At 35.8% G+C, this 72,089-nt stretch overlaps 1 protein-coding gene across 1 annotated transcript; it reads left to right on the top strand.

Annotated features, from left to right (window-relative positions):
- Positions 1-28,012: 28,012 nt before the first annotated feature.
- On the top strand, positions 28,013-54,513 carry MGAT4C (MGAT4 family member C). The gene is made up of 4 exons (XM_005519404.2): positions 28,013-28,132; positions 47,030-47,183; positions 51,365-51,512; positions 53,357-54,513. Exons 2-4 carry the CDS (start codon positions 47,043-47,045, stop codon positions 54,511-54,513), a joined length of 1,446 nt encoding a protein of 481 aa, XP_005519461.1. The 5' UTR covers positions 28,013-28,132; positions 47,030-47,042.
- Positions 54,514-72,089: the final 17,576 nt, after the last annotated feature.

Genomic DNA, 72,089 nt, shown 5'->3' on the forward strand with positions numbered 1-72,089 from the left:
AGGTCTTTATGCCTTAAATCCCTTTTTACACAGATGTTTCTATTTTGAGCCATGGAAATAGCTGATTTTCTGGGGACTCAAAATATTTTGTTATTGTCACATGAAAAAGATCACATGAGCTACCTACTCAGGTATCCCTGCCCTTCAGTTTAGAATTAAAACTTGAGTTTGAGAATAAGCAAAGTACTGCCAGGGCAGATTAGCTGAGGTCCCATACATGTTTAGAGATCATGTACATCACCAAAAAAATTTTAATAATCAGAGAACTGTGAATGGCTATGGAGTTTGACTATTATCCAGAATAAAAATATTTTAAAGTAGTCAAAAGTGTTCAGAAAAATGATGGCTAAATTGCTATCATCACTCAGGGTAGGATTTATCACACAGGTTAGGACACAAATGGGCATCTAGTTATTTAGTCAATATTGTCAGTGTTGCAAACAGAATTTCAAAAGTTGTTTAGCTGATTAGCCACCCAAACACAGGACTGAATTTCCCAGAGGCATCCGTTGTCATTCTAAACACTGAGACCTGCTCTTGGGCTTCAATTAACTCTTCATTTCAAAAAAGATGACAATCTGTAGGTTTGACATTGTTATGTTTTAGCCTCATGAGTATGATGCACATGCCTCAAAGGAACAAAGATGGCACCAAATTATAATACTCTGGAATCTCACCTTAAATTGCTATTTTACTGAACTGAACTGCTGAAGTGTTACTGGCTGAACTGCTCCTTAACCATCACTGATTATGTTGAAAATCACGTGCATAACCTCCCTTCAAGAAGGCACCTTGTGTCATTTCAGGTGCTCTAAGTTGTCTGCAATGTCTTCCTGGATGCAAACACAGTGCAGAACCTATAGAACAGCAAAACCCCAATAGCATGGCAGATGGAGAGATTCTTGAATGAATTTCAGTTGACAGTATTTAACTAATGTGCAAATGAGCTGCTCTCTCATTCACATGTGAATATATCCATACAGACATCTTCATCTGTAAGAACAATCTCAGGGTTGTGAGCTTTTTGGACTACACTTCTTTTTTAAATATGTGAATTTGTATGGAATTCCTTTACCTGAGGCGAAGGCAGTTGCGCTTAGAAAATGGGACAGACATCCTGGTGAATATAAAGATCTGATCTTTAGCTGATGTAGATACATGTAACCTTACTGGTTTTGATACTGATTTAGATCATATGGGACCTGGCTGAGCTATGAAAAAGACACTCAGCATTGTCTGAGGTCTGTATTCTGTGATGCTAAAAGATGTAATCTGTCATGTGGCAGAATCAATTTTCCTTTAAACTGAAGAGAGAAAAAAATTTTAAATTGTCTTTCACTTAACTGTTTTAATAGCATTTTCATACAAAGGCATAGTTCTTTAATCTTTCATAAGTGTAAAATGAGGTACTTCTTGGAAAGACCTGCCTTAGAATTATTTGCAACTAGATAATTCTTCAAAACAAAAGAAACCAAAAAAAAGTAATTTCAATTATGAAATAACATTTTTAGAAAGCAAGATGTTTATGTTTTACTATATAGGAGAGAAAGAATTAGCTAATTTTGCAATTAGGTGTTGTTGATTTTCTATTTGTTATAAAAAATAGCTTGATAACTCTCCACACACAATAATAATGACATTTATTCTTAATATCATAGCTCTATTTGTTCAGCTCTAGAACCTCAGTAAAACTTAATTCATTAAAGATCTGAAATGAATCCTTTTTCTTTTGTGATTTCTTCTTCATATGTCCCTGAGTGCATGATTTTCTTGTTTCTTTTATAGAACATTCATGAGTACAAATAAACAAAGCAGTTTTGAATTGATTATTGTAGGTTTATTTTGTTTTGATATAGACTCGTGCAGGTATGAAAAATAAGTGCATGAGATGGATTCACATTATTCTTCAAAAGAAAAAGCCCACATTTTTGTACTCTCTTTGAAGCAAGGTTTTGTGTACTTGATAAAGCTACTGAGTATGGTACAGACTAGTGACCTGAATCATTAAATGCTGTCAAAAAGGAGCAATATTTTTCTAGTAACATCAATCAAATGGTAATGCCCTCTGACATTATTCCTAAAGGACTTTGGAAACTATAGCAGACAGCTATGGGATGTTTTATTATCGTACATGAAATGCTGAGCAGAATTTTTGAGTTGGCAAAGGGATTACATTGTACACCATAAACACAAATCTTATTTTAACAATATTTTATATGTATATATATATATATGTGTGTGTGTGTGTGTGTGTGTGTATGTATGTATGTATATGTATAATTATTGTGGTTAGAATTTAATTATTTTCATATAGAAGCTGGATAGGACATGTAGAAAAATCTTACAACTTTGTCCAGTCTCTGGGACCAGAAAACACCAAACAATTAGACTGCAGTTTAACCCTCACAGTAAAGGTCAGTACTTCACAGCATTAATCATTTCTAACCCAAAGTGCTATGGCCAGGATAGAAATGCTTTTAACTTATTAATTAATAAAAATATTAAATAACCTCTGGACACATGCCCAAATTTTTGCTCAGTGCTAAGTCTTGGTGCCACTCAAATAAATACAAAGTCAGGGATAGAGTAAAAACAACTTTCAATTTTTCTGACTTTTCCAACTCTCCAGATTGATCTGGTGCTGAGATGATTTCTAATTTATACCAGCTGAAGGGCTAGTGAGACCTTGCCTTTCTTCACCTCTGGCATTTGTTCCAGAAACAACTAGAACTGACATGTCATGAAAAATTTTCAATATCATCTTTGCAGCCTCAGAGAGATCCCTCTGCATTCTAGGAAGCCCAAGAAGTACCCAAGGGCATTTTCCTGCACTTAATTTAAGCAAGTGGACTAGGAGCTAAACCTGGTACATATTTTTTTACACCTAAAAAACTTCAAGTTTTGAAGAAGTTTGATCAATACTGTAATAAATATTTTATCTCTCCAAATATAATTTTTGCCTATCATTAGCCATCTGTTTTTTTCTGTTAGATGGGACATAACTTACATTTATGACACCTATCTATATTTGTAATTGGAAACCTGGCTGCCACAGGAAGTGATGTGTCATGAGACAGTTAATTTTGCATTCTATTTTAAGTGGCATAAAAATTCTCGTTCCTTTATGTGGCCAGATAATGTCTAAAAGTACTCTGTGTTTCCTAGACTGGACATCCATAGTTAGTGGAATAGTGGAAAGAGGCTGACACTTGAAGACTGCTGGGAACAAGAATCACATAAGCTGGGATCACAAAATGCTTATGATGACATGTAACATCAACATTTGAAAGAATTTTGCCCCTAGCTTGATTGAATCTCTTAACTGCTGATTAATTCTACTAAGTTTGCCACTCTGAGGTATTTTAGGAATGATTTAGATTGCCAGAATTTCAAAAAAAAGGAACCCAATTTAGTGCTGAGCAGTGTTTTAGAATTTAATAGGACTTGATTTTAGTAAATTTTTATAACAAATTTGCAATAAATTTCATGAATGCAAACAACTATACAATAATATTTTTTAAAGTGTTCTCAAATACCTGTATATAAATTTTGTCTGAAATTGGAGATTATTACCATTCAATCCAAAAGGAAACTGTTTTGAAACAAGACTATTTTTCATGATCAAAATATCTACGTACAGACTTTCCAGAAAATCCTTTTTATTTCATTACACCTGAAGCCATGGAGCACTGCGATAAAATGAGGGGAAATGTAGCTACCTAAGAAAGTTAAAAAAAAGTACAATGTCTACAAAATCCTTTCTTCTTTATAATAAATGGAATTCTATTCAAAGAGTTATGCATATTCTGAGATGAAGCTAAAAACCTTAATAGGAAGTTACAGCTCTTTTTTGTTTCAAATTTTTATAGCAATGAATAATTAAAAAAATTAATAACAGCACACAAAATGAATGGTAAAATCTACAGCTAGCTCAAGGTACCTAGCATTGCCATTCAGTGACAATTTTGTAACTATTCAACAGATATATTTTTTCCATTTGTCTGTTCTTTTTAATTTTTTTTTTTTTGTCTGCTAGTAGGTTATTACTGTTAGTATGGTAGCTCTGGGAAGGTTCAAAGAGTCAACTTTTAAAAAAAGGTTGTAAGAGTCAAGTCTTTTTTATGTACTTCCATAAAAGAAGACTAAAATGCTTTAGGGAATATTCTTCTTGGTATGAACATGAATAATTCCCATTAACCATTCTGGCAGTGCAATATATGCAGAGAAAAGGGAATGGATCTTTTATGATGACTTTAAAAAAAAAAATCGAACTGGTTGTTGTTTGTCTGCTCCTTGGAAAATTTACTACTTAAAGTGAATCAATTCTGACACAGATTGATAAAACAAAATTGGTAAATAGATTAAAAACAGGAGAAATTTGGAATCTTTTTTACACAAGCTTTAATAAGCTTATTTTACTGTGAGTCCTATAAAAATTAAAATTATACAGTTATTTACTACTCAGATTATAAAAAAATCATATTGAGAAATCATTTACTAAATGTATACAGATATGAGACTGTTTTTCCAGTAAAATTGAATAAAATAAAATTACTGAATGTTGTCAGAGAATGTTTAAATTAAGAGGAGAGGATTCAAAGTTATTGAATGGGAGAGCCCTTTTCCAACTCTCACACCAAGTTTATGCATTGCCTGAAACATATGATAAATGAATGAAACATTGATACAATGTAAGGGATGTCATGTTTCCATTTTTGCTGTCTTGAAGTTTACCATTTGAAAATAATATCTATATCCTATTTTATTCACATTTATAGAAAATAAATTTTCCATGTTATAAAATGGTTGAATTCAAAGCAATATCATCTGATTTCACATGAAAATTTGCATTAAATGAAGGCAGTTATCTTTACTAACTTGTTTATGGTTTCCAGTTCAGTTGTAATGAGTCAAATCTCTGACTTCAATTTATATGCTGGATTTGATTTTTAGTCCCATCTGGTTTTCTTGATACTGAGTCTGTATGTGCAGGAATAAATTTACTTACCTTTTTTCTAATGTCACCCTGGATCTGCTATACAAAGAAATGGTAAAAAAGTATGAATAGTCATAACCTGCTACACCTCTGCCTGTTTTTCTCGGAAGACAGATTTTGTATTGGTGGTAGTATAGCATTAACAATCTAGGAAATGTTATAAAAAAAAGGATGTTCCTTACAGGTGTGTTTCTGGGTGTTCTCTGATCAATCAGATTCTTCTGTGACTGTTGTAAACTTGTGTTCAATTATCTTAAGGTAGTCTATAAAAATAAAGGTAACATTTACTGAAGTACAATATTTGCAATGGCAAAAAGAACCCTGTTACATATTCACTTATATAATCTCAGGATAAAGATATTAATAAAAAGTGTGTCTGGAATGAGCCCATTGACTCAGTTTATTTCTTTTATAGATATCTGAAAGGATTCAGATTACTTTTTTTATTATTCTGTCTGTGCCCTGGGGGTTTCCTAATAAAAAAAAAAAGGAAGTCTGGTTGGTCATGAGTTGTATCCAAAAGACTAGAGAGGTACCTGTAATCCACTTCCAGGAATGCCATGAAATGTTGCCACTGGTTGTGTAATGAACTTCCAATTATGATGGTAATGATAACCTGATCAGAGAGAAGTCTCTTTTTTTCCCTGTGATTTCACTTTTATATGAAGAAAGAAAAAGGAAGAGGCTATGTTCTCATCAAGAAAAGGAATCAATGAGAATTTTTTCTTAATGCAGATGTGGAACTGTATTTGCTAACTACATGTTTAATGTTGCAATAGGACAGGGTGCAATTGTACCAGGATTATGAAGTTAAAACTGAATAATGGGAAGAAACTATTAAAGCTAACTAGGAATAGGTCAAGATTAGCATATTTTGTATCTGGGGAAAGGCAAGTTAACAGCATGGCATTTCAGAAGTAGTCAGAATTTGACAGGTAGTAAACCACAGACTAAACTCTGAAAGAAAAGAAAATCCTATTTAGAATTGTATGCTTTACATTGAAAATTTATTATGGGTCACCTATTAAGCTTCATCATTTGAAAACCCATACAAAAAAAAAAAATCTTTTAAGAACATAATCCCATTCACCTTTTTCAGATAAAACTTCCCTTGACCTCAATGTCTGGGAATACACTAAATTAAAATTTCCACTGTCTGACCTATTTATATTGCTGTATGGCAGCAAAGCATGAAATTGAACTGGACTTCACATCTTTCTGCCCATTAGGATCACAGAACAATTTTGTTCAAATACATTAGCAAATAGTTGTTGCAAAACAAAAAATAGAGTTATTGCTTATACCTATGGACTTGTGAATGTCAACATTTCAAAGGCTGTCTCCAAACAGACCCTATAATGGTTTACTGTTATTTCTACATAAAATCTTAAATACATTTCCCAGCACCTCAGTTTTCTCCTCACAGAGGTCCCCAGTGCTTCTAGTGCCAGTGCCATGGACCCAGGATAACGCAGTAAAACTCAAACAGCTATAAAAATGGCAGGACTGAGAAAGATGTAGTGCTGAAGCTTACAGGCAGACTAGGAACAAAAAACAAGCCCACTTTTTATGATTAGTGTATTAAAAAGGAAATCAGCAATAAAAGATTTGCGTAAGAGGCAACCAAAGTAATTGAAGGCTAATAAGTGCTGGCGGCTTGTTTTTAAATCCATTAAAATTGCATCTGTATGTGCTAGGAAATGAATGTGTTTCTTCATGAGCCCAGATGGAAGCAAATGTCTCAAATGCAATGAAGACAAAATAAAGGAGAAAGAAAACAGACAAAACTTCTTGCCAAGATCTATGTACTTCTTTTTCTTCCAAAATTCTCTTGGTTTCCACATTGACTTGCTCCATACTTCTGCGTTCTTTAATAGAATTGTATTTTATTAATGGCAGATAAATAACTAGAACATATTCCCTGGTATACATTGTAATTATAATATCTGGGAGGATGGCAGAATAGAAAGAAGCCTTATTTTTTTTGGAAAATTAATAAGAATATTTTTAATAAGTTTTCATGATTATCAGAAAAAAAAAAATAAAGCCAGGAATATTAGGATAAATAATATATATGAAAAAAAAGCTAAGACTTTAAATGTTTTATTTTTCCTGCAGAAAATAACTCTTTATGGACTTATCAGAACTTTCCCTGTCTGGCAACTGAGAGCAAAGACTGGTCAGGATGAGTTCACAGTCAGACACCTTGTGACAGCTACCTTCTTATGTTCTAGGCCAGATAATTTGTTTAGATTCATCCAATCCTTTTGTTGTTAATCAGACACAGCTCTATTATAATTTTTTATGTCTATCTAAATAATAATATTATTGACTGTTCTGAATCCTTATTCTTTTTATCAAATTACATTCCATAAAATTACCTGTAGTTTCGGAATTAAATACATAATGAGAGATTATCTAACATATTATAAGTTCCCCTTTTCTCCAGCAAATTTTTTTGAATAAATAGTTTAATTTAATAATTTTTCAAATAGCTAAATATAAAGTTCTGTTCTATTTTACTGTTTCTAGATAATAGGCATTTGCTGTACGAGTCTGCCATTTCAGATTTAACATTTTTCTTGAGCTGTGGTTTGCCATAGAGTTTATATTAGGAACGATGAAATATAACAACAACAACTACAACAAAAGCCAAAATTTTCTTTTGGGAATTCTATACTATGAAATCAATATAAATTATTATGAAGTATACCATAGTGTAGAACATATAATACTGTGTCTGGTGGAAAATGCTTCAGGAAAGTAGCATACTGATGTTTAATGTGAATTTTCAAACTAAACAAGCTCAGAAAAAGACTCTATTCTTATTTTAAATCTGACTTGATAGGAATCACACAATGTAACTTTAGAGTTTACATGCCTTTGGTTAGGCAATTTCCATCTATAAAGCCTGTGTTTCTGGAAAAAATAAGGTAGATTTGCCACAGGAATAGATTTTTGCTCTGATCAGCAGTGATTCATTCCTGTGGCATGACTTCTCTCCCATCTCTTATGCCCCTCAGGTTTCTGTCAGAATCGAGTAGTTTTAAACCCCACAGCAGATATTGATTAGGGGGCAGTGCAAGTAGAATGGTTTCTCTCTATATATCCTCAAACATTTTATTGTTGGTTGTGATTTCTGGTTTTGCATTTAAATTATTTCAGGCATTTAAATTTTCAAAAAACATGGCATATAACTAACAAGATATTCTAAGAATATAGATCTTTATAATTGCAGTGTTTAGTTGCCATCTTCTCAATATGCTTGGAAAACCATCAAACACATGTTCCAGCCTGGCTTTAGATCAGATTCAGCTCATCATCATTTTTACCTCTCTCTCTGCATTTTTCCCATGTGTAAAGGGAAATAGCAGCCCAAGTGATGTTTTCTTTTGCTTTGTTTTAAAGCCTGACAGAAATCAAGCTGCCAATGGGCAAGTAAGGTTCTTCTGCCAAGGGGTTAGCAAGCAGTTATTGAGAAAGACATGGACAGCAGCCATCACCAGGAGGGCATTTCTCAGCACATGAGGGAATGATAATTGAGAAAAGTGTCCTGAATCAAAATTGAGGACATAGATTAACTATTTAGAGGTGACATTCCTATATGAAGTCTATGCAGACTCTCTATAAACTATTACTCAAATACCGAGGGTTTTCATATACTTTATTCTAAGAGCTTATATTTTCTACCTAGGTATAAATTCTAATATTTCCCTAGTATTGCAATTTACTTAAACTGATTGTATGTCTTTTGATTGTGCTGTTCTGTTTCTTAGAAAATATTTTGATAATCTATGGTCTATAAATACTTTGATGTACCAGGTGTGCTTTCTACAATATTTAGGAATCATTGTACATGCGGATGGATTGTATTTATAATAAATATGAATGGATAAAAAATTTTTTGACTAATATTCTATTCAAAATTAGTAGCTTTCATTCTACAATGTGTTAACATCCATCTAACTAAATTAGTTAGGAAAAATGTAGTGGAATACAAGGGAAATATATGTGTTACAGTGTCACAGGAAATAATATTAACTCTCTCTGAAGCTGGGTTTGTATGAAAACAGGAAAGACCTTTAATAAATGGAAGACTTATCCAGCGGTAATCTTAGAGTAAGACAAGAAGGACATTCATTCTACTTCAAATATTTGTCAAAGCTGTCTGATTCATTCTCCATGGACAACAAATACTTCTGAGAATTCTCTGTGGTCCATGAGTAAACTACCAGCTTCCCACTTCTCCCTGCTATCAGTCACATTTGTCTACATCTCAGAATCAAGCTCAATGGCAATGGCTTCAAAGAAAAAAGATATTTTTCATTAATTTAGAGTACATTTTTATGAAATGAACCCAATTAACCTGCTTGTAATACATTTCATATTAAATTGTGAGATTTTTCAGTGAAGCCTGTTGCTAGTTCTGTATTCATTTGGGAAGTATTAAATAGTGCTTAGGTTTGCTTCATAATAAGTCTTAAATTCACATTAAATTGCTGTTTTAAGTCTTCTTCAGCTATTTCTTACATTAAAATAAATCTGAATTAAGTGTATGAGAAAAAAAAATTGTATTTTTTTTCTTAATCCTTTTCTGTTCTTCATTATCCATAGACATTAATGGAGTTTTAATTTGTTGTAGCACCAAAGTTTTACCCTTCATTAAATCTATGTGCCGATAATTACGGGCCTTATTGATTTCCTGTCTTTTTAGGTATTCAAGAGCTCTTCAGGGTTTGTCTCCCCCTGAATTGTTTTTCTCACATTGAGATGTGATTACTAATCTTTCAAAAGAGACGTTGGAAACATTTAAGCTTTCTGTAACACATTCTCATAGTTAAAATTAGATGACTTTTTTTTTTAAGAATAATTCAGAATTTTCTGTGATAATTCTTCTATAGAAAAAGATTAAAATACCTCCCAGTGGTCTCACAATATGCAACAGGGTAGATTTCCAGCACAACAATTTAGTTTTTCCATTAATTCAGAGAAAAATAACTCAGACAGATAAGGATTAATATTCAAAACTGAGGAAAGGATTTAAACTGCTAAAACAGAAAGCAGGCAGATAACAGTTGACTAAATAGAAAGCACTGATCTCTTTTAGTTTATTGACTACCTAATCATGTAAGTGTCTAAACTCACTAGGTGGGCCTGATTTGACCTACAAGCCCCATGGAAGTGCAATTCCATCTGCTTGTAAATCTGCAGCAAACCAAACTCGAACATGCTGGAAACCAAACTAGTCAGCAGTATGTGAGATCCAAAAACTTGACAGAATAGAGGTATTTCTTTTGGAGGACTTAGAGCGTATTGACAAAACAAGAAATGTAACAGAAGTGTAGCAAATAATATTTCTGCCTCTCAAATCTTTCTGAAATTTTATATTGTCTGGTTATAGTTTAAGCTGTATGGAATAATTTTCCATCTTTCCTAATCAACCTGGAAAGCTGTGTAATAAGCAATGCACCACATATAGGCTAGAAGAAATAATAAACAAAAAAGGAAACAAACAAACCACTAAAATCTAGCAAATAGCAAAGAGCCTCATCTCTGGACAGACAGTTAGAAATGTCAGCTGTGACAAAGGAGTCAATTGTTTGGATATGGATTCTGAAGTGATTTTATTGCCTCATTCCTGTTATTGTGTGTCCTGGTTCTGGCCAGAACATGTCATTATTTTCTTTTGGTAGCCTGGAGGGCATATGACTAGTACCTGGAGGTTATTCCACATCACCTCACAATTTTCTGGGGTAGCAGGAAGTCACTCCATAGTGACTGTGTTTTGATACATAACACAGCCATTGATTTCTTATGAGATTAAATCACAGCACATAAAAGCAGTATTAGATATGTCAGTATTCAGGATGCATTTGCCTTCAGTTCTACAGAAAGCATTATTGAATATTGTAACACATGCAACTTTATGGAATCAGTTAGCATTGTGTTGCTCGGGACTATGACAATTATGTCTGATGCCATTTGTTCAAGGCTGCCTGTAAATGTTCAGTAGTATTAGAATAGTAATATTAGGATATTAGAATATTAATATAGTCCCATGCAGTCCAATATTCAATTCTTGTCAGTCAAAATTGCATGCCCCATGGACAGATATAAAGACCATAACTGGCAGGTTTACTGGCAAATCTGAATAGGCTGAAGACTGAGCAACAAGGAATGACAAAAACTTCGGCCTCTTCAGATTAGTACATTTATCAACTTAATTCCCACAACCATCCAAAAGAAATTCTCATTCTAGAGAAATCAGAAATTATATAAATAAGAATACAAATCTTCCTGAATATTAGTAGTAAAAACTAATCAAATCAAATGATTATTTGATCTTCAAACCAAGTGTATGTTGAGTCCTACATAATATAGTATTAAAAACTGTCAAAAATATGTTTTATGCATCAAAATTATTGCTCTTCTTTTCACTGCAAATCACAGAAAAAATTAAGATACGGATTCCTTCTGAATGTAAAATTTGAATTCCTTCTGAATGGATTTTTCAGATGGGAAGAAAGATATTTTTTTACAAATAGAATATCTGCTTAACTTACTGCCACAAAAAGTCTACTGGATTTCTTCAATTATCAGAAATTGAATCACACAAAAAAAATTCTACCATAGAATCCAGGTAGCCAGACAAGACTCCAGTAATGCCATATTTATAATTAAGCTCAAAACATTGACAGGTGCTCTTCAAGAAAATATTTTTTTAAGAGGATTATTATCAAGCTATTATTTCTCCACTGTTTGCTTTGAAAAATCTTTTAAAGACACTATTACAAGATGATGTAGTCAATGGATTGCCACACTTGCTATTCCTTTTCAACATATGAAGATAAATATCCTCAGAAATTTGGGAATTAGATTGTCCCAAAATCTACATTTATAAAGAAATGTATATTTAGAGTTTTATTATCCTATAAATAAATACATAAATAATGTCTAAACACTTTTCCTAGTATATTCTCAAAAATCAGAGCTAGACTGTTTTAGCTATAATTCTCCAGGAACTAAGTGCTTTTCCTCCGTTTACTAATGAGAGATACCACGTCTTTTCTTCACCTTATCTCAGTGCTTTCTTTCTTTGAAAGATCTTTCTAATCTCCATTAAGAATTATTAGAATAAAAATAAGAATATTCCATTAGAATACAGATTCAAAGATAATTTAGGTTTGTTTTTTTTTTTAATTCGTGCATTTGTGTTGAGTATCTGGTCATAACATTTTCTGTAGAAAAAAATGGAAAAAATGTTTCTGTAATTTTTTCACTCTTCAGGGTAGTCTGCTTGAATGCTCCTCCTCCCTTATAAGCGATGGAAATAGATTTTTCTTTTTCTCTTCTTCTTAGCATGTACTCTATTATCATCTCTAACTTCTATGGTTTTAATGTTCTCAAAGAACTGCAACTCTTTTCTCTCCCTAATCTTTCTGACTTTATCCTTATGTGACTACCTGCCCTATATCTTCATACTCATCTTCAGTAATATATGATTGCTTCTACTTTGTGAATGACTTTTTGATTTCAGTGCCATCAAATTAGTACTGAAACAGTCAAATATACCTCATCTTACGGTTTACTCTTGTCTGCGGGCTGAATTCATTAGCTTTTGAGTGCCACCTTACTGTATTTCTTTTTTGCTGCATAGTTTTTTTTCCTAAGAGAAATTAAATATTTGACTTACTGAGGTCAGCTTTTCAAAGTGTATTATTTTCCTTTTCAACCCTTTTTCTTACTAAGTACTTTCATAAAAATTGCTTTCAGTCTTCAGGTTCTTATGTTCCTCCACTTTTAAATCAGAAAAAAAAACAATTTAGCTGATATTATCTCTTTATAATTGTCTTCACTCACTGGACTGAAATGTTAAATTACAAAGAATTTCCCATGTCAGTGAATTCACTATATTGCACTTGACAAGCCTCACAACTGCTGATCTAAACTGGTCCATTCCAGTCTTAAACAGCTTCATATGAGGAAGTTGCTACCTTACCTTCTTGTAATTTATAACCCAACTGTGCTTCCTGTATGCATTAAATTCTTGTGCCAGTTTCAGTCTTCATTCTATTTGTTTTTGTGCTTCATGTTGCCTCCTTATTCCCTTAAAAAAATATTATCTAACATTTTAATATACTGAGCTGTTTATTCTACTCTATTTTTCGAAAAAATGTTCAAATATTGTTTCCAGCTAGGATCTCAAGATTTGTATTTGTATCTTCTTAAGTAGATACTATAAGTATCTCTAAGTATGTATATATATATATATATATAGATATATACACTTATATAAGTATAATATATAAGTATATATTATAAGTAGAGTTGAATCAACAAGAAGATTGGACTGGAGTCTGAAGTTACATTCCTATTATTAAGGAAGTTTAAGATGTGGGATTTGGTAGTACTTGAATCTTGCTACAGTCAAGGTCATCTTCTTGTCACTGAAGTCATTAGTCCACTTGCATTTGTTCCACATTTGCATGGATGTTGCTGTAATCAAATGTCTCATAGAATTTATCTGCTAATGAGTGGAGAGACTTTTAGGGCCATTTCAGAAAAAGATTTTCAAATTCTCCAGCAATCATGATGGAAAATGCTACTATATTAATTTCTTGCATTTAATATATGTGATTGCAGTGAATAGAGAATAAAATTTAACTCATTAGTTTACATAACTGCAGTCACTACAGGGAAAAAAAATCCTGTAAAACATTAAGTACTAAATGAAAAAAGGAATGAAGTATTTAACATTAAATTAAAAAATACAAATGGCAACGGTTTTACTTACAGTTTAATTCAACTGTCTTAGTTTGTACTAAATGCAACTAAAGTTACACTGTAGGAAGACTATATTAGCAGCACTTTCACACCAGCTGAAAAAAAACCTCAACAATCAAGTTATTTTTTCTATCAATCAGCCTAGCACAAAGCAAACAAATACATAACTATTGGACAATATGCCATTATTTTATCTCCTATAATCTGAAAATAACTCTACACTGCTCAAGAATAAGCACTTAATATGCATCCTCAGTTTTGAACTTTTAAATGTCATTTACTATTTTGCGTTTTGGAAAATTGTCGTTAGTGGAGTCAGAATCAAACATAAGATGTTTACATGAGTACATCAGTAATTAAAAGCTAATGTTAACTGGTTACAGATTAAATAAAGGAAAATTTCCCATGTGGAGACAAAGCACCAGCAGCACAACTGTGAGTTCACACTATGTTTAGAACAAACCAAAAATGAGAATAGAAAAATTTCTGGTCATGAGGCTGGGCATGCTTGAGCCTGGCTGTATCGTCCTTAGGCAGCGTAGTTGGAGGCTTAGTGTTCTGAGGCTGTGCCACATAAGTAATCAGAGCCAGCCATTATTAACCACTCATCAGCAGTTATGCTTTAAATCACTGGTGCTTGTTTCCCTGAGTAGCTGTCAAAGACAAAATGATAGTGTAACTTTTAGAGGAATCACAGTTTACAGCAACATTTGGGTAAAGAACAGCATGAAGTTTCACGCTAAGCCACACAGTGGTGATGAATACTTTTTCTGTCCCGCTTCCAGGAGAAGCCATGGTGCTGCTCATTAGCTCTGCTATGGCATTAATACCAGCTAGTGACAGTAATTGCAGCACACTGGTAGGTTCCTAAATGCTGAGATGTGATCATAGATGTAAAACCAAACATTTTTATTTCCTCACTCTGGGTACTCAGCATTTCTTGAATTAAAATCAAAACACCCATCTCCATGTCTATTCCGATGTGATGGGATTTTAGTGGTCCATTACATGGGCCCATTGAGATGAAAAATGTGGTTATTATTTCAGTTGAATTTATAGCATGTTCCAAGTACCTTTGGAATGTAGAAATAAGTTTAATGCAATTTTCAAGACTGAGATATCTCTAAACCACTTACTACATCACTTGAAAAATTGCCTAATTTTTTTTCATTTCAGTGTTCATCTAATGTTACGTTGCATCAAAGCTAAGAAAAAATATGAAGAGAACCCAATAATTTGCACCATCAGCAATTTTATATGCTCAGCATCAAGAAATAAATGAAGACTGTTGATTAACTTCATATAGTTTGTTTTGAATATGTGTAGAGTTAAAACTTAACCATACTACTGTTAATGTTTCAGGAAGTGAGTGGTCTAGGCTAAAGCCCTAGAGACCCTTTGGGGTTCATTTGTTGCTAGCTCTTCAAGTTATATAGCTAAACAGCATTGCAAACTAATAAATGTTTTCACAAAATTAAACAAAATGTTGGTCCTACCTTAACTCTTGTTAAGACATACTCAAACGTGGCACTATCAAAACAGAAGTAAGGAGTGAGCAGATGGAGCAATCACACCACTTCACTAACTCTATAGTATTCTCCTGTTTCATGACTGAAACTAATGTGCAGTATACTTTAAGAGAACACGTGCATTTATCCTCATGGGAAATACTTAGTCTTCCTAACTGCAGCAGAACACGCCAGCTCCTTGTTCAAATATTATGGAATTAAAGAACAACTCCTTTTTTTTCCTCAAGGTAATTGGAAACAAAATAACTTGTGCCTTTATTGCTGTTATATGAATTCTATCCCAGAGGCCAAGCTGAGGGTAAACACACAGTTGTGAAGAGAGTGAAGAGACAGTTGAGGTATTTCCTAATATTTGACTGCTTGGCCTTCAGCATTAGTACTGGCCTTTTAATGCAATTTTGCTTATAATATTAAGAAATTGGACTATTTAACTTGCCTATGTGTCTATTAGATATCTTTTAGAGGCTGAGGATCAAATCAAAACCTAAGCCCTTTTATTTGTTTTTCTCTTTTCTCTCTAGAGCACTGTAGCTTTCCTGTTTCTTTTATATGTCAGCTATTTCCTTCAGTGTTTTTTAACTTGCTTCTGGCACCTGAATTGTGATTTCTTAAAATTTAAGAGCCTTTTTTCATATTATCATTTGTGCAGTACTTCTTAGCTTCAAATGTAGGTAACTATTACATTGTATGTGACTTTTCATTTCTTTCCCTGAGTAGTGAGTGTTGAGGTCATTGATCACTCCAGAATTGTTGCACATGCCAAGGTTGCATTCCAATTCTAATTTCAAGTATTTTTTTTAATTTACAAGTGTTTTAGTGAAATGCATTTGTGTCTTTTTTTAATCTTCTAGGAATAAATCTCACTAATTCTTTGAAATCTATTGCTATACAGAATGAATAATATTGAAAAAGATGGAAGTGCTACAACATATATATTTAATATAAATTTATGTGGTCAAAACTATCATATGTTTCTAAAAGTGAGCAGCTATATATACATACATAAATATACATATATTTATGGCCCACTGCTAAACTGAATATATTAAACCTGTGATTCAAAGCTAGCTAAAGCTTGTTTTCTTAACTGTATGTTGTCATACTTAAAAGAACCGACACTGATATTTAACACATCTAATGTTTTCTGTTACAGATTATTAACACAACATTTTCTCTGTACAATTGGAAAAATGTTATGATTTAACAAGTTACTTTTCTTATGGAAGCAGTGATTTCATTGTCTCTTGTGAAAGCCTGCTCAGATTAAATGAAGTTTATATAATATTGAAAATATTTTTCTCCCCTTTCTCACCCTTATTCTTTCAAGACTTCCTGCCAGAATCACTGAATATTCCCATGTGGAGCTAGATTCTTGCCAGACCATGGAGAGACATAGTGCTGGTTCACTGAGAAGAAATGTTTGCTGTCACAAGGCCTCAGTGTGAAGAGGAGGTAGAAACAAGCTCTTCTTCCCCAAGAGAGCTCTATGGAGCTGAATTCCTCCCAGCGCATAGGATGCTGACAGAGACAGACATTTTTGATTTCTTTCTTTCAAAACAACTTTCATGCAGGCAAGAGGCTATCAGACTTTAGTGATGAAAGTGAAGGAGAAAAAACAGCTTCACCAGGAAAGATTAGATTAATACATGACTCCAAAACTGCTTATCATGTAGAGATGAGATAGGCAACACAGCCTATGTGTGTAACAATTGTTACAAATGTAACAAAGGCATTATCTAGAGAGAAAAAAGAAAAATCTTCCACAATAAGAAAACTTGGTTTGCTATTCTATGCCTTGATTCAGTAGGCTAGCTAGAATATCCCAGGCAAACAATACCATCACAAGCAGATTGCAACACAGTCCCTGTGTTCATCGTAGAAGAATTCAGTTTTGTATTATCCTGTCATAAAATACAGTAAATGCTTTGTGAGCCATAATGATAATTTTTTGCAAACCAGAATATTAAGGGTGATGCCCCAATACCTAAATTGCAGATGGTGGCAGTTGAATTATGCAAGATTCTTCTACTGTATTGGTAATTTCTCACTGAGATTTTACAAAATTTTTTATATGGAAGCTTTTTGTTGCATTACATTAGCATTCCATAAGAAAGATAAAGAGTACAGTGTACAGAGTACAGAGTACAGAGGAGTCTGATAGTAATGCTAGTCTCTAAAATGACCAGATGAAATGATCATGGTCTGTTTCAGCATTCTTTGTAGGAAATTTGGACAATTATGTAATGTGGTTTTAAATTAGGGATCACTTATCAAGTCTTCTGATATGGTAGTTATCATAGACTGCATTCTGATATCCTTTCACTAAAAATTTGAAAAACATCCAATACAGAATATTTCTAATTAAACACTAACTTTGAAAGCACTGAAAACAAAGGCTTTTTAACTTGCATTCCATCTTCTATTTCTAATAAGTGTATATGTGTATATATATAATGCATATGTGATATGTATGTATACGTATTATTTATTGCATACATGCATATGACCTATTAATTCCCCCAGGAACTCTAAGTGATAGTGATTCTTTCTGTTTCTATAGATAGAAATTTCTATAAGCTTGAAAATTCGATATTTTGCGCTGCTTCATATGCTTGGAAGGAGTCTTAAGGGTTTAATTTCAGAAAACATTGGCACCTAACCACTTCTGAGGGAGATGCTATGCTCAGAAATGGTGTTCAAGGCCAGAAGGTTACAATAAGAGCCTGTATACCCTCTAAGTTCTGTCAAATTCCACAAATATTTCTCCTCTGAGGCTTACAGCTTCTGATTGCTCGCAGAGTTCTGACCCCTGATCAACATAACTTTCCCATAAAAGGATTTAACAAAGACAAAAAGCTCAAATTTTGAAGGTGGTAATAGGTGAAGAAGGGTTTTTTCCTTACAGTTATATCTGGCAGCTTTATGTTTTTATGTTAGTTCCATCTGTAATTTGAGGTGCAGCTGGTAGCAGCTGAGAATTTTCTTTTAATAAATCCATCCAGAGCTGTACCATGCTGACCAGCGCCTTTGATCTCCCCCACTTCCTCCTAAGGAAGTTTATAGTCCCATTCTGTGAACTTCTGCCCCGCCTCTTCTGTAAATCTGAGGTTTCTAAGATAGGAGAAGTACTTTCTGACCCACAGAGAATGTGAAGCTGATACTGGATTCTTTTGGATAACACACCTGCTGTATGGCTGTAAAGCATTAGGTCAACAACTCAGAGGATTCCTTTAAAATCTTGATTGCCCTGAAACAGGGAAGCAGAGTAAAGAGTCTTGACCCAGCTGACACAGATTATCTGTAGGCAATAACTGTTGAAATCAATTTTCCCAAGAGAGGTATCAGCTCTGATAGTTTGCTGTTTTATTATTAAAAGAATGCCCATCTAATAAAAATACTCAGGTTTAAAAGTCATATATATTTTCTTTAATGTAAACATGTGCGAGATTTTCAGATTATATATAAAAAACAGATCAAGAAACCTTCAATTTTTTACTGTTAATACAAAAATTTTTATTATATTAACATATTTTTCCATCAATTCTTTAGCTCTTGGCATTAAATATTCAAATAAAATGGATAACAGTCCATTGTAGAGTCCTAACATGAAGGTTGTGACAGGACATAAAAAGATTTATACAAAAAAATTATATATATTTCAGTGATCTTTACCTAACAATGAGATAATTTTTGACTTCCAATTTTCATACATCATGGCACTGTTTTAATTATTTTTCTGAATTTAATAATGCAATTGTAAAGCTATCTCACAATGGTAGTGAGATCTATCTATAATCAACAAGCATTTAGCATTTTGACTTTCTAAGTATATAAATATACATAGGAATTAGTGGAAAGCTGTTAGGTCATTATGCTGTTCACTGAGAGTCATTTGGGAACTGCAAGACTCTACATGATTCTCATTAAGTGAAATATCTGCAATGATAATATATTATTGTGTCATCTGCTTAAGAAATTGGTATAAATTAGCACTTTAATATTTGACCTAATATTAATCAGTACAATATAAACTTTGTGCAAATCATGTATATAAGGATTAATGGATTTTTCAAGCTTGTCTGAAATTAAATTTCAAAGTACTCCAAAAGAATATTTTAGTGAAAACTCTCCATAACACATTTCTGCATTGTGGTATCCAGTGGTAGCCACAATCTAGCTGGGTGTTGACACACAGAGATACCAACTCTCTGTGCCTCTGAGGACTATATGGGAAATACATATTTGTAGGACAGAAATATAAGCATACCACAGTCTACTGACTCCCCACATCTGGACAAGAAAGGCAACATGGAAGTGGGCTGCACTGTGGCTTACTTGCCTGTTCTCCATATAAATTGAGCAAATTACTGACTATTGGGACCACACATGTTCCCAAACTTGAGAAACCTCTTCAGTCCTATTTGTGTCTGAAAGTAAGAAAGTAAATAAAGGTAATAAAGGTTGGAAAAAATATTGTATCTGGAGTATCAACATATTTTCCATTTAGAAATGTCTATGTTAGCTATTGGATCATTAACTAAACTATTGATTCCTTTGTTAAATGTGAATTCAGAAATCTGAAACACAAAAAGTTTTATATTGATATACTTCATCCTGTGTACTACAATAATTATTTTTTCTAACTCCAGAATGAAGCTCATATTTACATTGAAAATCCAGTTTTGCATGAGTACCCTGTGAACTGCAGAATGAATCAGAATATGAAACACAGAATGCTTTCCAGCTTTTGTGCATGTTAATAGCCTTTATTCAGGAGTTTTTCCGACTTTAATGAAGTTCATGATGCACTGTGGTGAGTTTAGCACTAGCTAAAAATCACCAGAAAACTTATTAATCTCTTGCTGTGAGATAAGGACTAGGAGAAGGGCAAAACAGGCTCAAAACTTAAAAGGAATAAAAAAAGTTTATTAACAAAACTGCAAGAATAAGAAACCAGAATAAAACCTCCAGAAACCCTTCCTCCCCATCACCCAACCTTCCCCTTGTCCAACTGACAACATAGAGACAAAACCTGGTGGTTAAAGCAGTCCCAACTATACAATAGTCTTTTCATCAGTCTTTGTAGAGAGAGGAGTTCTTTCTTGTCATTCCATGGAGATTTCTTCACAAGAAAACAGTTTTCTCATGGATTTCATTCCTATGATGGCAGCTGCCCAGAAAACTCTGCCATCATGCCCTCCTCCAATTTCACACCACTCTGAGGTGTGTTCATGGGCCATGAACTCAAGGGGTATTATTTTAATAATAATTATTATTTTATAATAATTTTATTTTATATTCATAATTATTTTAATAATCATTAAATCATTAATAATCATCTGTCTCTGTGATCATCTCTGGGAACAGAGGTTTTCTCTTTTTCTCCCTGGGGACCAAGGGTCTTCATCAACTCTCACCTCTCTCTCTCTGTTCCAGCATCTCATGGGATCACAACTACTCTACAATCTGCTCAGCTTCATCAATGGATACCTTTGCTCACATCTTTGAAATTAAGTGCTTCATTCTCCCCTAAATACTCTTTCATTAATTAAAGGAGTTTTTCAGAACATTGTTGTTCAACTCCATGGCCTTACCAAAAGAATATTTCAGTTTATTAAAGCATCTCCTCATTCTCCTTCCATCTGAGGCTTGATTCCTTCTTTTACTGACTTTGATGATTTATCTTGTCTCTAAATGTTGATCACTCTCACTTCCCTCTCTCTGGAAAAAGGATTAAATCTGCAGGTCTCATCTGGGTAGTGAAAGGTTAAAATCTGGCCCAAACTGCAGCAGGTATTTATGGTGTTGGATTTCAGCTCGGCAGCGCCCGGGGCCCAGGGCCGGGCACCCCCTGGAAAGTCTTCAGCCACCCTGCTGGAACAGGACCCGGAGCTTTCCCGGTATGGCCGCAGCAGAGCCCGGCCCTGCCTGGGAAAGGCTCAGCCACCCTGCTGGAACAGGAACCAGAGGTTTCCCAGGAGGGGCTGCAGCCGAGCCTGGCCTGGCCTGGGGCTGGGGGAATCCCCTCAGGCTCCATCCCCTGCCCATGTCCACTAGGGCAGTGGCAGGAGTCTCAGAAATAAAGACTTCCCTACCACTTCCTGCCTGGGACAGTAAGAGAGGCTTCTTTATGTGAAGGTGAAGATTGGTGTCTCTAGAAAGAGCTCAGAAGCTGTTTGCTCCTCTGCCCTGGGCAGAAGTCTTATCTGCCCTGGGCCTTTTTTGCTGCATGTAGCTCTCTAACTCCCAGCTTCATGGCTGTACACAGCTGGACCTGGCTGCTGTTTACCTGTTCCTTCACATCCCAGCAGTTCTTATCCTGCCTGATGCTCAGCCACTGTTCCTGAAGGACAGAGGCAACCTGCCAGCCCCAAATGGCATCCCATCATTCTCATTTATGTGTTTGGAGCACATTAAGAACAGATTTTTTTCTACTCGTTGCAGTGCATGATGTGCCTAAAGGTATAAAGATGAAGTTATTATTCTGTCCCTTTTTCCAGAGGAGTCTTCTCAATGAAGTGGGACTTTGCAGAGCAGTACCCTTCAGCAGGTCTCATTGCTGGGGACAGAGCTGCCTGTCCGTCTTCTCTCCTATACGAAGTGCCTGAGAGGAGAAATTCACTGAGAGAATGTCAGTGTTGTTCTAAGTGTCTGATATTCCGTGGAGATTGAACTAATGAGCAAAGATCAGTTTTCCAAAGCTTTTCTGGAGTAGGGTATAGTCAAGGTAGTGAGAAGGAAGCATGGTGGAAAGACGCATGTCAGGTGTCAGTTGTTTAAACGTGTGTGGATGTATGGCACTGCAGAACACTACAGCTGTTCTCTTGGCTCTAAGTGTTGACTTTGAAAAAAAGTTATTAAGGAAAAGTTTTGGTGCAAATATCTCAAAGGGTGTGTCCTATATAAGAGATCCAATCATAGCTACCTTTGAGCTAAATCTTTGGGCTACTATTGGAGACTGCACAGTTGGGGGAAGTCTACAAAAGCAAAATGAACTGCCTACAAAAAGAAAAGTGCCAAGAACTTTTATTTGAAGCCTAATCAAACTGATGCCGGGTCATCAGTAGTCAGCAATAAATTATATTTTGCAAAATATACTCTTTTGTCAAGGGATGCATTAAATGTCCAGCTGGTTCAGGCAACAAAAAATTACTTAGTTTTGAATATATTCATTCTTCAAGAGTTTAACAGAAAGGAGTATAAGAGAACAGAAAGAAAATATTTCTTACCAAGCTGCTTCACTTTCCTTCTGAAGTGATAATGTAAAAATGATGCATTGGTCATTTTCTTGAGCATCAAGTGTTCGTATGTGAAAGAATTATAGTCAAATAGGGCAAAAATTATAAGAAACCCTTTCTTTTATGAGTTTCTGAAAACCAAGATTGCTTGAAAAATATTAGAAACTTTTTTTTTTACCTCTCATTCAACCAAAATTACAACATGTAAGCTTTCAACACGTTTTCTAGAGGTTGATAAAATATTAAAATGGTAGTCATTAAACTTTTATATGAGTTGTACTTTATTCTTAGTATGTCCTCACATGGTTATAGATTTCTCACAATCCACTAAAGTAAATAAATTGAAAGAACACTTTCAGTTTCTAGAATTTCAGTTCAAAAGTCTTTATGCACTAGTACTGGAAAGCTTTGGGTCTCTTTAAAATGTATATCATGATTATGCCACAAATACATCACTAAGTAAAGCTCCAAATTTAATTATTTTTACAATGGTATAATTCAGCCATATCGATAGCTCTAAAATTCTAACACACATTAAAATGTTCCTATTCTGTCAATAGTACTTCTAAATTTAATTTGCCTGTCTTTATTCTGACAAAATTTTCACTTTTATTTTTATAAGGACTATAAAAAATAAAACATAGAAGTAATTTATAAACAAAGGAAGCAGAACTTTAAGTCCTATCATTTAATAAAAGAATTTTCAGTGACATTTTGTCAATGTAAATAAGTTTACTACTTCAATTCTTTAAGAACCAAATGGAAAATATTACAATACATTTACAGTTACACTGTAAAGTGTGAAAGTGTGAAAAACCATTTCAGATATTCACAACACTAAATTAATTTTTCTTCAGGTACAATATTGTAATTACTGAGAAGTATCTGAATTGTCTTCTAATATGTTCTTTCACATTGAATTGTTTTTAAAATTAATTACTATCATATCTGAATAGACACTTTAATACTATAGTATGTGACTTCATACGGGCAGAATACAATATGTTGTGCATCCACTCTGCCATTAAATATTTTAAAAACTCATAATTATATGCAAAGCATATACTTCCTCCATGCTTGATATAAATTTGGGTTTTTTTTATGGTGGTAAACTAGCAAACAATGACTTATTTTTACACTTTGCTTACCATGGATTCAAGACTTATCAGTTCTTGGTTTTGTTTCTGTTCTACTCTTAGCCTTAGTGGAGCATTATTAGTTGTCATAGTGATCCCAATGCAATTGGAATTAAGTAAACTCTGAATATGTTTCTGTCATTCTATTAACTTTAAATGTTCTTTCCCTCTTCCTTCCCTCTGCCACTCTTTTCTGTATGTACAGATATTTAGGAAACAAAAAAAAAAAATCAAAATAGTTAGATGCCATATTTATCCATTAGATGGTAGGCTTCCATTACTGAGGACTATGTTTATGTTGTTTTTTTCCCTTTTTACAGTATACATGAAAAAAATGTTTTATCTCATTGGTCATTTAATAAGTGCTAATTGCAATTGTGTAGTACTGTTATATTTTTACTTTTTATACAGCTCTATTTTAAAACATTTTAAAATTAAAGGAAAGAAATACATTCATGACATGAGTGAGAATTAAAAATCACTTGTGGGACCAACCTGTTTTTACATGGTTTTTCTGGCCTTGTAGACCTTTTCCCAGCACAACATGTCACGGTATGAGTTGCCTAAATGTGTGTAGATGTATGGCACTGCAGAACACTGCAGCTGTTCACTTGGCTCTAACTATTGACTTTGGAAAAAAAAAATATTATGTTTATGAAAGGTTTGGAAATGTTTGAGGGTTCAGATTGGGTTTGTAGTGGTTTCTGATTTTCACAAACACCTCACTTCCTTAGAAGGTACTTCTGACATTTACACAAGATTAACACTGGAATAACTTTGTCAGTCTTCAGGAAGCAATCATTTCTCCTGCCCCAATAAATAAGAAAGAGCAGTCTGTTCTATAAACCTAGCTACTGAATTATTAGTTAGTTAGATAGATTGATAGATAGATAGATAGATAGATAGATAGATAGATAGATAGATAGATAGATAGATAGACAGGCAGATAGATAATCTTGTTTGTATTTCTGCTGAAATGGAGAAAGAAAAACAGAGTGGTTTGATTTGAACACATATATGAAAATCTTCTACACTATTTGCATGCAGTATTCAATAACAATTATGAGACATTAATCTTACTAAATGAGTAGTATAGATGATTAGAAAGATTAAATGGCTTCTGACAGACACTGACTGTTGAGGAAGAAAGGTGCACTTCTTTAGCAGTATAAAACCATAGAGTGGCTGTGTAAAACTTTACAATATCAAAAATAAAATTAAAGAGGAAAAAAAGAGGTAATGCAGAGGTAATACTTAAATTAAAAGTTAAATTTAAGTAAAAATTGGAAGATAAAAGTAAAGTTTTTTAAAACTCCAAGTGTAGAGTTTAATATCATATTAAATTCTAATTTTAAGTCTTTTACATCTGTTTGTTAGCAAGCACTTATTTATTCACAGATGCAAGAGGAATAGTGCCTAAAATTATGATACAGACCAGTTTTAAAGTTCAGAAGAATTGGAGTTTGAGTTAAATTAGTACTTTGAGCCATTCAAGTAAAGCTTTAAATATTCCAGCCCAACTTGCAGACATGAAAACTTCTCTATTGCTGTGAAAAACAATCAAAGCTGATATCAGATGCTAAATTTAAAAAAATATATTTATAAAATAATAGGTATTTTTACTTCTTTATTTTATTTTCTTGGACTTATACAAATGCATAGATTTCACGAGACAAATTGAATTTCACATTTTCAGGGAAGCTTATATAAATTTCTTTAACAGTTATACTTGATGTCTCTGGAAAATATCCCCCTCTTTACACTTCAGAGACTGCCTTTGCTAAAAGAGATGAGTCTATGTAAAAACAGCCCTTTTCCATCCCCTGCTTTCCTTCCTTGAATCTTTAGGCAGCCCTCGAGGTTCACGCTGGGCACAAGAGCAGTGCCTGCCTAGTACAAATACCGGCTGACTTGGCACAGCGTCCCTCACATCTAGCAGAGCTTTGCTCTAGGAATGGTGCAGGTTCAGTGAATGGACTTCAGAGCAGCTGCCAGCATGCATTTCTGGCAGACAACAAAGGGAGATGTGTGCCCTGCGAAAGTCTTTTGCTAGATTTCAAGGTATTAAAGAATAAGCACTGGAAGAATGTGGCACAGGCTTGCCTATCATCCATGAGGACTACTAGAAAGAGAAAAATCTCCTTTATGATTGTTTAACAGATTAGAAAGAACATTGGTGTGAACTCCCTTCCAGTACCGTTCTAGAATGCCATAATATGCCAGTTATAAGATCCTGCCCTTAGCACGAAGAAATACGAGGACAACATATTATGAATATGCAACATATGAAAATCGAAGCTATGTAAAAAAGTATTTAAGAATAATTTCCAGGCATGATTCTGAGTCACTATTTTCAGTAGCTTATACACATCAAAGAATCAGCAACAGCTTTTGATCAGTAACTGGAGAGAAATTAAGAAACAGTATTCATGGTTTACCTTCCTTTTCTTTGTCTATTGATATGAAAAATTAGTCTGGTGAAGGGAAACTTAAACTGAAGAAAAATTTCTGAGAGGGCAGAAAAAGGTGATTTCAATTTCAGTAGACCTGTGGCAATTTGCACAAACCAAGTAACTTTTTTTGAGCCTTCTCCATTAAAAAAAAAATAAAGGGGGGCAGTATAATTTTTGCCTTTTCACTGTTTGATCAGTTTGGTTTGTGCTGTTTCTAGTCCTCTATCACAAGCAGAAACTCTTCAGTAGAAAGTCACTTCTTTCTGAGACATGAGCCGGGAGCTAGAATTTTTATTATCTCAGAATATTATTGTCATATAGTGGAAGCAATGCAATATATAAATGTCAGACTTTAAAGCTAAATTATATATTAATTATTTTTCAGTGACTAGGATTAGACTTCTGTGTATTTGAATTCTTTTCAGCTTTTTTTACCTCTTTTTTTTCTAGTGTGCACATGCACAGCCTCATGATAAATGGCCAGACATGAGGCTATTACTAGCTGACACTGTAAGAATCTTTACTCCCCACAATGCTTAATGCTGAGATGATTTTCATTGCTGGAAGCCTGAGGATGCATAGGATTTAGGATGAGTTCTGCTTTTCCAAATGATGCTCTGATTTTTTTTTTCTTTTGGCAGTTTGACATGCTCTCTTTGTTTTAGCATTATTATTGTTATTATTATTATCATTATCATCATCATCATCCATAATTTAACAGCTCTCTTTTTATAGCTGTGTTAAAGTCCCAACAGTCTAAGCAAATACACCATTGACCATCATTTATGTCTACAGTAATAAAAGAATTTATCATTTCAGCAATTTTCTTGGCTATTTGTAAAGGGAGTTTTATGCTATATACTCAGGTTTCATTTTGTTCTGAAGACCATGGGATGCTTTAGTATGTGGAGGAATCACAGAAGCAATCTATCTGTCTACTCAAATCTTGTGTTTAACAGGTAACATCACTAAGGATTTAATGGCAAAGGACAGGCTGAATCATTTATTTTAGTACTGGATCCTGTGCTGTTTTCATTCCAACACAGGGAAGTTATAAAACTATAATTTTAAGTGAAACTGCAATTTCTCATTTCAGCACAGGATAAAAATTTCTTGTTTCATTTTAGCAGCAGAATTATAGTGGTGTTAATGAGTAGGAAACTGTATGTTGTAACATTGTCCCAGATTAAATGATTAGCAGTTTGCCAAAGATACTGTGTTCTTTACTCACCTGTAGCTAGATCTGTTGGCTCCTGAATGAAGGTTCTTCTCCTTGCCCTTGCCCTTGCCCTTGCCCTTCCCACTGTTCTCCACTCTCCAGGTATCCTTCTCAAAGCATTTTCTTCTGCAGTTTGTAGAACAGCTGCTAGGACAATAAGAAATATGACCTCATATTCCTAATACACCACTTATTGTAGCACTCTCCTCTTTTTATAGTTGTTCAATAATGCTTTCGGAATTAGGGTAATCTGATTTAATGAAAACATTACTGATTCATTGGAGATTCACTGGCAGATTTTCAGCTGGCTATATTCATTCAAATAAGGCATCTTAAGAGATAGCACACTTCAAGCTGTGATTTGCCTTCCTTCTATCAGCTCCTTTGCACTTATTTCTTCCCAGATATGAATTTTGAACTGCTGTTGAGGGTGTGCTATGAGGCTGTGGGTTTACTTGAACATTGCTAACACTGACTATTAACTATCAAATTCTAAAATACAGATGACTGAATATCACCTGCATTTTAATTGTATTATAGATACTAGAATATTTTCCCATTGATCTAAACTGGTAGCAATTACCATAGTCATTACTAATAAAGTTGGTGATATTTGAAAAATGTATTTTCATTTCTTGTCTTTCAGTTTCTGACTCGGATATCCAAATGGTAAGGCATTCAACTAGGAGAGTTTTCATGTCTTTCTTATGAGCTGTTGTGAGATGACTTTGCACTGAAGATTTCAGTTCCTGCATCTGGTAGCACAAATGAAATGTTGTAAGTGTTTTTATTATTTTTTTTTTTCATATTTAATTTTCATATTTAATACTAGGTAATGCAATTGTAGCTTTAGTTCTCTACCAGTGTCAGAGATTACATCCTGAGAGTATCAGCTTAGATACCTGGGCAAGAAAAATATGCAGGAAGGACAGGGCAGCACTGGAACAGGGTACCCAAGAAGGTTTTAGAATGTCCTTGGATATTTTCAATCCTCAGCTAGACAAAGCCACAGCTGGCCTTTTCTATATAGTGTTATATATAACTATATATAACTAGTGTTAGTTATAGCCTCATTCCATGTAGGAATTGATCTGTGTGAACTCCATTGACCACCCCCCAACCAGCACTTCTGTCTTGGAAGTGGAAATGCTGTGACTCCATAAAACAACTGCCATCACAAGGGCTGTATATCAGGAAAACCTTCCTGGAGAGTTAGTGTCTTTGGACTTGTCAATGTTCAGGAGCTGCTCAATATCACACCAACATCCTGTGACTAAAAGGGATAATGATGAAGCTGGTCACTTCTCTTATGTAGCTGGCACAGTACAGAGGAGTGTATCACAAACCAGAGCCTCATTTTCATAGCTTACTTTAGTCTGATCAGGAGTTGTGCCAATGTTTGCTCTGGACTCTGCAGATTTCAGAGTTGTGTCCTTGTGACCTGAGCCACACAGCACAGTCTAGGCAGGATAAACAAGGAACTTAACCCAGGGATTGTTCAGCAAATCTTTTAACCTCATATATCAGTACATTATCATCAAATTATGATTCATGTTTTTGTAACTGGCATGTATTAATTGAATTACAACTAATGTTTTTCTATGTAAATTCATTGTTTCCTCTTTGCCATAGGCAAATGTGTTTTTCCTGCTACACCTCAGCATAACTGACAAAGTTATTGCAAAGCAATAACAGTCCTTCTGTTCTTATATTTTCACATTTCACTAAAGCAAACAGACTCACTAACAAAATTATTTGAATGGTATGGTCTCCTTAAATGTCCTTACCACAGTCAATGGTCCTTGATGCATTATTGAGGTTCACCAGTAAATGCAGAAAAAGAATAATCTACTTTTTACATTTTTTTCTAATGCTGATAAAATAAAAATGTTTATAGGCTAAACTTGAAATTCTTCTTATAGAAATCTGCAGCAAAGGGAATGGTTGTTACTTCATCGAATGACTGTATAAGATGAAGTGCTTAGGTAGAGTTAAAAAAACCACACCTTAAAAATAACATTCATCATATTTTTCTCTTAATGGGTATGCAATCATACTTGTGTATGCTAATGTTGTTTTTTTGCTGCTCAAATAAAGCACTCCATGCAATGTTTCAGCCAACAGTAAACAAACAATACTTTACTATGACATCTCTATTGTAGTTTGCATTTTACTTCCTGTTTGATAAATTCTTTAGCTGTGCCATATTTTTCCCCAAGATTGGGCAGATCAGTGAGGGCCATAAAATATTAATCATAAAAGCTTAGAGAATTAGATGTCTGTGACTGCAGGTTTGTCTTGTTGGCAAATATTTCTCCGTCTAAACTATTTCTCTTTTTTTAACTCCACCAGAAATGATGCACCGTAAAAAGTATAATGTCTGTTCAGACTAAAATATGTATGGTTTTTCAGACCTGATAAAGGGTCTGACTTTTTTATTCAATGCTACAAGTTTATTTAATAATTTTATACATTTTTTAGTAGTTTTGTTGTCAAAAGCAGACCTGATGGCCATTTTCTTCTATTTCTCCAGTTATGACATTACCCTGTAGATCCCATGGAACTAGAAGAAAAGATAGAAGTATGGGGAAAGAAAACTATAGCTTCCTTGGTAAACCTGTGCCACTACAGAGTAAAGACACTTAACCAGGTGGTTGCCATGGTTTGTTACAGGAGAAGCTGTTGAGAGACCTCTAGTTTTTTACTAGGCCCTAAATTGGGATTGGGCCCTAAATTTGGGGATTGAATGGGAATGGGAAGTGATCCTTCCCTTTTCCTTTCCAATACTTTTTTAAACTTGTGTATTTGCGGCTTGCTTACGTGAAACTAAATGGTATCAAAACTTCTGTCCCAAAGATGGAGGATTGAGAGGACCTTTTCTTTGGCTGAGAGATATTTTCTATTATCTTCCTTGTTGCACCGCCTTGTATTTCTTGGTTTATTTCTTCTTTAGTTAACTGCTATTAACATGGGTTAGTTAAATAGAAATAACTCTAAGGCTGAAGAGGCAGCCATTTTTTTCAAATTAATGTTAGTCTGTGCTGGGTAGATTTTAATGAATTATCCATAAAGCAGCATAAATGCAAATGGGAATCCTGACTCTGCAACGAAAAATTAAAGTAATTACACAAGAACAGGTCATACTAAAAGTCCTTGAATGACAATAAGCAGTCTCTAATTATTAGTCTGTGGCAATGTGGATTTTTACATCCTTGGAAAATTAATTGTATAGCACTAGGAAGATTTTGCATTTTTCCTCCTACTTGGCTCATGCTGCTTGCCATGCATTTGTTATTTCCATTGTCCTTTGCTTACTACTGTGATGGGATTCTATCAACCTGCTTCAAATATAATTTGAAGAAAATGACTGCATTTCTAGACTTCTCAAAATCTATAGCAATATCTAAAGACAGGAGTCATCTTACCTGACTTTACTCTTGAAAAAGTGGAGTAAATGGAAAGAGCTTATCTATTCAGAGCACCTTTCTGAAACAGCTATCTTACTATACATTTGATTACTTTATAATGAGTACCTGTGTAAGCAGCATGGATTATATGACTAATGCTTAGGTGACCAAAACCAGAGAATTAATTCTTTCCTGATAGTTGAAAGTGTTGCTGTTTCTGCTCACCGTACTATCAACCATCTTCAAGGTACTGCCTTCACAGTCCAAAGTGTGGGAGATGGTGACACAATAATTAATTCTAGGTTTTATGCCTTGTCTATGCCTGGTACTACATTGGTAATTCCAGTCTGTCTTTTTGATTGTCCTATAAAAACTTTTCCCATCAAAATTTGTTAAATTTATACATCCACTGACAACAGGGACTCAAATCTCATGATCTCTCACAGACTCCCTCAAATTCCCTATCCAATATTGTGTCCATTCTGTCAATTTCTGTAGCTCCTTGTAAATCAGGAATTTGACAGTCCTTCAGCCCCTGAGGTACACCCAGAAGATGACAAATTTATTGAGGTTTCTGGGCTCTGCATACATTTTTCTTATTGTCAGTACCTTCCCATTTTTGCTGCTGATGGTTTGCTTAGAGTATTTCCAAAAGTCATAAGGAGTAAGGAGTTTCTGGTGAGACATAACCAGGGCAGTCTTCCATTCTGCTGGAAGTCCCATTGTTGTGGGACACTTTTAGCATTATACTTCCTATTTTTATGAGAACAATTTTCCCAAAATGCTAGAAAAAGGAATGTAAGTTTCAAGACTTGTTGCTTTCTAGAAGACACCATAATATTCCTCTGGAGGTGACCAGAAACCCTGTTGTACAGAGCAGGTCTGTCCTGTGCTCAATGTGCTAAACAGACCAGAGCTAAGGTGGCAGTGGTGGGTGAGAATACTAATCCATGGTGTCTAATTGGTGTCATCCCTACAAAAGTCTCATTTTTTTTAAACCCTGTCTTTCATCTATTAAAAATAAAGAAAAAAGGAAAAGCAGCTTTCTTTTAGTCCAGAGTAGAATGAAACACCAAGTTATATGTTTCACAAACACAAGAAGAATCAAGCAGCTTACTATGTCATGCTGGCCTTTTGCATAGTGTTAAATTAAATCACACATTGCTCCAACTTTCTAATTAACAGTATGCTATGTGGAGGAAGTCTTTCAGTAATTAACCTTTCAGTTAATCAAAGCACATTTTCTGCTTCTTTCCATCTTAAATCTATTTCATGTTTTTTTTTCCTCCCTTTATTTCTTATCATTTACTTTGCAGTCTAGATCTTGCTTTTGAAATACTAAGATCAAGTCCCTGTTTCACAGCTATCAAAATTTTGAGCTACAGTGTGAGATAACAGAGAAGGGTAAAGCTTATTTTAATTCTAATAATTCTGAATTAAAATATCAGTTCCAGTATGATAGAAAAATAACTCCTATGAGCCATTTTTCTTGGCTGAAATCATATACACTAATGGAGATGTTCTGCTTTTCATTCAAAATCAACGGTTATTCATTTTAGGAATGTAGAACTCTTTTTGTAAAGGGAGACATAATTGTTACTTATGTATACAATAGAACTTCATCAAACTGAAAACTGAGCTCACATATCACCTGCCGATTTTCTCTGTTTTACACAATGTTTCAAATTCTTAAGGATTTCTTAGCTAGTATTTTTTGTTATTGTATTCTATAAAAATACAGAGTCATCTATAAAGTGCAGTACAAATAGGAGGCTTACAAGCCAACATATACAGATTTGAAAGTATAGAGAGGTCAGGTAAATATCTCTGAAAGAATTGTCTGTTTAATAAAGTCATTCTAAAAAGTGCAAACTCTTTGAAAAATATAGTTTTCTCCAGCAAAGAGCAATTTTTCTTTTCTCTCTTGTAACCACTTAAGGAAGTAGAGCAATGTATTTCAGCTTGACTACATGGAAGATAGTAACTGCCAAATAGTCAGCCTAAGTAATCTGCTAGTGGATATTTTATCAATATTTTTGTTGAATTAATTATTACCTCATGCATGTGTTTTTCCATATTTTTAACTTATATAAATTTAGAAAAGCCTACAAATAATCTTCTAAAGAAAGATCAGATCATGTAGTGACAGGACTAGGAGATATGGATTCAAACCGAAAAAAGGCAGGTTTAGGTTAGATATTAGGAAGAAATTATTTACTGTGAAAATGGTGAGGCACTGGAAAAGTTTTCCAGAGAAGCTGTGGATGATCCATCCCTGGAAAAGTTCAAGGCCAGGCTGGATGGAGCTCTGGGTAGTCTGGTCTAGTGAAAGGTGTGCCTTCCCATGGCACACACCCTTGGGGGCTTGGGACTAGATGATCTTTAAGGACCCTTTATAAGTCATTGCACACTTTAAGCCACTATAAAAACTACGAACTACATTGTCATGTAGTTTAACAGAAACAGGCAGTAGGAAATCACTGTGTACTTAGTGAGCTACAGAACATGAAATATTCATGCAAAATAACACAAAAATGCACATAACATATAATATGCAATTTATTTGTAATCATCTTTGTTTCTGTAGATGGACTAAAACAGACTAGGCTCTTTACTTCACACAAACTTGGTGGAATACCCTTCATTAGGCAACAAACCAACTTTTCAAGTATCATGTTAAAATAATGTATTGTCATAGCTCAGTGGAATCACAGAAATATGTTATTTCATCTATGAAATAACACTGATGTTACAGTGTTATATCATGTTGATGTTATAGGATTTGTACAGTCAGAGGTCAAAAGAACATTAAAAGGCTAGGCTGATATCTACAGTCTAGATGTAATAGAAGTGACACAGAAAATGTTAGTTTTATATTAGAATCTCAATGGTCATTAGAGCTCAAGCATTCAATGGTATAAAAATTTAAATAATATTGAAATTCTTCTACTTCTCCTCCTAAGCCCAAGTTTAAAAAATACTGCATATGTCCTGAGAAACTATTAGATACTATAGTATACTGACAGCTGATGGCACCTAAAAACATAGCTGCATTCTGGCCTTTGATTTCATGCCCTGGAAGTCACCAGGAGGAGTGGAAAGCAATGACATCATTTGCCATGTAACTTCACAGCTCTTCTTGAAGTGTCTTCCAAAACTCATGATGAAATATTAAAAATATCCCAAGCACACACATAAAGAAATTTTGCCAGCAAAGAATTCTAAAAATGTTCTAGTACATAAGCCCCTCTTACTACTATATTTATTTCAATCTAAGACTGACAACTAAGAAACCCAGAATTTTTGGCTTTTCCCCTTCATTATTTTTCCTGTGCTTATTATCTGCATTAACGATTCATATAAAATCAATAACTGTAAACTTAAAACAAAAGAAGCTGAGTATCAGCATGATTTTTCCACTTGCAGACAATTCAGTCATTTTCCTCTAATTTACTACAGTTTTATGTCTGAGTCACATATTTCCAATATACAAATCAGCAAGTCACTCTGTGCTTGCTTGGCTGCATTTGCAGATATGTTTAGTCCCACTTCCCTAATCCACACACAGAAGAGCTTGTCATAAAACTTAGTTGCTAAATATTTACAGTTTAAAAATATTGAGCATCAGCAATACTGTGAATAATTTCTTTCCCAAGGACATTGTGCCTGCAGTGGATGAAGATATATCCATGATCTCTAGAGCTTCCATTAAAAAGCATATTCTCACACAGCTTGCAGCCAGAAAGCGGGGCTTCAACATACCTAGCACTTGTTTCAGAAGGCAAACATTGTAAATAATGGATGCCCCCTTCCTCCTCCTTTCCTTACCTTTTATATCTGAGCTGACATCATATGGTATAGAATATCCCTTTGATCAGTTTGGGTCAGCTAGTTGTGTCCCTTCCCAGGATTTTGCCCACCCCCAGCCTACTGAATGTTGAGAGACAGCCTTGGTGCCGTGCCAGTGCTGCTCAGCAGTAGCCAAAATACACTGGTGTGTTATCAGCACCTTTCTAGCTACCAATGCAAAGAGCAGCTCTGTGAGGGTTGCTGTGGGAAAATGAGCTCCATTTCAGCCAGGCCCAGTAGGTGGGTTGAATACCCCGTAGTGCATTGAAGTGAAATAGCTCTCTGACTTACTGTCCTGCCATACAGAAAACTTATTCCACCTAAAATAAGTTCCCCCATTAGCACAACTTTAGGGCACGAGTCTGCTGTGGCTGTTAAGCCCTTCAATGGGTATCTCTTCCACCTTTCATAGATCCTGCAGTAAAGCTATTAGGTACCTACTGTGTGGCATACAGCTAATAGTTGGTCTGCTGTGTGCTGTACTGTGATGAATCTATTGAATGGAAGCTCTAGAAGCAGCAAAACCATGCTGCCAGCGGGGGAAGCTGCAGGGTCTTATACTTGTAGTCAGAGAAGTGGTTTGTGATATACACAAAGGGAACTCTCTTGGGATAGACAACAACACAAGCTTTTTAATGGAGGGAAACTTCAGCAGTCTACTGTGGAAAAGATGTGCCAGCTGTACTGCCATAGATGGGGATGATCAAGGATGTGTTCTTGTGTTATTGTAGAATTAAGACATTTCTGAGGATAGGTGTAGGTCTGTGCTATAGTTCCATGTTTTGGAGATAGAGACAGTGGCTTATTGATTATGTGCTGTCCATAAAAAGGAAGCAAAAAGAAATTACTAAGGGAATGTGAACGGAATTCCTCCCTCAGTGTATCTATAACTGAGTATGACATCTCAGACTATTTTTTTAGCCAGTGAAGAGAAATTGGCATTTTGGGGGCACAATTCATCTGTTGTATTTAGAAAATAGTCTTTTAGTGACATGAATCAGGGTTTAGAAGTACTTTTATTTTCATTGGCTGTGAATTGAGACTAAGTACAACTAGCTCAGATTTCTTTTTGGTCAAGCAAATGTCATTTTAAGAAGACAATGAAGCACAACTCCAATGAATTCTCAAAGGGACATACATCCAATAGATATATCATCCAATAATCAGTAGCAGAGCGGTGGCCTGAAAGTATCACCTCAGGAACTTTGTGCATCTGTCAATACAGTTCTGTGTTCTTCTCCTGTAGTCATTCCTGAAAGCCTTATTTGAAAAGATGCCACATCTCTTGTTCTTGAGGCTCACTAAATCTATTTACATTGTAATTCATTAGAAAAACATAGGGTACTGAGATTTTATGAGCGTTTCTTGCCAGTGCTGAGTTAGAGTTTTCCCTTAGCTCTCTGTAATATCACTGATGGTGAGAAGCCTCTACAAAATGTGATTCAGAAGGATATTGCAAGGCTGGTGTTCCAAAGGAACCAGTTTGAGCAAAGTGGCACATGTCATTACATAAGACATGCCATTCAACTTATTTCTGCATTTCAGGATCTATTTAGAAATAAGAGGGCTAGTGTGTCTACAAGGGGCAAACCTAGGACGGGATGTAAAATATAGAGTAAAAAGGAAATTATTTTTTAACTTCCCATGGAGATTTTATTTCTGTTCTTTTTATTTTTACTTTATTTAAGATATTACAGATATTCTGGTTGTTTTTCTTCTCAGTAAAAATGCTACACTTTGCTTCTAGTACATAGGTCCAACTAAAAGTTTAACTTATCAGTTGGTCTTGTTTGAAATTTATTTCCAAAATATGTATTTTTCTTTTTAAGAGAGAAACTCTTTTACAGTAATTTCTTGCCCCCAAACTCTAAAATTCTCGTCTTTCCAAACTACACTGCCGCTGCTGGCATTGTAAAATGAGATAAAACAGATGTTAGAAGTGCACATTTGGATATATTGAGCTTATTTTTGACCATATAGTGAGAAATTCTTTCCTGCCCATGTACTGAATTTAATTGAAATAACTTGTTTATTTATTAACCATATTTTTATATATTGATTTAAGACACATGAAAGAGTCTTCAGTCATTAATGTAAAACAATATTTAATAACTTCTTCAGAGGAAAACTGGATTGGAAGTTTACCTTAAAACACTCAAAAAACCCCTATCAAATATATTTATTAAAGATTTATTCACCCTCTGCTACTAAGATTTGATTATTTAACAGTTTATTTGTGAAAAAATAAGGAATTCAAAAATATTTTTTGCACTAGAAACCTCAATAACTAATAGTATTTTATTGCAATGGCTTGAGCTTATTTATAATAACTGAAATATAGAATAGTGGAAAAAGTAATTTAAGCCTTTATTGATCATCAGGTTTGACATATGGTAAGGGTAAAAAAGCCTATTTGGCACATCTGACATGTTGACCATATCATGCAGCTAATTTGTTGATGTTTTTTCTTCAAGTTTGCTTTGTTTTGTTTTCAAGAAAGGCAAGGAGGAAAATTTTTTGCTTAGGTTACAAAACTATCCCTAGCACAACCTAACAGATGCCACCAAACATAATGCTACTAAAACATAAATTGAAGCTAGAAGTAAGATGAATTGAACATCTAGAAAAATGGGAAACTAATCTGCTGCAAGACAGAGGTAGTAACACCTTCTTCTTCTCCACTATCCCTTTGAATAATGGTGCATCAGTTCAAAGAAATCAGGCTTCAGCTGCTCACTGAATAGCAGAGATTTCCATAGGCACAGGATTTGCAGAGATGTTCCCTTCTCAAACTGAACTAGTTTTACTTGACAGGTCACAGAGATAAAGGGTAGCATGGCCATGCTCACTGAAAGCAGCTTTAGATAAGTCGCTGTGCTTGCAGAGATCCCATGCTACTCAGCTTCATGGATCTGAAATGCCTGTTAGCTTGGCATGAAGCTATTCATCCAAGGTTTCTTTTCACTCTGCCTAGAGCCACTTTCATGAAGTCTGTGGGAAATCTGATGATTAAAGTTGAATTCATCATCATTGCAATTGGAAGCTGCCATGCACCTGGTCTGCCTCCCTCCTATGAAGGATATATTCACAAGGTCTCCAAACTAATACTAACTCAGAAGCAGTGCTGATACTGGCAACAGAGCTATTTACCCCTAGATCCTGCTTAGCTTGCATGATCAAATTGCATTAGACTACAAGATAACATTGCAGATTTTGGGTACCTCTAAAATTATCTTCCTTCCTTACACATACATCAACTGATGTAATTGATCAAGGCCAGACTATTCCATAAATAACACAGTCCACTCAACAGCAAAAATAGTTTTAGATCTTTCCTGTCAAAAATCAAACTAATGCAATCAAGACTACTGGGTTTTGAACTCATGAACAGTTTTGGAGATATAAAGCTGGGTTTCTGCTAGTTAGATGCAAAATCAAAGCAGATTTTTGGGTATTTTGTATTTTGTCCACACACTGGATTGCTTCTGTTGAAAATAAATTATCAAAAAGTATGCTTTGGATGTGAGAATAGATGAAGACACAAAACATCAAAAGAAAAGACAAAAAAATACAGCATTTTGTAAAGAACTTTTTTCATCTTATATATAGTTATTCATCAAAATTTACTGAAGTTTGTTGAGGTTTTGTTGTGTTTTTTTAATAATAGGCCAATTGTTGGTCACACACACCCATCCATAGTTTTTTAAGCCTTCTCTACAAAATGAGGTTTTTTTATTGATCAGGAAGCTAGTGCCGGGGTGCTCAGTGGAATGTCTTAATGAAACTTTTATCTTAGAAACAAATTAGTGGAATGGCCAGCGAAAACAAATTTTCTAGGATTTAATTTTCTACTCTATTTTACATTATTTCCCAGGGGCACCATGACCTTCACAGATACACAACTTTGTGCAAATATCCAATTATATGGTAGAATCTCATGAGTTTGAGAGTTACCCCTTCAAAGTTAGCCAACTTTCTAAAAGGACTTCTTTCCTCTTCTGAAAAAGTTAAACCTAGTCTAAGTAGATGTTAAAAGACCCAACCATGCCATTAAGAAAAAAATTAAAAATAATAATTAATAAGAAAAAATGTAATGCACATATATGGAACTTCATGGAAGATCTTTGTTTTTTAGTTGAGGAGTTTGGATCCACATTGGGTTTGCAAATAACGAAATGATTGTAGATGGCACAAAATTGGGAAGAGAGGCTGATATGCCACAGAGTCGTGCTACAATTGAAACGGACCTTGACAGGCTGGAGAATTGGGCTGACAGAAATCTTGGGTGTCAACGAGGAGAAGTTCAAAATCCTGCACCAATAACAACCCCTTACACCAATATATGCTGGGGACCACCCAGCTGGAAAGCAGCTTAGTAGGAAAGCACCTGGCAGCCACCGATGACATGAATTTGAAGAAGAGCCAGTAATGTGCCCTTGCAGCAAAGACTGTGGGGAAATAACAGAAGATTGGCAAGGAATATTGTAAACACACACTCAAGTGACTTACAGCTGGGGTGTCAAAAAACACATATATCATATTAATTGATGTTTAGCCTTGTGTGTTTGACAAGCAGAACATCTGTGTTTAGATAATATGGGCCTGTGATAGGCTTAGAGACACCCTATCAAACATTCTAGAGATTTATTCTCTGCTGCAAGAAAGATCAAGCAGAGTGGTAAACTATGCCTGTGCAAATCCCTGATACACAGGCAAAACCAGCAGGTTCAGTGACCCTCTAGCATGGACCAAGCTCTACAGTGCCTGCAGCTCTGCTTGTGTGCCTGGGTGCTGTTTCAAGGATCCCCAGATGGTGGAGTAACAAAAATAAATATACTCTGTGATTTTTGATATTATTGATTTGATATTGATATTTTTATATTTGTTCCTGCTTCCTGCCTGTGCTGACCCTCACAAAGGTAAATGGTATCCTGGGCACCTTAGACAAAGCACTGCCAGCAGGTCAAGGACTGTGCTGTGCTTGGCACTGGTGAGACCTGTTCCAGAGTGCTGTACCCAGTTTCAGGCTCCCCAGTAAAGGAGAGACATGGACATGACAAACAGAGTCCAAGGAAGGGGCTAAAGGACATTTAAGGGACCGGAGCATCTTTGCTGTAGGAAAAGATTGAGACAGCTAGGACAGTTAAGGCTGGAGAAGATCAGGCTCAGAGGGAATCTGACACTGTGTATGAGTACCTCAATAGACAATGCAAAGAAAGCAGAGCCAGCAGTGCCCAGTGACAGGACAGAGTTAATGGACAGAAACTGAAACACAGGAGGTTCCCTCTGAACATCATTTGCTGTGAGGGTGACTGAGCACTGGCACATGCTGCCCAGAGAATGTGTGGATCTCACTCTTTGCGTATATTCAAAAGCTGTCTGGAGGTTCTAGGTGGTGCTACACAGACACAGAGAGTGACACATATGACTTCTATATGTCCCTTTCAGCCTCAATCTTTGTGTGATTTTTCAGTTCTCTGAAAAGCACTCACTTTTCTATTATGTGAGGTTACAGAGTGTGCTGATGAGAAAACCATGAACTGCTTTCATCAGAATCAGATGAAACTCTTTTCACCAAGATTAGTCAGCTTTGGTCAAACACTCCTGTTCATTATTTTTTATCCCAAAAAGATGTTTGTCTCGGTTCCAGTGCAATTCCATTAAAACAGGGTTGTCCTTGGCACTCGACAAGCTCTTAGCTCTAAACTTTGAAGGCTGTGGGACATTGAGGTATGAGTTAACACATGGAGGAAGTGTTGCTGAGACATTAGCTCATATAGTCTGTGCTTTGGGTGAAGGGACTGAGAGCTGAGGTATCTTCACACCAGGATGTCCCTCTAGTTTATTCTTGCTGGTCCCTAATAGACTCAAGGAATTTAGTTTATCTGATAGCCTGTAGCTTCTCATAATCCCAATACTCTCATACTGTACAAATGCGCTGTGTGACAGCTTTTCATTAAATTTTTATCTTCTGCTGAATCTATCAATACTTTTGTCCATGTATCCCTTTCATTAACTGATGAGTCAATAGATAAAATCTACTGGATATATATGTAGCTTAATATCTATTCTATCTTTCTAAAAGTTCTCTTGTCTGAATGATGCCCAGTGCTATTTTCAACGCACAGGATTTCTCCCTGTATTTTTGATGCAGACTCCTGTATCTCTGAAAGCTTCTAATCTCACTCTCCTTGGATGACACAGTTATCTGTTTCTTCCCTCTTCATGCCCATACTGTTTTATTTTACTCTGCTTTGTCTCTGTGAAACGGAAGTCCAGGGTTATTTCAGGTTTCTTTGTTATTTTTTTTTCTTATCTTCCAGGCTTTTTCCACATGCCGTTAACTCTCTGTCTATATCATTTTTCTAAAACCCATATTTTACATTACAACTTACTTGATAAAATATATCCAGTGGTATACAGCCACCCATCCAATGATGGATTAGATAGTGCTTTACCATCTAAGTCAATGCGACTTCATACTTCTTAGTCATCTCTTTCCCTTGATTAGACTTGACTCTTCCATGCCAGAAGAAATGCATTACATTTTGCTCAGAGTTGCAGCCAGAGTTTTGTGACTCCATTTTGTATCACTCTGAAGCTGTCAGAGAGGAAAGACACTTCATCCACCAACACCTGCTTTGAATTTAAGCTCTTTGTTTTTCTGTATTGTTTAGTAACTTGCCTCAGCTGAATCATCTGTTTCCTCCCAAACTCTCATCCCTTTTCCAAAACTGTTGGGGTCTGTATATATCTGTATGCTACATTAGTGTTTGAAATAATCTCCCACTTTCTGTGGATCAAGGATAATAACACTTTCAAATTCTTTTCTAAAACTTCTTTTGCCTGTTCTTTTATCAGTGTCAATCTTGAGTAATCTCCCTACTAATATACCTCCATTTTTTAACATCCTATATCTAGAACCCAAATTCCAGATGATATAATAATCTTTAAACCATTTTTTAAGCATGTGTAGCCACACAATCTACTTATGGCTAGTTTAAAACCTGAGCTCCTCTGGATTTGTGGATTTGATTCTGAGTTAAACTTTCCTTTCCTTCAACATAGATTTTTTTCCTCTGCTGCCAGTGGCAGTGAACATCCTGACTGTCAGCCTTAAACATTTTATATGTACATTCAGGCTTTCAGTAAGGCAGACAGTGAGTCTGCCTGGGAGTCTATCTGAGCCCCATGGAATAACCTATCCATTACAATTCTCTAGTACACTAGCCTCTGTAGCTCAAGTCTACATCACAATTTAGGATTTGTTTTTTTTTAATCTTGTATAAGAAAATCATGGTACATGCAAAATATAATAATAACCATGGAAAAAAAAAAAGGGTTTTTTTGGGGGGTTCCCTTTTTCTCTTTTTTTTTTTTTTTTTGAAAGTGTTTCCTTTGTGACTTTATAAAGATAACTGAATGCAATCCTTGAGGTATTCTGTGCAGCCTTGCACAAAGAAAAACTGAAAAACATATTGAACAAGCATTAAGAGCTGCAAGTAAAGCAGTTCAGTAACAGAGTGGTAGAAGAGTCTATCACAAAACTGAGGAATGAAGTGCCTGCTTCTGAGTGTCTCAGTCAAATCAGGGATTGCAATAAAGTTTGCAAGGATTTCAATAATCCAATCATGTTATTTTTGTGTTATGTCATATAATAAATGTGGCAGTGGATCTGCTCCACCTCAAGGGATATGGACGCTACAGTAAAGCTACCTGCCTCATTTGAAAATATTAAAATAATCCAGTTGTCATTTCTCACAGTCATCAGTGCCTCTGTAAACAAGCCACTTTTTTTGAGCTGCTTGGGCACAGCACTCATGCAGACCAGAATATAATACAAAGACCACCTTGTTGCTCCACCCCTGTACAGCTGCAGATACAAGCAGATTAACTGTAATGTTTAGGTAAGGCTAAATCCTTAACTTGTGTTGGCCTCCTTAAGGGTAAAGTAACACCACAGGGCCTTTTTATGTATCTGTTTATAGAGAAAATATGTAAGGAAAGTAAGTGACAATCTCAAAAAGCAGGAAAAAGCACAAATCCTTAGGATTATCAGAAAGTGATGAAGAATTAGAATAGATCAAATATGAAATGGTTTACCAGAGTGAGTGTGCATGAATGTGGACTAGAGAAATTATTCTATGGATTGCAAAAAGTCTTTTCCTCTGAAAAAAGGAAAATAAGGAAAAAAATCTTGATTTATGTAATTTTTTCCTCTTGGGAATAGCCGCATTGAAATCCAAACTGAAATTTGTTTTAAAATTTTAATAGAGGTAAATTCAAATATTTTCATTTCAATTTTTGGTTTCAAGAACCTGACATTAAAAACAGTCTCTTTCTGGATGGTCATTTGGGATTTAATTTTTTTTTAAAAAATGAAAGAATTTAAAATTCTTCTGTGTTGCAAATTGTGCAAGAGAAGACCTTGCATTATCGTGTGAAAATCAATTCTTGACCTTTTACACAGATTTCACACCTTTGTAGATCCTATAAAGAACAGCATCTGCACACTATTGAAAGGTATGTCATTGAATTTTTTGGCTCACCACCCCTTCAATGTATATTGTTTTAGAAAGAGAAAGGAATTATAATTTCACATTACCATGTAAAACTGCACACGTATGTCTGATACCAACACATACATGTGCATAGAGATCTGCGGTCTTACAGGTTTTCTCTCTAGAGACTGAGGAAAGCAATACATCTCATTTAGAAAGGAAAATATTTATAATTTATGTATGTTTATTAATTATTTTGTTTAACTGCTTAATGTCAGCTTTATGAAACAAATTGAATTTATACCATTCTGATAGCTACTTAATTGTGCATGAATAATGAACACATAAAATCTTCAAGCAAAGCTGTGCCTTCAGAATTGAATTATGAATTGTAGCTTTTTTTCAATATCAAAGTAAAAGATTTTTATTACTGGTGAATATTCTGCTCAAATGGTCTTAAAAAACATCACAGGTCTCACTGCAGGAAATTCTGAGACTATTTTTCAAAAGATGAATGACATTACCTGCAAAAAAGGGGTAAGATTTTCCTTTTATTTTCTGTGCAAATTTTACTGGTGCGGTGTTCCACAATGCGATCCACAGGCTGGATACAGAGATGCAAGAGGAGGCAGCTCTAGGAAGATGTAAGGAATTCTGCATGTACATATGTATGATCCTGGGCTAAAGGCTTACAGAGTGAGGATGGCAGCACCTTCAGACAGCTGCTGGCTGGGGACAGTGTGAGGAGCAGGCTGGGGACAGTGTGAGGACCCGGCTGGGGACAGTTTGAGGATCAGGCTGGGGACAGTGGTGAGGATCAGGCTGGGGACAGTGTGAGGAACAGGCTGGGGACAGTGTGAGGACCCGGCTGGGGACAGTGTGAGCAGCAGGCTGGGGACAGTGTGAGGAGCAGGCTGGGGACAGTGTGAGCAGCAGGCTGGGGGCAGTGTGAGCAGCAGGCTGGGGACAGTGTGAGGAGCAGGCTGGGTACAGTGTGAGCAGCAGGCTGGGGACAGTGTGAGCAGCAGGCTGGGGGCAGTGTGAGGAGCAGGCTGGGGACAGTGTGAGGAGCAGGCTGGGGACAGTGTGAGCAGCAGGCTGGGGACAGTGTGAGGAGCAGGCTGGGGACAGTGTGAGGAGCAGGCTGGGGACAGTGTGAGGACCCGGCTAGGAACAGTGTGAGCAGCAGGCTGGGGACAGTGTGAGGAGCAGGCTGGGGACAGTGTGAGCAGCAGGTTGGGGACAGTGTGAGCAGCAGGCTGGGGACAGTGTGAGCAGCAGGCTGGGGACAGTGTGAGGAGCAGGCTGGGGACAGTGTGAGCAGCAGGCTGGGGACAGTGTGAGCAGCAGGCTGGGGCTGGCACGGCGAGCCTGCGCTGCCCCCTGGTGTCAGCAGCGGTGGCAGAGCCTCCTCCGCGGCGGGATCCACCGGGGCGCGCCCTCCTTCGGGCGCCCTTCTCTCCCGTGCCTTTTCTTGGTACGGACCCACCAAGAGATGTGATGAACAGAGAACCCCCACTGGCACCATGTTTTGCTTTCAGATGTTCCCACGTGCAAAACAGTGATGCAATGGCTTCGTGTGAAAGCAGCAGGAGCAGTGCAGCTGTTTTCTGCGTGGTGACTACTGTGCTCTCCTCTCTCTGTACGTCAGTTTTCGTCATGACAGTCTTATGTTCCTCTAGCCTCAACTATGGAATTCCCTCTGTATTTATTCCTAGTCCAACAAAGGAATGCTCTAATACAGTATGACCAGGAAATATAGTTCTATGCCCCTTCCTCACCTTTGGGGATTTCAGACAGGGGCTCAGGGCATAGATGGGAGAGCTGTGTACCACAGTCCAGCCAACAAATATGTCACATACATTCATCCTGTGACTGACAAAAACACATTTATTTATTTCCAAGTTTGGTTGTTTTTTTGTAAACCCAAGGAAAATGTAATATGCTGACTGTGACTACAAGCACTCTAACCCAGACTAACTGCATTTTCAATAATCAGGATAGTTAATGCCACTAATATGAGAAGTGTCAGTATTTAATCCATCCAGTGATCCTCTGGTTGGTTTTTAAAAGAGTGTTGTGATTTGAAAATCAGTAATTGTACCGTGAAGAGAAGAAGGGAGGGGGCAGAGGAGAAGGGGACCAAAAAAAAAAAAAAAAAAAAAAAAAAAAAGAAATAAAAATTAAACACAAATTGTATGTGTACCACAGTCTTCTCTAAAACAGGGGCAACCTTTCATTTCCACCACAGCCTGCTGGAATCCACAGACAGCTAGCAACCACTGTGCTGTCACAAGGAGTTGCAGGGGTATAGGGAGGTCTAGTGATTATAGATTCATGTCCTACCACCTTCATGTCCTAAGCTTCTGAGTAATCAGGTTTCTGTAATTCAGCCCACCCTAAATAAAGACAGACATAAATATATATTGTTACTAATTCCTTTTTTCCTTCTTTCAGCCTGTAAATTTGTTTTATTCTCAACACAGTGAATATAAAAACATTCTGTGTACAACCAGCCTCCATTTACTGCAGTTCATTTTGAATCTATAGATTCCTTGCAATTACTAATTGTATTACTAATATTGTATATATTTGGCTCCTGTTTCTCTAGAGTCTAATGGACTCATATTACACTGTTAAATGTGTTTATTCAGTTTTGCAAAACAAATATACATTGGATTTTGTGCTTGGTTTTTCATTATTAGGACAGAAAATTTTCTGTATGACATGACAAATAATTTATGGAACTCCTAATATGGCCTATTTCATATCAGTGTAGATGTTCAGCACTTTCAAAAATGAAGGTATTTAAGTGCAGGGTTTAACCATTGCATGTGTAGTGTTTTTTACTACTTTACACAGGTTAGCTATAGTCTTCATTTGCATATAACTTGTTTATATTCAATTTGATTGAAGAATCATTATTTACTGTGGAAAGTAGTCAAAATATGAGTAAGAATATAATACATAAAAAAATAAGTTTATAGTCTGATGTTTTTCTAATAATCCCTCTGAGTTTGAGCAGTGAGATCTTTAACTTAGGGCCAAATCTTGTTCAAACACATACAGTCCTACAAAGATTAGTTCTTACAATTTGGCAGACAAGAACAGCATTCATCTTGTTTTACAGAATAAAATTACTAAAATGAACATGCAACATTGCAATATGACTAGACATTTCTCTTTCTTCATCTTGAACAGAAATTCTCAGGGGCTCCATGATCTCAGTGCCACCCTTATTTGATTTTTCTAATCAGATTTGTAAGGATTTCCCAGTACTCTGTTTAGATGTGTCTGGCTGAAGGTAGATCCCCACCTTGATTTGGAAGATGGAAATAGTACCTCCACTGAGAGTTTTCCCACCCTAATACAGAGGCTGAAGGCTAAGGGATGTTATACAGTCTTGCTAGTGCTTTTTCACTTCAGGGAAGGTACCTTATTTGTGCCTGGAAGCTCTGATATACAGAATTCTTCTACTGGTAACAGCAGTGAGTCATGGAATGATTTCCTCCTTGCCTGGCCTGTTGACCTGGCCTGTTGTTGGGAGGAGACACAGGTACCTGGGGGATCAATGCGCAGTATCATCTCTAGCCACCAAATTGGGATCTGACAGTTAAGCATAGAACTAAACTGTTGATGCACTCCTGCCACAGTGGCATCATAAGCTCATTTTAAAATGGATATGACAGCAGGTATGTATTTTTTCCTTTGCTGACACACACACAAAAAAAAGAAGCTTAGTTTATAGTTAAGATTGTATATTAAACCTGAAGATGACAACGGTTAAATGAAATTAATTCTGCCTCAAAGTGCAGTCTGTGTATGTTTGAAGGGATTTGATACCTCTGAAGGTAAGTTTAGTTGTTGTCATCCTTATCAGGTGGACCATTCTTGTAACGCTGTGGTTTTATTCATAGGTGACACTACTGTATGCAGTTCTTCACAAGACACAACTTGAAATATTTTGATAAAATGAGATGCTTGCGGAAACGATCAGCAGTGTCATTCTTAGGAATCCTTGTTGTTTGCTTGCTGTTCATGAACTTGTACATTGAGGATGGTTATGTTTTGGTAAGTTGTGAAGAAGTGATCATGGAACAACAAAACAGTAAAACACCCCTAGTAAAACAGTAAATTATTGAGGATAAACTATGTCTGAACTATTTGTGTGAGCTGGGAGCTTGTTTTCAGTACACACTGCAAATCTCACCTCTGAATGCTGCATTAAATGTTATTATAGAAATAAAATTATAAAAGAAAATTTACACCCATTCCATCTACTTTAAGCTCCTTGTATAAATAATTTCATTTTAGTGAGTTTATTTTGTATTTTTCTTACTTTTTGTAATTCAGATTTTAGTCTGATGTGTTCAGTGCTACAGCATAAAAAAATTAGACAAATGAAACCTAACATAAGTTTATGTTTTTGAAAAAGATTGTGGAAATATTTATGTTAGGAATTTCAACAAATAAGCTACTGACAACATAACATAAGTCTACGTTTTGTGTGTTACCTAGGGGTGTTTCAGTGCTGAATGCCAAGTGAGTCCTGGAGACTTGATTAATGGATTGAATTTCCAGTTCTTTGGAGATTGGACTGGGCCCAGTAAAAGAACATAGTGATTGAAAAACTGGATCTTGCAAATAGTAAAATGATTAAATTGAATTTTTTATATTGTGATATGACTAGATAGTGCTGTCTGTATCTTGAATTGAACAGGGACAGTATGGATTTTCCAATATTTTGAAAGATGAATTCTGATCTTTCAAATGATGAAGAAAAGAAACGTAGGTCAAAAAGTGTAATATACAAGTAGTAAAATCCTTACATTATTTATCAGAACCATGTATACAGTCCTAGTTAATTTAAAATATTATAATTATAAAATTACTTAGAACAGTAAATATTTACAATATTAATATTATGCTAGTACTTTTTAAAGTCATTGTAAAGATAGGCCATGCTTGTAACATGTTACTCCATTACAGACATATTTCCATGTCTAACACTGAGGATTTGCACTTTTTTATGTATTTCACATTTCTTGGTTATGAAATTTGACCTGGCTTATCACTTTATTTTTCCTAGTGGCATTTTCCCTAATATTTCTTCTCTGCTCACTAATTGTTTAGAAGTCCCCCAGATGTTCCTGAAAGTGCTTTTATTATCACTGCTAATGGTGTTCCTCTTGGCTTATTTTTGAAATCTTTTCCTGTCCTATTTGCCAGCTCCCCAGATGGCTCCATGTCTTATTCTTAATTTGCTCTTCCCCCACCTCTCTTTTATAAATTCACTCTCTTTCATTGCTTCTCTCATCACAGTTTGGCATGTTTGCATTCATGTAGCTCTCAGCCAAGTCTCTTGCCAAATCTTCTGAGAGTTCTTCCAGGTCTCTTGATACCTTTATGGTCCATCAAGTGTTTTTCAAGTGTGTTAGGATGTTGACTTTTCAGCTTATTTATTTAGTATTATTCTCAAATTTCCTGACCCTGTCTGACAGCTCCAAACACACCATGTCTGGTGTGTTTTCTCTGCTGAGGTAAAAGATGAGCAATTTCAGTGTTTGTGGTGAAGAGAAATACACTTCGGGTAAACCTTTCGAGGACAGCAGGCTAACCAGTTTCCCTCAGGGAATGAAAATGTGAAAGTCCTCAGAGCCCCAAAGGCTCTCTGAATTGCAGCCAATCTCTTTCTGGACTGTCTTCTAAAGGTAACTGGTAGAAGGAAGACAACTGATCCAGAGTTCCTCCTCCCAGTCTCAGACAGCAGGCTGTGCAAAGGGTTGTGGTGCTGGTGTCTCTGGCACCAGATGTAAGACAAGTGGTCTTTTTTAAAAAGTTAGAGTATTAAAATGACAGTAATTCTGGTAAGCCTTAAGGGAGAAGAGAAACTTTCTGGTTTTGCTCAAAGCATCTCACATGTCCAGAGAATCCCTTCACTGTTTTCTGCAGGGTATTTGCTGCAGAAATGGAAAGGGCCCATGTGGCAGAATGGCTGAAGTATATTGGGTAGAGGGTATGCAGTTGTGCAGTGCTGATACATGTGTATTAAAAAAACAGTTTAAGATGCTTCATCTGCAGCATATGAACTACACTTGATCAAGCATTTTGGAGACATGTTAAACTAAAATATACCAGATATCACAATATACACAAGGAGGTCTTATACCTATTCAGAGCTGTAAGTAGATTGTAAGCAAAGCATGTGTTCTGCACTCTTTTATGAACACTAATCACTATTTTGGGCACTATGCAAAGAATAGCACTACTGCAATTGATACAGCATCCTTAGCAGAGCAGAGTATCTTCATAAAGGGTGGAGAACTCTGGCACTTCATCCTCTGACACCCAACATGAAACTCCCAGCAAACACTGGAATGTAAGTTAGAGGTCAGTTTACAGATGAAAGTCAAAACCATTCTATAACAAGCTAGAGAAGAAAACCAAGGAGAGTTAATCAAGCTCCTCAGCTTCACTGACCTCAACATAGTAGTCAGAGATAGAAGAAACAGATTTTAATCTTTTGAAAAAAACCCAGATTTCAGTTTTTCCCATCATTCAACAGAATAATGAAATAACAACTATTAAAAAGAAATGTTAGCCACAAAAGGGATTTATTAAAGAAGGGAGAAAAAAGGAAAATTTTTGTGGTCAGTTTAGATATTTTGCTTGTTAAAATCAAAACATTTTCTTCTGACATTGTCTATTTCTAAACATTTTATGTAGCAAAACCTCAGCAGAATAAGTTTTCATTCTATGACCTTATGAAACAAGGAATCTTGGTGCTCCATTCTGGAGCCCATGACACAGTGTTTTGATACTATTTTAAAAAGAAAGTTTTTGGACCAGCCTTTTTTCTTTTTCATTTGACATTTTCATGGAAAATCTCCTGAAGTTTTGGCATATTTTCTTCCTAGATCACTGAGTCACATTTTAATCTTGAACCTAATCATCAAACTTCCCCTCATAATTTATGAGCAAATGCAAAGTGTCACATAAGCACTAGAGAGAAATTGCTCAAGAGTTACTGAAGATCAAGAGGGCATAACAGTGCAGGTAGATGCCCCTGGATGTCTGCCAAAGATCTTTACAAAGCTCAGAAGTGGATTATTTACTATTTCCGTGCAAGAAAAACAATGAACTATAAATGAATGTAGCATCAGTTTACAGAAGTACTTCTTTGTGCTGTAAAATTTATCTTTTGACACATTTTTAATATTTATGCCATTAAATATCAGCACTGTTTACTGTTTCTGTGGTTGTTAGCAGCAGTACTATTACTGCACAGTGCTCCCATTTAAGGACAGATCCGGAAGTTTTAGTGCATTAATATACTGCATTTATCAGAAGAAACTAACTCATTCATACATGTGCTTGTCATCAGACTAAATGAAACCAGATAAATTAAATAAGCACTCCTGCTTTTAAACTCAGTCTTCATGACCTCTTAGATATTCTCCCTTTTCTTAAGGACTAAGGAACAGATTTTTCCTGGGGCCCAAGTGATCTTATGCACAGGGCACTTATGCATGATGAAGCCACTCTTTCTCTTCTGTGCCCTTACTATGACTAGGGAGGCCTCTTGGAAGAAAAAGACTGAAGAAGGCAGGAAGAAGAGGCATGGCATGGTGATAAACGTTCATTTTGACTATGCCATCAAAAAGTGTTCTCTAAATTCAGAGAAACTTGTACTGTCTGCATGATCACAAGCATTTCAGCATATTGCAAACCTGAATAGAAGCTTCTCAGAAAAATGAGCCAGATGCCAGGATCTAGATTTGGCTTTCCTTTGCAGCAGTTTTTATAGATTTTTTAATCACTGAAAACAATTTTTTTTTAATCTTTCCTGTTTCTACATCTGTGAAAATTATTTTATCTGATGCTGACTAATGTTTTCTTATCCCTCTTTTGAGTACCACAGCATTTTTTGGCTAATAATTTAATGTTTGCTACCTTTCCAGAATTTTATGAAAAGTATTTTTTTTTTCCTTATACTGTAATCTGAAGGTTTATAGTAGATTTTCTGTAGCCAAAATGTATGATATTCAATAATGCTTTTGGGTTTGGGGGGATTTTGTTTGTTTGTTTTTGTTTTAAATGAGGTGACATCCACATGCTTTCATGAAAGCTGAAACTGAAAAATGTTATTCTTGGAAACCTGCCTGCCCATGTTTCCTCTCTAGCTGACATTCACAATTGTGTTTCTCTCTGTCTCTCTCCCTTTTTTGTTATTTTTGTTTTCCCGCTAATAGGAAGGGGACAAGCAATTAATCAGAGAAACAGCCACGCACCAGCTCAACCCAGAGCGTTATGTTCACAGTTTTAAAGATTTGTCTAATTTCTCAGGATCTATAAACATTTCCTATCGCTACCTAGCTGGCACACCTTTGCCAAGGAAAAGTAAGTAACTGCAATTTGAATGTTGCAAATTGAGGTAATTTAAGAAGGAGTGAAATCCATATGGTCCCTGTGGTATTTCTATGCAAGAGGGGCTGAGTTAGGCAGTGACAGTCTCAAGAGTGCTGGTGAGACAACTATCATAGGCCATTCTTGAATGGCTGCTGGTCTGTAATTAGCAGTGATTGCCCCACAGGCTGATTACCTTCTGACCAACGGCCTGACTTGCGGATATCCTGCAGGCAGCCCCTGGATGGTCCATGTGAGCATAATTCCATTATCTCCTCCCAGGCAAGAGGAAGATGATTGAGAAAGCAGAAGCAAGGCATGTGCTGGTGGTGTTCTGCAACCACCCTCTGAGACCATACTGTCAATCTCTGTCTACAATCTCTGTTTACTACTGGTAAATCCAATCTTAAGTATGCTTGGCATCACACAGATACACCCCTCAGGTCCACTATTCTGCCAGCCCAGCAGCTGCAAATGGACCTCCTTGCTCCTTTATCTTTGCTAAAATGGGACCTGAACTGTGCTATTACTGGGACTGTAAAGGAGGATTCTTCTCACAGCCATCTGCAGATGGACTATTTAGTTACTCTTATTTCAGAGATGGTTCTAGACCTTCCTCTAAATGTGAAATACAGCTATACCTAGACTTCAGGCAGGTGTCCTTTGACCTGGTTCCAAATGGTTCCAAATCAACCATTTCACATACATAAACAAGGCTCTGAAGTCCAAGGCCAGGAGGTGAAATAAAATAATATATGAGTTGTAGAAAGCTACAAAGTTTGTTCAAATTAGATTTGAAAAATTTTGGGCTCTGTGGGCAGTGTAAATGACTTCTGGAGTTTGTACTTGACTGTACAACTTCATTTTGAGCAGACTTAAGCTTCGAGGGAAACACTGAATGATTATCAGAGCAGCCTTTTAGAAATTACTATATTTTAAGAAATCTGGGGTAAGTTCGACCTGAGTACACTCTGTCAATTGCAGTCTTGACATTTTTTGCATCAGAAGTTAGAAAAATAGAGATATATTAGCAAATATCTGAAAAAAAAAATCCTGATTTGGAATACTGATAAAAATGCAATGGCAATGACTACAAAACAGCAGAGATTAAATTTCTTGTTTTATAAGATATATCTCTGTCTAGAAAGAATGTAAGAGCATTAAAAATTATTTGTACAAGCAAGGAGAGAAGTTCTCTTCTACTTTAAAATAATGTCCAAATTGTATCTTCCAAGAGGGTGCTCCCTGTAAAATGCTTAATGAGTCCTGAAAGAGGGTTAGAAGAGAAACTACTGTCAAGGAAAAACTAGACAAATGCACCTAAAAATGAACACACTGAGAAATAATTATCCATGCAAAACTCATAAAACTGTCAAGTTATGCACAGATGTAACTAGACTTTTAGAGGGCTTAAAATGATAAAAGTGCTGCATTTGGTAGTTCCTTGCTTTCAAAATATGGTGTGAATAATCCCCTCATAATCCCCTTTCTTTTAGCAGATTTACAGCCTTATCATTGTATACGTGGTTTTGTCTACAAGGCATAAACTTATACCCTGCTTTGCCATTTGTCCCCTGCATGCTACTCCTTGCAGTAAAGCAGTGAATGTTCAACACAATAGTCTCCATATGTCTGTTTGATTGCAATATCATACCTCTTAATGAAAAGGCAATAAAGGTCCTTTATAGCATGCAGCTTAATAAATTCACATACCAAATTTCTCAGTCTTCACCATTCACGAGGTTTGTTTAATATAAACACAGCTCTGGAGAATATCTGTGATAAAATTGCTTCCAATATCAGATACTCAGTTTTTGTTTGAATTGTCTTTTGTACAGGGTATCTTACGATTGGACTTTCCTCTGTAAAACGGAAAAAGGGAAACTACTTGCTTGAGACCATCAAGTCCATATTTGAGCAGTCAAGCTATGAGGAGCTAAAAGAAATTGCAGTGGTAGTACAGCTGGCAGATTTTGACTCAGCCTGGTGTGAAGGGGTGGTCCAGGATATTTCACAGAAATTTGCACATCATATAATTGCGGGCAGATTAATAGTTATTCACGTCCCTGAGGATTACTATCCTGTACTGGATGGCCTTAAGAGAAATTACAATGACCCCGAGGACCGTGTGAAGTTTCGATCAAAACAAAATGTAGATTATGCTTTCCTTCTAAACTTTTGTGCTAATCTTTCTGACTACTATGTGATGCTGGAAGACGATGTTCGCTGCTCAAAGAATTTTTTGACTGCTGTTAAGAAAGTAATTACCTCACGAGAAGGATCCTACTGGGTGACATTGGAATTCTCCAAGCTGGGGTACATTGGAAAGCTTTACCATTCTCATGACCTTCCACGCCTGGCCCATTTTCTATTGATGTTTTACCAAGAAATGCCTTGCGATTGGCTGCTCATCCACTTCCGTGGGCTGCTAGCTCAAAAGGAAGTGATACGTTTTAAGCCATCTCTCTTCCAGCACATGGGATACTACTCGTCTTACAAAGGAGCTGAAAATAAGTTAAAGGATGATGATTTTGAAGAGGAATCCTTTGATATCCCTGACAACCCACCGGCAAACTTGCACACCAATATGAATGTATTTGAAAACTACGAGGCAAGCAAGGCTTACAGCAGCATTGATGAGTACTTCTGGGGCAAAGCTCCTTCTACTGGAGACTTCTATGGCATCGTATTTGAAAAGCCCATTAAAATCAGTAAAATTAAAGTTGTCACTGGAACTGAAGATCGGCAAAATGACATTTTACATCATGGGGCCCTGGAAGTAGGTGAAAAGATTGTAGGCAGTAAAAAAGGAAGACAATGTACGACTTACTTGAGACTAGGGGAGTTCAAAAATGGGAATTTTGAAATAACAGATGTAGAGCACAAAGTTCTGTTTGATATTAACTGCATGAGAATACTTGTTACTAAAAGTCAAAAAGAATGGCTGATCATTAGGAGCATTAGCGTCTGGACTTCTCAAACACCAAATCAATAAAGCAAGGCCACCTGAGAAGGTACAGGGTGCATACAATCAACTGGGTCACAACTGGTGCCACTCCCCAGAAAAACAGACACTTGTAGCTCTTCACTAGAGACACTGAATATCTGGGGAAATCACAAAACAAGTAAAGCAATTTATTTTTTACCAGTTTGGTCAGGCAATATACAAACATTTATTTGTTGAAAATTTTGAATTTTATAGAAAACAAAAGGTTCTCATACCTCTCTTGAGATCTTTAAACCCTTTTTTATTATTATTTCTCTGTAAGAGAGATCTTGTGGACTGTACAGAACAAAAACTCCCACCTTATAATTGCCAAAAGGTTTAAATCTATGACCATTATGTTGTGAAAAGAAATTGGATTGCACCTTATGCACATAAAAATTTAAAATCTTATGGTAGTATGCGTTTGTACTGTAGTTGGTAATGTGTTTCTTTTCCAGGCAGTTGTGACAAGGAGATCTGTCCTGAAATTGGCAGTTTACTTCTGAGCACTGTAAGAAAATAATGTGGCTAGTCATTGCAACTTCTTGTCAAAAGGGAATGTGTAAAATTATAAATCTGACATGACAATTATGTAAAAAATAGATAATTGCAACTGTTATTCTGTCTCAACAAATATCCTTTGTTCTTTTTTCTGGATCCTTACACTGAAATGAGCACTACTTGGATTCTATATTACCTAAGGGACCAATTTACTCTCCTTACTTGTTCAAATTGCCTCACACCAAGCAAGCCTTCTGCTTGAGTACCAATGTCAGTATCAAACCCAGGTACCTCAAGAGCAGCACTGTTCTCTTAGAGAGACATTTTAACAGATCTCAGCTTCAACATCTTCTGTTCTATCATGATATGGAGAGCTCCCCCTGAGAAATTTGCAGATAGCTGTATACTACAGCCTGGTTTCCAAGCACTGTCGTACCTTCCATATCTACATGTCCAGTTCATGCATGATACAGAGGGAAAGTGTACTGGGTTAACAGTTGGGAGTGAATGTAATCTCCAGTCTGTCCTGGATGATCTGTAGTCAATAGAAGAGACACAAAATGAAGAATCTTAATACAAAGAGAAATTAATATGTTTCTGAATTGGGATTTTTTGGTGTTTTGAAGTTTTTAAATTTTCTGATTCTGATAGTATTGTAGACATCTTCCCACTGCCACTTGTTATTTCCTATAAACATATTTTTCCTGGCTTTAGTCAATAAACAGAACAGTTCCTCCAGTCCATGTGACTTCAGTGTTAGCTCTGGGCTTCTAGTGTGTCACACAGGGAGGCTGTATAGCATATGGTTTACACTATATGCGTACATTTAGGTTACAGAATCTATGGACTTCTTCCTCTAAGAAATTCCCTAGATTGTCCCAGTAGACATACTAAGAAATATATGAGTAGCAAGTGTGACAGAGATGAACATTGTATTATCAATCTCACGAATACTGTGCTCATCACTAGATTGCATTTAGTGGGGTTAGTTAAACGTGGAAAGCAAGAATTAAATTTCAAGAATGCTTACACTGACAAAGAGTGAACTAGCTTCTGGATGAGTACATACAAACCTAAAATGAGTATTTCAGAAGGATAAATTATTTTTAAAATCTACACAAAATATCAGTGCAATTGATTTTCCTTGCTCAGAAATCTGGATAAATTCAGGTCCAGCTTTGGCAAAACACCCAATACAGAGGTAAGGTATATTGTCAATTAAATCTTCTGATATCTGCTTCTACATAATTCAGAAAAACATATTTTTCTCAAAGAAAGTCTTTGTTTCTTTGTTCCTTAATATACACCTAAATCTCTGGGTTTTTATATAAATAAAATAGATTAAAAGTGTCATACATGTTTGACTTGAAAAGGAAAATATAAGCTCTTTAAAAAAAAAAAAAAAGCAAATGCATGCTTATCTTAAATTATTATAAATACTTATGAAAGAATTGTTTTTTAATATTGATATTCCACATTTCAAAAATATTGTTCTGGTAATTATTTATTAGTCAAGCTCCATTTTTTTTTTTTTTTAATAAGTCATCATTCTTCTATTTTTTCCTTTTATAGAATCACAGAATGGTTTGGGTTTAAAAGGACCCTAAAGATCATCTAGTTCCAACCCCTCTGCTATGGACAAAGATGTCTTCCACTAGACCAGATTGCACAGAGCCACACCCAGACCAGTTCTGAACACCTCCAGGGATGGGGCATCCACAAATCCTCTGGGCAGCCTATTCCAGTGCCTTGTTGCCACAGTAAAAGATTTCTTCCCAATTATCTATTCTAAACCTACTTTCTTTCCACTTCAAGCCATTCCCCCTTGTCCTGCCACTACATGCCCTGGTGAAGTCCTTCTCCAACTCTCTTGTAGGCTCCCTTTAGTAGTAGAAGGTGCTAAAAGGTCTCCACGGAGCATTCTCTTCTGCAGCTGAACAACCCCAACTCTGAGCCTTTACTCATGGCAGAGGTGCTCCAGCCCTCTGATCATCTTTGTAGCTCTCCTCTGTATCCACTTGATCATTTGATCATTAATTTGTAATTCATTAACTTTCTTTTATCCCTAACTATTAGAGCCAAAACAAACATGACTAGGTTAACCAGGAACCTTTACTTTTATTCAGAAATGCACTATGTCTGAAGCAATCTTCTAAATTAGAATTGAAAATACACTCAATCCAAAAATTTCAAATACCCTTGTAATCAAAACCATAGACGATATGAATGGCTACTTGAGTTCTTCATGATGATGAGAGGCCACACAAGAGGTTTGTCCTGCACATTCATCTCCTAGAAAAACAGAGATACAGGAGATCTATTTTCGTGAGATGACATATAATATATACAAATCTAGATAAAACTACATGATACATAATAACTTTTACAGATGATTTCCTATCAGCAATACCATTCTTCCCAGAAGGAATGTTCAGGGTCTTCCTCATAAATACTATCTTGCAATGAGAATAATTTGTTGCACTTTGAAAAAGGGAATATGTATCTCCACCTCAATCCAAATAATTATTTACTGCATATTAGTTTAACAATTAAATTAAGTATAGAGAAAGATTAATTTCAATACCATATTCATAATGGTAGTCTGCTGTTAAATTGCCATGAAATTGTATTGGCATCCGGGCAGATATTAGACTAATTTTCAGCCACATTTCTAGATGTTTTTCAGCTGTCATGCTACCTACTACTCCTCTTGAATAAAATCCCACTTTGCTCTGATAGTTGTAAAAAGGCTCTTAAAATTCTATGTAGAACTTGAAAGTACTTTAAGTAGGATTATATTGCTGATTAAACTCTTTTCCAGCCCTTTGCTGGGCTTATGTGAGAATTTCACATTTAACAAGTAAAGCTGAACATCAAAAGCTGATGTTCATTTCCTCTGTTCAGACAGTTAAAGAGCTGTCTTCCTTCTTTATTGCTATTTAGCCATTAATGTTGGTTTTACTTTTGCCAGACTGAACTTTGGAGCAACAATTTAAAGCATTCTGTCTTTTTTTCTTTAGTATACCATGCACCACTAAGAGCAGAGATCTAAAGGTGTAAGTTAAACCCTTACACCAGCCTCTGCTGCTACTGAAAGTCGCTTGCTGCGTGCTCATGCCACCTGGGATATTTCAGTTAATTTATAACTTTAGAATCTATTCTATTTTCATGTTACAATTTCACCTGCACACACAGCCATTCCCTTCTTCTCTCTTTAATTTCAATACTTCATAAATGAACTTTATCTTGGGTGAATATTGCCAAACCACTTTCACCCCCATTCAGGAAACCGGGTTGGTTACTTCCATTTATTTCTCAGAATTACTTCCTGCTTTTGGCCATTGCTCACTATACTTAAATGCCACATTTGCTGAGAAGACAATAAGCATGCTCTAATGAGACACTCTTTTAAAAGAGACATACTAATTATTTTTGGGTTTTTGCCATATAACTCTAAGAGTCCACTATCTGATTGTGTCAAAATTATACGCATACCATTTTACCTCCATGGAAATCCCATAAAGCAAGCAGGTTTTATTAATCACTCCTACAAATGGTTCCTGGCAGTGGTCTGGCTTTGCATTTGCAAAATGAGCCAGGTTTCTCTCTTCCACAGACCTGAATAGCAACTTTCAAGGAAGGGGAAATAAAAGATCCAAATAGGTCTTCTCTCTAGTGGTTGTCTGCTACCTTTCAAAGATGCAATTTCTTCCCTGTGTTTCCTCTCTTCTTTCACTCAAAATTGTATATTAAATCAACATGAGGTCCTACTTCTTCCCAATACCTCAATTCTCTCATCAACTCTCCCATCTGTACACTCATAGTTTTCTTTTGGAAAGGGATAGTTGTAGTTTTAGTTTATGCAGAAATCCTTAAAATTTGGGGAATAAATGCCACAACACAGCCAGTAAATTTTTACAGAGGTCCATGTTTATTTTTTTAAACGCTCAAAGTGTGATATGCAATATGTTCACTCAAAGTAGAAAATATGTTTACTCAAGCATATTTGTGATAACTGCTCCTCACATAAAAACAAACAAAGAAAAAGCTCAGGTAAGGCTTTTTAGGTAAGTGTGGCATGTGCATACACAAGTGTATTAATAAAAACCCCCACAAACCCCCACATCTACGGCTGTCTTCTGTACTAAAGACTTTAAGCTTTCTGGCTAAAGAGAGAAACCAGTGTGTCAGAAATAATTTGGATATTAACTTTTGTATGGTTAATCTCTCATTCTTTTGATACAAAGCCAATTCCATAGAATATAATCCCTTGGGTTATATCACTTGCCAAGTTGTTTTGTAAACAGATGTTACTTTTCTTGAATATTGATTATAATTAATATATTTACCTTGACCACAGACTATTGATAACATTTTTTCTTGTTTTGGTTTTTTTGAAAGCTCATTTTTTTCTTTTTTAAACTGAAGAAATATGTTTGGGTTTTTTTAATAGTTTTAGCATAAACATTATAGAACAAGGGAATAGGAGTCATGTTTAATCTGGTATGAAACTGAAATCAACTGTTTACATAATATCATATTTTATAAAAGGTATCTAATTCATTAAAGTATATTTAAGCATTTATCTGTTCTAAAGAAACATAGAATATCTTTTTTTCAGGACTCTGTGATAAAAAAAAATCCCATCTAGGACCATATGATTGGAAAAATTCCCTTTCCCACACTTTCATTTGTTCTGCCAGCAGCATGGATTCACATTTTTTCAGTTCTGCTTCATGGTCAGATCCCATGGTTTGAATGCATTTAGTTAATCAACATTCACCTTTTTATGCTTATTAAAGATTGAACATCTATCTTTCTGTCCTAAAGAAAAAAATATTGTAAAAATCTGGTTAATGTTTCTCATTGTTTTGATAATTTTGGCTAATATTTGCTTTTATTTATTTTTCTTCATAAACATAGCTTTCTTGAAGAGTAAAAGGGGAAAAAACCTGGTTATATTCCTTCATCATCTATTTCTGTCATCACCTTCTTCATATCCAGATTTCACTACTCACTTGCTCACTGCAGGCACATGCTCATGCAGTGAAAACACAAATAAATGGCAAGGTACTGTAAGCAAAAGGTTTCTGGTAGAGAGGGGAGCATGAAAGAGAGTCAGAGGCTGTCTTAGCTATTTCAAGTTCACTACAAGGAAAGCTAAGGAACATTTTCTTCTGCTGCCCTGCCTTTTGACCGTGACATTTCTTCCATTTCATGTGCCTCTGTGGATATGTGATCTGAAATGCTCACTGCACTTAGTTGGAAATTTTCTAATAATTTTGCACTTCTTGCTATTCCACTTTGGCTATAAATCTTTTCTCATGTAACCAGCTCGCTTTCTGCTTGAGCTACACTGTGTGGTGTCAAAGTATCCTCTAGCCGTCTATGTGGTTTTAAATCTGGGACAAATTACTAACCCAGCAAACATTTTTGCAGCTGTTTAAGTTAGAGAGGTGTGTGCTCCTGCTGAGATTTGGCACTGGAGCCAAACTTGGCATGCTACATTACCTAGAGGACTGCTTGGGCATGCATTATAGCACCACAGGCCTGCGACTCGCTGACAGCTGGAGTGGTTTAAACCTTACCTCCAGCCAGCTTTTGTGGCATTTCCCTCTCCTCGCTTTGCTTAAAGTTACAGACCCACCAGTGCAGCCAGAAGAAAAGTGCTCAATGCAATGTCTTTGCTAAATGTGCATCCATCAGTATTTTAACTATTCTGCAATGCCAGAGGCACTGCCCCACGCTGCCCTCTGCTCCTGCCCAGCAGGCAGGAATGGTCATGAGGAGCTGGTTCTATGAGACCTTCACCTGGCCATTAAAACAGACTTTTTTTGGGGTGTTTTTTCCCCACATATCCTTCCTTATAAAAACTATTTTGCTTGACATTTTTTATGGAGATAATATATTTTAGAGCAGCAAGTTGTTTTATTTAATAGCAAAATAATACAGATGTTAAGGAAATAAAAGAAAAAATTAAAAGAAAGATTTCAATACTAAGATTTATGAAATTAATCATTAAAGATAGGCCATGTACAGTAAAAATTACAAGATATTTATCTTTTTTTCCACTCAACTTTCAAAAAACCACAAGGTTTTTTTTGTGGGTTTTTTTTTTTCTTTTTCTCTCACATTTATGAGTTGCAGAGGCAGCTAAAACTGAAAAAACAGCAAACTTTTCCCACCCTTATTCACAGTTTGTATAGATTTAGAAATTTTTTTGATATTTACCCACAAGGAAACATCCACCATCTGGTGAGCATACTTTGGTCAGACATTCTGCTCCCAGTAGTCAGGACATCTTGGAAAAATTCCTAGTTCTTAAAAAAGAAAACAAACCTTGGTCGGTGCCAGCATAGTTTGTGGGCCAGATGCTTATCTGAATTACACTGCCGTGAATAAGCACTTTCAATACTAATGAAAAATCAAAAGTTTGGTTGGGTTTTTTCCTTCTTTATTTTCTCTTGTTCAATTTAATACAGTAATTAAATAGACCAAGATTATTAAAATAGCCTCAAAAGTCTTTTAAGGATAAAAAGGATCTTTAATTTAACTTGGAGTAAGAAGTCAACAGCTTAAGGTTCTTTCTCTCTCACAAAAGGGAGTGCTACAGCAGATTTCCCAAGAATTTTAACTTTTGAATGTCAGGAACTTGGAACAGAGGGCCTCTTTCCTCTTTCCTTATCTCAGTATAAGCTACAGAAAAGCATCTTTCTTCCAAAGGATAAAATTCATAATTTCATAAGTGGGGTGTAAATATACTAGAACTATTATGGGAGCTTCTCCTGCTTGTCCCACTGTTCTAAAATACTGCATTCAGTAGCATAAGTATCTTCACTGCACTTTCATTAGCAGACTCAGTTTTCGGGTTTCAGTCGTTAGTGACAAAAATTGAAAAATCAGGAATTATTTCTGCTCTTATTGTTTTCTTCAGTTCATGGCACTTTTCAGACAAAAATGTGAGAAACACAAAGAAACAGTTAGAAAAAATATATCTAGTCTTCAGAAGTTTTTTCTTTTCAATCCCTTTTGTTGGAAAACAGATATTTTATCACATATGGCACCTCAAAACAGAGATAATATATATTCCTAAATGCTAATGCAATTTTTTTTCCCCCTTCATCTGTTTTTTTTTAGTTTTCTCTTGTGTCCCAGCAATCATTTTCTGTTATGAACCCAAGGTGATATTTTGTGTTTGGCTTATCATTTTCCTTTTTCACCTGAACTGGATTTCAGATGAGAACATCATAATAGCTTCTCTTTTTTAATTATTTTATTTTTAATTGTAATGGGCACTATATGCAAGAAACAGTTCATCTAGTAAATTTAGCTTTTTTTTTTTTTTTTCTCTTTTACTACTACAAATGAAAGGATACAGCAAGAAGTGGGGCTAAATTTCTGAGCACTGTTAAACTTTTCTCTTGGAATGCCCTGCCATGCTTTGGCAGTGAGGATGCAGGGTGCACCCTGGATACCATCTAATCAGAAAAAGCAGGGAAATTGCTTTAGCTTAGACTATTCCTTGAGGCTGAAGATAGCAATTCCATAGTTACTGAAAAGAAATCAGAGGTAAGAAACAGACAGTAACAAAACAAAGGATGACTCGGATGTTGCTAGTACTCCCAAAATATTCTGTAACTAAAAGCATTCTAAAAAATCCCAGATCAAGAGGAGTGCATGTCTTCATTTTAACAGGTTTGATCACATTCTAATTTAGAAATTACTTCTAATCATTAAACTATTCTTTGTGAAGGCACTTTGAGACAATTGCCATGAAAACCAAGCACTGTTGATACTGAAGTTTTTTAAGAAATTGTGTTCAGAATTATGCAGAATTTAATTAAAATTTATTCACCATTATTTCACCTGAACTGAAAAAGGGGTTTGACGCTCCTCTTCTGTCCTGTGTTTCCAGCCATTAACTACGCGTGTACAAGAACCAGTGAATCAGATAGTGAATCAAATAGAGAAATATCATACGGATTATAATCAAGAAGGAATTAAAAAGTGTGGTGTTAGTTCAGTCACCATTGGACCATATTTGCATTTGTACTGGCATAACACAATTCAGTTTGGTGGAAAGAAGACGCTGCAGTTAATGACTAAGCAGTTGTGTGCAAACACAGAGATATTCCTAAACCCTTTTCTTTAGTGTCCGTATTAGCACATACAATAATCCTCTTATTGTCTCAGATCTAAAGACATAGAAATGATAAATGGAGAGAAATAGAAATTAGTTAATCCAAGAAGATGAAATAAAGCAGAGGAATACTGAGTTACAAAGACCATAAAGCAAAATTATTTCAGCCAAACTGAGCCCAGACCTCCACGTGTTCTTATTGTTTGACTGCAAATATGTTGTTCTGATTTTAGTTCTTTAGCCTCATATAATTTTGCATAAAATACAATCTCATGGCCATAAGAAAAGCCCTCTCAATATAATCATAATATATTAGGTTATCTAATTTAAAAATCAATTTCTGTAAATAAATTCTCTTAAATTTAATTAATAATTCCTATTGCATTTTTGCTAAGTATTGTTTTATATATAAGTATTTTCAACACTGTAAAGTCATACTGATTTAACCTCTGCTTAAAATCCATAAATAAGACTTATTTGAATAACAGATATATGTTTTAAGTCTCCATAGCCAAATAGATGAATGCTGTTTCCATCAGACTGGTGAGCACAACTGAGTATAAACCAGGAGCTTAATGAATAACAAAAGAATTTTAAGAAAGTTAAAACCAGAAAACCTAGGAATAATCTTCTGGTTGCATAAAAAAGTCTTCAAATTAGAGCTGGTATATCTGTCAATTCTTTTCCAAAATTCATAAGCTTATGCATAGTTTTAATACATTATAGAGCACAAATGTAATTAAATGTGCATGGCATGCCATTGATAATTGTCAGTAGTGTGCATGAGGTTGCAGGGAGTAGGCACTCTTATTACTGCAGGAGCTCAGAGTTATCCCAGTGTTTAGATGTTTGCCTTCAACATATCCCACATTTCCCATTGCTGGGTGAAGGTTCCTACGTCACCCAAAACACCTGAGTTCAATCAGAAGATAACTGTGGAGGCAGACTTCACTGCCAGTAAACAAGTTTCACAGCAAGAGCATGCAAATTTAGGGCACTGTGGAAGGAATGTTGTGGGAATAAAAAAAAAGAGGAGTGGTTTTTTGGCATAGTTTTAAACCTAGGGATAGAAAACAGAAGTCTAACTGAATTGTCTTCTATAATTTTCTAATGCAATTTCCACAAACACTTGTTTTTTTTAAGACTTTTTTTTTAAGACATTTGGAGTTGCATGGTTTTGTAAAATAATGTTTTTTGTTTGCAAGATGAAAAAGAGCTTTCAGCTCTTGAAATAGTGGTAATAAAAAAAATTTTGCTATAGTATGAGAGAAGAATTCTAAGGCTGGAAAGGATAAAACTACATCAATCCCTTCTATTTTATACAGGGTTGGACACATAACTTATGACCTTTACTAAATCATTTAGAAAAAAAATTCCAAGGGTGGAAAAACAGGGCTCTAGTGCAGCCAGGCCCATTGGGAGAAGAGACAGAGATGCCAGAGAATCATAATACAGATCAATATGGGATGGATATTGGAGGGAGATACAGGAGAGCAAGAGAAAATAGAGAAACTAGAGATGAAGAATGAGAACCAATAAAATCTGTGTTCACGTGAATAATTTTCCAAGAGCTGTCACTTGAAAAAGCCAATGATTCAGACAAAATTATATTTCCTATTGTTTTTCTGTTTTGGTTTGGTTTGGTTTAGTGCTAGAATAGAAAATAATGATCTTAGATTTGGAGATGCCAAATCTCTACTAGTATTAATTGAGATTTTCAGTGTGAAGGCTGGGTTCTGAGTTTTGTGCAGGCCTAAAGTTGAGTTTGTGTCAGCAGATATTTTCAATTGGAGCTGGCTCTCTTGGGTGCTATGACCCTACAGTCTCTTTTTAAATTAAGATTTCTTCTATATCTGTTTCAGATTATTGTAAAAATTTCAGAGGTTATTGAACTCACAATATCTAATATTTGCAATACTTCTTGGTTTAAATTAAAAGTTAAGAAAATTTACAAGAAGGTAGTGGAAAAAAGAAAAGGAAAGGTAGCATTTCATCTTTTTCAAATTAATTCAGTTTGATTCCAGTTATATAACTGTGAATAAGAGATGGTAGAAGTTGTACTTGTTTGCAATTATTATATTCAGAAATATTGAGGTTTAGTACCATCTTGGCATTATTAGATATCATTTGGTATTGGAGACATCTGAAATCCAGAGTTAATCAGTAGGGTAAGGGACCTTAGGTAATAAACAGCCTTCCAAGTGACAACTGGTGGCCAAATATTTCTCAAAAATCAGTAACAGAAATCAGTGTTGAAACAACCAAAGACAGAGGTACCTGGTTTAAGGTAATCAGTGTAGAAACGTCCATAGTCAGGACGGAGACAGGGGGTCTCCAGAGGGCAGTTCATTGCATGCTAGGTTAAGTTCCAAAGAGAGGTGGTACCTCTCAGGGTACTCCTGTCACAAGAGGATGTGATGGGAGGAGGATGACCAACTTAGACAAGACTCCAGTGTTAAGCTGATGGAGTGACATGTATCCTATGGCTTTGTCTGTTAGTTCCATTTCCTCCTACACCTCCAGCCCAAAGAGTATTCAGGCTGATATTTCAAAATGAAGATGGTTGTGTCTATATTTTTTTTTTAAAAGGGGCTATTCCTACAACAAATTTGTTATATTAATTTCAATTAATGTTACAGAAACTTCAGGATCAGGAAAGGATTTCCATTTCACTGTAAGATCTTGCTACTGGTTTTATTTCCCACACACTGATGTTTTGCTGTAATAAATTTCAATGTGCATATCTTCAAGGAACAGTACATCAACTAATTAATGTTAGAAACATAGAACCATTTAGGTTTAAAAAGACCCTTAAGACCATCTAGTCCAACCATTAACTCAGCACTGCCAAGTACACCACTAAAGCACATTCCTAAATGCTGCGCCTACAAACCTTAAATACCTGCACAGGTGGTGACTTGACTACTTCCCTGGGAAACTTGTCCCATCTTGACAACCTTTTAAATAAAGAAATATTTCCTATCTTACTGAAATTAATTTTGTTCATAACATCCTTCCATGGTTTAAGAATTGCTTAAACAAGTAAACAAGCTTGCTTCCGAAAAAAAAAACTAAAACCAAAAAATCCCCAACAACAACAAAGCAAAACAAAAAATTTGCCATGTTCTCACAAATTAAACATCAAGTTTAAAACATCTTTTAACATTACTGAGTTAATTACATTCATCAGTGGTACAACCTGTGGGTTAGGGGTTTATGCACTAACTGTGAATATCAAGTTCTTAAATGCATAGAAGCTTGACTGCAAGGTGGTTAAAGCATTCTGTGTGGAAAGCTACAGTGTCTAATTCCAGCAATACAGAATCTGACCTTTTCACAGCTCACATACAGGTGCCTTTCCCAAACTCTCATTAAGCTTGCCCAATGATCTTCACAGAGTGTGTGCTGGAGTCTGAAGTGGCTAATAGGGGAGGAAAATATTCACAACACTGAGCTAAACATCAGCTGTTTGTGTTTTTTCTCTCCCACTGCCACTTTGTTATCTGGAATAAGGGTACCACCTACTGGTCATCAGAGTTTTTGTGAAATTATCTGAAAATATCTTTGTCTTCTGCTCAGCGGCACTTATTCTTACCCTATTGATTAAAACAACCTAATCTCCCATCATTTTGTACCATTCTGGGCATGTGGATTTGAACAAATATTCTTTTTTCTTTTATATATATATCAATAAAGGTAAAAACATTGAGGCAGATATGCAGGAGGCCAACTGTTTTTCCTTTAATGTATGGTTTTATTGATGCAGGCAAACAGTTATATACCAAGGAACAGCTTGATTTCTTTAGTATGAGGCAGCAACAGTCTCCAGAATAGCATGCTTTCCTACAAAGAAATGTAAAAGGATATGCTCTTACCTCTCTCTCTCTCTCTCTCTCTCTCTCTCTTTTAAGGACATAGGAGATAATAAAATATTCTTACTCGTGATTTTCAGCCCAGGTGTCCATTGTGCCCATTAGGCACAATTTCTGCCTCTGAAGACTTCATTTCCTGCCAGCATGTGAAGAAGAAAAGAGAGGAGAAAGAAGTGGAGGTCCATTTAGGAGCAGCAAGGGTCCACAGATGGATTATGAAGTCCTGAACATATCAAGAGCAGGGTGATCTGGGATGGACCAAGAGAAGCTCTGCAGTCACTTTTCTCACTCAGCACACTCACACTACTCATGAAAATACACTGATCTTTTCCAGTCTCACACCAAAGGCCAAATCTCTGAAAATTCCCTCTTTTATGCCTTAGTCCAGGCCACCCAGAATTTGGGGCATCGTGCTGGAGGGTTTTATTTCAATAAAACTGGTGGCCTACTAGGTATATTTACTAATTTTGTGACCTTAAGCAGGGGAAAACTAAACCTTTACTTTAAAACAATATAAATGAAATCAGCTTCCTAGCAGTGACAAAGGAGATTTTAGACTAATCCTGCACCCCCTTCAGGTGAAGAACAGAAGGAAGGTGTCATGTCTTTTCTCAAATAAATTTTTCTTGTAGTGAAGGCTGTGTATGAAACGGCTTTTGATATTGTATGTGGTACAGAACTTTTGGGGAGTATCAGTCATATCCAGCAGAAATGGCCTGGATAGAGTTAATAACAGCTCAATCAGTGCTACAGTTTATATTTGTGATCAAAACAATACTGATGACACAATGATGCCATAGGTATTGATGAACAAGGTCTACACAGCACCAAGGCCACCTCTGCTTCCCACTGTACCTCAAGTCTGATTAGGCTGGAGATACAAAATAGAGAGGGAAAAGGCAGACAACCTAAACTAACCAAAGAGATATTCCATGCTGTATAGCATCATGGTCAGCCAAAATAAAGGGAAAAGAGTGAAGCAGAAGAGGGAAACAGTGAATGATTGCATCATTTTTTTTTTTCTTTCTCCCTTCTTCCATTTATCCTTCATTTATTACTTTTTTTTAAAATTAATGTTTAGACACCCAGATTTTTCTGGGGGGTTTTCATGTTCCTTTTTTTTCCCCCATCCCACTTCAGTGGGGAGTGAAAGAGGGCTGTTTGGTTCTTAGCTGCCTACCAATGTTAAACCACAACATATGGAGAGAACTTAAAAAACAGATGATAATTTTAGAAGTATTGTGGGCCCCAAGAATCTCTTAGAGAATGAAAGCATTCCTCTGGTCCAACAGAGCTTAAAATAATGGAGCAATGTAATACAGCCATGTTGCGATAGTTCTAGAAAGGAAAGTGAAGGACTTGTTTAAATGTAGAATATTTGTAAAAAAAGCCCTTCACTTTTCACTGAACAATTACACTGATTTTCACTCCCTAAATGTTAACATAGGTTGAAAACAAAAATTAAATCTATCATGCTTAAAATATCAAGAATGGTTTCATGTTAGAAGACACAATTAATTTGTGAAACTCATCCTCAAGTGATTGAAAAAGAATGAACAGCTCTTTAAGACTGGCAGAATCAATTATAACAAAGCCATTCAAAATTACTATAAGCATGATAAATCTCATCTTGTGTTCATAAATACCGGAATCATTAAAATGGTATAGTCTGCTGAGTCATTTTAGTTGCACTTTCCTCCGGATCTAAGTTTACCATTTTTCTTCAGCAATATGACTCAAACATGAACTTCTGTTCCCAGTAAATTGGAGTCCTTGTCTCAGATGCTTATTTACACTATGGAAGTGTAATTTACACTACTACCTGTTTGATATAGTACAATTAAATTATTCTAGTCATGTGCTTCAAAATAAAATTGCAATTACAAAAAATAAATTCTTAAAAATCACCACTCATAATCGATACAAAATAATGATTTTACAGAAACACAGTCCAAATTTTTTTAAAGTTACATCTGGCGCTGTCCAGAATGTCTTAGGAAGGAGAAGAGTCGTGGATATTGAACCATATTTAACAGGTAGCCCCTATTCATGCTAACAGCCAGCTATCTGCAAGTTCTGGATGCAGCTACCTGAGCTGTCCTCCTGAGTACAGCCTCACTGGAAACAGCAGGCAGAACAAAGAGATCCTCTCCACCACATATGTGTGGCAAACCCTGTGAACATATGCCACAGTCAACATTTTCATGATTCCACTGTTGAGATGTCCTTCTCCCTGGCGGGCTGGAAGGGCTCAGCAGCTCTGCACCACCAAAGATCTCCCTCTGCCAGCTGCACTCCCTCTGGCTTTCTAGGGGTCAGAGACAGCCCTTTTATCAAGTGCATGAAAGGCAGCTGACACAATGCCAATGCCACAGGTATGTGCACGGTGTGCTATTAGGGCTGGTTAAAATCTGACAGGAAAACATGTTCCCATTTAAAAAAATGACAGTTGTCTGGCCTGGCACTCTCCTGTGGACTGACTGATCTTGTCAAAACTCCAGCAGAAACTGGCAGAAAGGCTGACCCTTGGCTGTGATCATGTCAGTGAGCTCAGCAAGTCTCCTTGTACCCTGGAAAGATTTTTGCTGACTTGATGATGGCCAAGACTGCATAAGGTGCCTGTCTGTAAGTCTGCTTAAGCCCTTTTGCTGTAAATTCTCCAACATCTGGTGGTAGCATATTTCAATTCCCCAAGTAATTGTCCGGTCGACATTTGGGATGCCTGAGTATTTAGCTTGTGAGCCTAGCAGGTGGCAAAAAAATAGGTGAGACACTGAGCAAGCATCTTAGTAAACATCCCCAGAGCAGGATATTTAGTTCTACAATAAAACAAATATCAACATAATTGTTTGGTGCTTTTTTACCCTTATAGTTTTCTAGAAAGATTTTTTTTTTTTAATAGATATGTATTTTATTTCCAATCTTCTTGTCCCCACAATATTTAACAACGTTTGTTAATGACAGCACAGAAAGAATATAGTGGCCACAGAGAGAGCACAGATTCTACCAGTATATATTACAAACTCTGTTAACCCATGAATTTTCAGTGCAGTGTAAAATGAAATTTAGCTCCCAAAATGCATAGGCAATAAGACTAAAACTTTATCCTTATGATTTTAATCAAAAATTTGTGGGGAAAAAAGGCCCTAATAACACAAAGAAAGTAATCTAGTTGAAAAAGAGAACAAAATGAAATTCTACCAGTGCCTAAAATACACAGCAGTAGTGCATGGTTTTTATGATAAATCTTGCTTGATATTTAGAAAAGTATTTTGAAGCATTTTATATCACCATATGGAAAATTCTGTCTTGTCTTACAGATCAGATATATTAAGAAATACTGAATTGTGTGTTTAATTTTAAGAATATCCCTTGGCCCTTTAAAATGAAATAATTGAAGCAAATAAATTGAATAGAGAAGTGTCAAAATTACATGGTTTAAAGTGACTTGGTGCTCTAAATCCTCAAGAGCTCATTGAAGACAATTAGTACTAGGCAACTAAAACTTCTCAATTATCAAGACAGGTTAATCTTCAAAATCTTTGTCTTTCTCTTTACTTCCACCAGATGGTGGTATATTGCAAAAAACGAATCCTGAAGCTTCTTTTTCCTTTCAAAACCTATAAAGCAAGGGAGAATTATAATCAGTTGAAAAGAAAGCATTGAATCTCTATGAGACAATACAGATTTTACAGAAATTAAGTCCTATTTTTTTTTAAATTATATTTGACCCATCTACATTTTTGTAGGTAGGAGGAGTATGACTTTTCTTCTAGTCTCTTTTTTTATTGTTTAAGATTAGTCAGATAGTTTTATTTTCAATAGATGTAGTATGAGAGATAGATATTCACAGTTCTTATATTTTTATCAAATCTTTTAATGCTTTTCTATTTCACTTCAGCAGTGATTCCTGACCACAGGAATCTACTTTTTCATCTACTTTTTCTTAGAATAATTTGCTAGTTGCATTTTGCTCCCTGTCTCACTTGCAATACTTCCTGGTGAATTAAATGCAAGGCCTTGGGAACACCAAAGAAAATACTTAAACCTTAGTAAGATATCATGATGCAATTTTTTGTGTTCCAAATACTTTGACATCAGGTCAAGGAAGATTTAACTTTGGCTTAAAGATTGTCCTTGGCTTTAGCTCAAGGAGGTTCCCACTGATTCTGAAACCATTACTTCTGATGGGTGTCTGTGTAAATCCACATCAATATTTCCACTAGTTCCTAGAACTCAGTAACTCAGTAGAAACACTGGGTTTTGAAGTCCTTATAGGGTATGAATGCTTTTGCAAGTGCCATGGATACTGGTGACAGGGAGTGATGTGACCTGTGATGTTTTGAGATTTATTCTAGGTAATTAACACTCTTACACTTCATCTCCAAGTATTGTGGTATTGTATTAGAATCTATATATGTAGACATTTAAGCACTTACAAGAAAAAAAAATGCTAAAGGTCTCCTCATTAAAAACATTTTATTTGCATCTGAGAATAGGGAAATGTTTTCTTCTATTGAGAAACTGTTATTTCAGCATCTGAAATGAATGGAAGTTCTGTGTTACTGGTTTCAACAAAGGAAAAACTTAAAAGGCAAAATATAATGCTGTTGTCTATGCTTTATTTACTGTGTCTCTCCAGGCAGTGCCTTGATATTCATTCATGAGCAAAAGGGTTCAATTTGCTAATCCTCAAGTTCCAGAGGCTGAGCTTGGGGGCCCTGGGAATATGATGTTCAACACAAGTCCTGACACTCCACCCTAAGCTGTGTGGATCTGAAAAGCAGGCTTCAAGCCTGGAGCAGGACTCTTTTCTAATTATCCTCTCTTCATGTGAAAGTCAAAGTCTCAGAAGCTAAATGTAATTAAAACAGTTATTCTACCCCTTGGTATCAAACATGAAGCAGCCCAAATTCCCAGCTCTGTCATCCATACTCTGCCAAATTATTCTTTGCTGTGTTGACTGCTGCCTTCTCATCTGTGTGCTCACCAATAATACAGACCCTCATAAGACCACGGATTATGAATAGCAGCTAGTCATTTGATCTTACTTTGGATTACAAATTGTCTGC

The sequence above is a fragment of the Pseudopodoces humilis genome, chromosome 5 (assembly GCF_049639895.1).
Source record: "Pseudopodoces humilis isolate 2021_Gansu_Grassland_sample_001 chromosome 5, ASM4963989v1, whole genome shotgun sequence".
Taxonomy (NCBI): domain Eukaryota; kingdom Metazoa; phylum Chordata; class Aves; order Passeriformes; family Paridae; genus Pseudopodoces; species Pseudopodoces humilis.

What these genes read in the sequence shown, in the direction of transcription:
- MGAT4C (XM_005519404.2), top strand. Translation starts at nt 47,043, where the DNA reads ATGCAGTTCTTCACAAGACACAACTTGAAATATTTTGATAAAATGAGA. An exon ending in TTGAGGATGGTTATGTTTTG is followed by an intron (nt 47,184 to 51,364) that starts GTAAGTTGTGAA and finishes TCCCGCTAATAG; the next exon opens with GAAGGGGACAAGCAATTAAT. An exon ending in CACACCTTTGCCAAGGAAAA is followed by an intron (nt 51,513 to 53,356) that starts GTAAGTAACTGC and finishes TCTTTTGTACAG; the next exon opens with GGTATCTTACGATTGGACTT.